The sequence below is a fragment of the Capra hircus genome, chromosome 3 (assembly GCF_001704415.2).
Source record: "Capra hircus breed San Clemente chromosome 3, ASM170441v1, whole genome shotgun sequence".
Taxonomy (NCBI): domain Eukaryota; kingdom Metazoa; phylum Chordata; class Mammalia; order Artiodactyla; family Bovidae; genus Capra; species Capra hircus.
In genome coordinates, this window is record NC_030810.1 from 66466375 (window position 1) to 66538463 (window position 72089).

The following is a 72089-nucleotide window of genomic DNA, read 5'->3' on the forward strand; positions in this document are numbered from 1 at the left end:
TTTGTGGGTTGTCTGCTCAGTGGCTCTGTGGGGGGGCTCACATGCCATGCCTCCCAGATATGCTGCACCCAGAGCCCCTGTCCCTGTGGCAGGCCACGGCCGACCTGTGCCTCCATAGGAGTACTCAACACTCAAAGGCAGGTCTGGCTCAGTCTCTTGTGGTGTCCCTGGGTCCTGATGCATACAAGGTCTTCTTTGAGTCCTCCGAGCATCTCTGGTAGATATGAGGTTTGATTCTAAATGTGATTTTGTCCCTCCTACTGTCTTGTTGGGGCTTCTCCTCTGCCCTGGGAAGTGAGGTATGTTTTTTGGGTGAAATCCAGCCTTCTCCTGCTATGGTTGTTTCGCGGTTAAGTTCTCACAGGAAAGGACGAGCGCATGTCCTTCTACTCCACCTCCTTGGCTACTCTTTCAAGCCTGAGAAAGTACAGAGTGAGAAGACTGGAGGGCTTTGGTCAATCTGTAGGTAAGTTCTAGTAAGTATCCTTGTAACTTTATTTTTATCCTTCTTTATTTGTCAACAAATAGATTATGATATGTATAAATGTGCATTTTGTTGTATTTATACTTTTTGCAATTCACGGAGCTTCTGGAATGGGTACATTAATGTCTTCCATCAGATTATTTAATGTTTGGTTATTATTTTTCATATATATATATTTACCACTGTTTATCTATTGATGTGATTTCCCTTATGTCTACATTGGCACACCTGATTCTGCCTCACAGCTCCCTGAGGATATGTATATCATTCTTCATTTCTATTTTTCCCCTCACACTGGATTATCTTTGCTGATTTATCTTTAAGTTGAAAGATCTTTTCCTTTGCTAGGTCACAGCTGGCAAAGGAAATATATTATTGGTACCAGTACTTGTGCTAATCCACTTGGAATATCTCATTTGTCCCTTGTAATGACTTCTGATCTTGTATTAATATTTTCTATATTACAAATCATTTCCATTATACTTTAATCCTTTGAACCTACTGCTACTGCTGCTAAGTCGCTTCAGTTGTGTCCGACTCTGTGTGACCCCATAGATGGCAGCCCACCAGGTCCCCCATCTCTGGGATTCTCCAGGCGAAAACACTGAAGTGGGTTGCCATTTCCTTCTCCAATGCATGAAAGTGAAAAGTGAAAATGAAGTCGCTCGGTTGTGTCCAATTCCTAGCCACCCCATGGACTGCAGCTTACCAGGCTCCTCTGTCCATGGGATTTTCCAGGCAAGAGTACTGGAGTGGGGTGCCATTGCCTTATCCTTTGAACCTAGTTACCCTTAATTCTTTAAACATACTCATAATAGCTGCCTTAAAGTTGTCTGTTAAGTTCAACACATGGGCTGCACAAGAGAGAGTTTCTATGAACAGAATTCCTTTCCTATGCTTAGGTCTATTTTTTCTGTTTCTTGATATGCCTGATCATTTTTTTGTGTGAAAAAATGGATGTCCATTTTTTTGGGATAAAACAACCCACATTTATTTTCTCATAGTTTCTGTGGGTCAGGAATTTGGCCACAGAATCTGCAAAGCTGCAGTCAAAGTGGTGGCTTGGACTGGGTTCTCAGTGGGAAGCTCAACATGGAATGAGTTTGCTTCCAGGTTTCAGTAATGTTGTCTGCTCCCAGGCAGCACTAGTGGTAGAACCCACCTGCCTTTGCAGGAGATGTAAGAGACAGAGGTTTGATCCCTGGGTGGGAAAGATGCCCTGGAGTAAGAAATGGCAACCCAGTCCAGTACTCTTGCTTGAAGAACGCCATGGACAGAGGAGCTTGGTAGGCTACAGTTCACTGAGTTGCAAAGAGTCAGACACAACTGAAGTAATTTAGCATGCAATGTCTGTGGATTCTGATACACCACTGTAGGGACTATTTTTGGTTCTGTACATTGTTCTTTGGTGACTTACCTGGACTATTTCAGTGTAATGACCTTCCCATGTGCAACTGTTGGTGTCTTTTCTCAGTTATACCTTAAAATATGTATTCTTTTAGTTTTTGACATTGATTTCCCAGAGTTCACTCTTGAGTCATAATAGGTTATTGATAAGCCAGAGGTAGGTCAGAGCTTATGCTTAAACACCTTATGCCAGTAAATACCCTTTGTCAATGGATCTGAGTGGGATTTCAGAAGACATTCAAATTTCATGTGTTTTAAAACTTTTCAGGGATTTATTTCTGCTTATAGCAGGTGGGGATTTCCCCAATGGCTCAGGGAGTGAAGAATTCACCTGCAATTCAGAACACACAGGAAGCATGAGTCCAATCCCTGGATCAAGAAGATCCTCTGGAGAAGGGAACAGCAACCCACTCCAGCATTCTTGCTTGGGAAATCCCCTGGACAGAGGAACCTGGTGGGCTACAGGCCATGGGGTCGCAAAAGAGTCAGACACAGCTGAGTGACTAAACAACAATAATACAAGGTGAACATTCAGTCAGGAGAATATTTAGTTAAGAGTGAAACAAGAAAAGAAGTAAACAAATCCAAGAACATGTTATTGGGCCACTCTGAGTATTTGGACTCAGTGTTTCTTGGGGTTCTGTGAGTGCAATTCAACTAGTCTCAGAGAATGTTTCATTAGTTGTAGGTTTAATTAAGGGAGAGTCCTTCAGTATAACAGAGGTTGGTGATATGCTGGCTGGGTCCCCTACTCATATAACTTTCTTCTGTCCTATAGACCACCTATTGCTGCTGAGCCCAAGCAAATATGAGATCTGGAAGATTTGGCAGTTCAAAGCTCGTGATGATAAGTCCTGTTCCCACAGTGACATAATATCCAAGAGTGAGGAGCTCAGTATCTTTTATAGCCTAACAGCAGCCTGCTGCTGCTGCTAAGTCACTTCAGTCTAGGAGCAGCTTTTCAAATAGCCAGTTAACCTTCTCATGTATAAGAGCTGACCTTGTCCTGAAACACTAAGAGCTCTGCGAAAATCACATTAGGTGTGCCAGGTGCATGTCTCCTCAGGCTCCCCTTCATCACTACTGTCTTCCCTGCCCATACAAGGTAACCACTATGCAGCTTTGACATGTGATGTAAGTAGATTCATAAAGTGTTTTAGCTGAACATCTGGTATCTGTTACTCTATATTATGGTTGTGAAAACAGCCCACATTTTTGTGTGTAGCTGTAGATTATTTGGCTGCTATCCTGTATTGTAGATACAGTAAGAATATTTTATAATTTATTTGTTTATTCATATATTGACAGACATTTGAGTAGTGCCTAATTTTGTGATTATTATGGAAAGGGTTTTTATAAACATACTTGCACATATCTTCATATTCTTCATGTATATTCTTGTATATATATCCAGGAATATATTGCTATAAATGCATGTGATCAGCTCAGTTTATTTTACAGATACTGTCAGACAGTTTCATAAGTGGATTATAAGAAAAAAACAAAGCTGTCTTTACTGGACCAATCAACTGGCCCAAGAGAAGCACCATATTCATGCAACATGGGACTAGTGGTCACAAAAACAGTGGTCAGGGAATAGGATCATATTGAAATCGGTCCCAGTGTGATGAAGCCACTGAGTATACCCAAGCCCATGGCTTTTGTGGGGAGAGGAATTCCCCCGCTGAGCCAGGCAGAGAGCAGAGACCACCTGAGGCTTGTAGAAAGGAAAGACAATTTATTGAAAAGAAACAGAGAAGACTTCTGACATAGGTATCAGAAGGGGGTAAAAGAGAATACCCGAGTGGTTAACTTGGGCCAAAGAGTACATACCTTTAGATTAGTTACTAACAATGGAGTGGAAGAATAGCCCAAGTTCGTAGAAGTTCTACTAGACCCTCTCCCACAACATACATCTTGAGATAGCATCAGTACAAGATTAGCCAGAAGGAAAGGGTTCCTCTTAAGGAGAAACATGTCCTTGAACAAGGTGTTTGTTATATAATCATTAGCACAGGGCCTAAGGAAAAACATATCCTTGAGCAAGATGTATTGTTGCCTCCTCATAAACTATCATTACTAGTTTTCATGAATTCCTCTTTATTCTCCCCATGATAATTGCCCTATACACATGGTTTGACACCTCATTTTTTCACCTTAAAATAGGTCTAGAAGACTGTGCTATAGTGGTATATATAAGCCCATTGTCAAATTACTTAATCACTACATAGAATTCCACTATATGTATGTACTAACTGTATTTATATTACCACTTCTTTAAAAAAATTAATTTTGTTGGAGTATTGTTGTTTTACATTTTGTATTAGTTTCTGTTGTATAGCAAAATGAATCAGCCATATAAAAACATATATAGCCTCCCTTTTGGACTGCCTTCCCATTCAGGTCATCAGAGTGCATTAAGTAGAGTTCCCTGAGCTATACTGTATGTTCTTGTTAATTGTCTATTTTATACATATTATTAATATGTAGGTATCAGTCTCAATATCCCAATTCGTCCCACCTACCCCTCTTTCCCTTTTGATATCTGTATATTTGTTTTCTATGTCTGTGTCTCTATTTCTGCTTTGCAAATAAAATAATCTATACCATTTTCCAAGATTCCACATATATGTGTTAATATACAATATTTGTTTTTCTCTTTCTGGCTTACCTCACTCTGCATGACACTAACAGAAATATAGATCAAGGGAACAGGATAGAAAGCCCAGAGATAAACCCACACACCTATGGTCACCTAACCTATGACAAAGGAGGTAAAAATATACAATGGAGAAAACATAGCCTCCTCAATAAGTGGTGCTGGGAAAACTGGACAGCTCCATATAAAAGAATCAAACTAGAACACTTCTTGGAGAAGGCAATGGCACCCCATTCCAGCACTCTTGCAAGGAAAATCCCATGGACAGAGGAGCCTGGTGGGCTGCAGTCCATGAGGTCTCTAAGAGTCAGACACGGCTGAGCAAGTTCACTTTCACTTTTCACTTTCATGCATTGGAAAAGGAAATGGCAACCCACTCCAGTGTTCTCGCCTGGAGAATCCCAGGGATGGGAGAGCCTGGTGGGCTGCTGTCTATGGGGTCGCACAGAGTCAGACAGGACTGAAGCAACTTAGCAGCAGCAGCAGAACAACACTTCTTAACACCATCCACCAAAATAGACTCCAAGTGGATTAAAGACGTAGATGTTAGGCCATAAACTATAAAGCTCTTATAGGAAGATATAAGCAGTACACTCTGATATAAATGACAAGATCCTCTTTGACCCACCTCCTAGAGTAATGGAAATAAAAACAAAAATAAACAAATGAGACCTAACTAAACTTAAAGCTTTTATTCAGCAAACAAAACAATAAACAAGATTAAAAGACAACCGTCAGAATGGGCAAAAATAATTGCAAATTAAACAACTGACAGGGGGCGGTCCTAAGATGGCAGAGGAATAGGACGGGAAGACCACTTTCTCCCTCACAAATTCCTGAAAAGAACATTTCAACGCTGAGCAAACTCCACAAAACAACTTCTGTAGGCTGGCAGAGGACATCAGGCAACCAGAAAAGCAGACCATTGTCTTCAAAAACAGGTAGGGAAAAATACAAAAGATGAAAAAGGAGACAAAGGAGGTGGGGAGGGAGCTCCGTCCCGGGAAGGGAAGCCCGTCCCGGGAAGGGAATTTTAAGAAGAGAGTTCTCCAAACACCAGGAAACACTCTCCCTGCCGAGTCTGTGGCGAGCCTTGGAAACACAGAGGGTAGCATAACAGGAAGGGAAAAATAAATAATTAAAACCAACAGATTACAAGCCCAACAGTAACTCCCCCAGCAGAAGAGCAGGACAGATGCCTGCATCTGCCACAAGCTAGTGGGGGCAGGGCAGGGACGCGCGGGAGGCGCGGGCTGCAGTGCTTTGTAAGAATCGGGCAGGAACGCCCCACGCGCAACCAGAACGATCTAACTTGGGCTAGCAAACCAGACTGTGGGATAGCTACCACGCGAAAAGCTCGAACATAAGACACCGCCAGGACCGAGCACAGAACAGAGGACGGAACAGAAAAAGCCGGCTGCAGACTATCCCCCCGCCGGGGACAGGCAGCCAGAGCCATAAGGGCTGGAAAGGGGCAATTGCAGATCCAGAGAGACTTCACTTACCAAACTGCAAGCAGGCTTCTTTGCTAAGACTTCTGGGGGTGCTGGACAGTCACCATCTGCCTCACAAGGGGCGCCAGCGGTCCACCCAGAAAGCTGAGCAGCAGAGGCAGAAAAGGCGACAAGTCTCAGCGATCGCGCTTGCCAAACTCCTGAGCTACTCGGACCCGGGAAGGGCACAAAACACAGTCCCAACTGAATCTGTGCCTCTGAGGGCTACCTGAGCTCTGAACCTGAGCGGCTTAGACCGGGGAAGTGCACGCAGCCTAGGGCCAGCCTCAGACGGTTCCCGGCTGAGCATCGTAGAGCCAGAGCGGTTTGTATGCAGTGAGAAGGGACAGGTCCAGCGGGGCTGAGACACTGTGTGCACACGACAGCGCTATTTGTTTGCAGCATCCCCCCTCCCCACAGCGCGACTGAAATAGTGAGCCTAAAAAACCAGCACAAAGAAGAAGTTAAACAGAGGGAACCGCCTTGGAAGTGATCCCACACTGCCCACAACATCAGAGAAGGGCCAGATATTTTTACTATTTTTAAATTCATTCCTTTTTTTTTCTTTTTTTTTCTTTCTAACTTTTTTTAATAGTCAAGTCTTCTATTTCTCCTCTAATTTTTATTTCTATAACCTATTATTACAATTAAAAAAAAAACACTTTTTTTTTTTTTAAGGCAAACACCATATATAGTCTTTGGGTGGTTATTGGTGTTGTTTCTTTTTTAAATAATTCTTGTGGGTTTTCTTCTTTTTTTTTCTTTTTTCTTTTTTCTTTTTTCCTTTTTCCTTCTGCTTCTTTTCTTTAATATTGTATTTTTGAAAATCCAACCTCTACTCTAGATTTTTAATCTTTGCTCTTTGGTTTTTGTTGTCAATTTTGTACATTTATAAACCCAAACTTCACTACCCAGTTTTACCTGAGAGCTAGATTACTGGCTTGACCACTCTCTCCTCCTCTGGACTCTCCTTTTTCTCCACCAGGTGGCCTCTGTCTCTTTTCTCCCCCATCTCTTCTCTATCCAACTCTGTGAATCTCTGTGTGTTCCAGACGGTGGAGAACACCTAAGGAACTGGTTACTGGCAGGATTTGTCTCTCTCCTTCTCATTCCTCTCTCTTATCCTCCTGGCCACCTCTGTCTACTTCCTCCCTCTCCTCTTCCCTGTATAACTCCGTAAATACCTCTGAGCGGTCCAGACTATGGAATGCACATAAGGAAGTGACTACTGGCTAGCTTGCTCTCTCCTCTTTTGATCTCACTGTATCTCATTCCAGTCACCTCTAACTACCCCCTCCCTCTTCTCTTCTTGTAACTCAGTGAACCTCTCTGTCCCTCAATGTGGAGAAACTTTTCATCTTTAACCTAGATGTTTTATCATCAGTGCTGTATAGATGGAGAAGTCTAGAGGCTACTGTAAAAATAAAACTGAAAACCAGAAGTAGGAGGCTTAAGTCCAAAGCCTGAAAACATCAGAGAACTCCTGAATTCAGGGAACATTAAGCAATAGGAGCTCATCAAATGCCTCCATACCTACACAGAAACCAAGCTCCACCCAAGGACCAAAAAGTTCCAGAACAAGACATACCATGCAAATTCTCCAGCAACACAGGAACACACCCCTGAGCATCAATATACAGGCAGCTCAAAGTTATTCCAAAACCTTTGACGTCTTATAACCCATTACTGGTCACTCCACTGCATTCCAGAGAGAAGAAACCCAGCTCCAACCACCAGAACTCCAACACAAGCCTCCCTAACCAGGAAACCTAGACAAGCCACTGATACAACCCCACCCACAGTGAGGAAGCTCCATAATAAAGAGAACTCCACAAATTACCAGAATATAAAAAGGCCACCCCAAACGCAGCAATATAATCAAGATGAAGAGACAGAGGAATACTCAGCAGGTAAAGGAACAGGAGGGTTGCCCACCAAACCAAACAAGAGGAAGAGGTAGGGAATCTACCTGAGAAAGAATTCCAAATAGTGAAAATGATCCAAAATCTTGAAATCAAAATGGAATCACAGATAAATAGCCTGGAGACAAGGATTGAGAAGATGCAAGAAAGGTTTAACAAGGACCTAGAAGAAATAAAAAAGAGTCAATATATAATGAATAATGCAATAAATGAGATCAGAAACACTCTGGAGGCAACAAATGGCAGAATAACAGAGGCAGAAGATAGGATTAGTGAAATAGAAGATAGAATGGTAGAAATAAATGAATCAGAGAGGAAACAAGAAAAACGAATTAAAAGAAATGAGGACAATCTCAGAGACCTCCAGGACGATATGAAACGCTCCAACATTCGAATTATAGGAGTCCCAGAAGAAGAAGACAAAAAGAAAGACCTTGAGAAAATCCTTGAGGAGATAATAGCTGAAAACTTCCCTAAAATGGGGAAGGAAATAATCACCCAAGTCCAAGAAACCCGGAGAGTTCGAAATAGGATAAACCCAAGGCGAAACACCCCAAGACACATATTAATCAAATTAACAAAGATCAAACACAAAGAACAAATATTAAAAGCAGCAAGGGGAAAACAACAAATAACACACAAGGGGATTCCCATAAGGATAACAGCTGATCTTTCAATAGAAACTCTTCAGGCCAGGAGGGAATGGCAAGGCATACTTAAAGTGATGAAAGACAATAACCTACAGCCCAGATTACTGTAGCCAGCAAGGATCTCATTCAAATATGAAGGAGAAATCTAAAGCTTTACAGACAAGCAAAAGCTGAGAGAATTCAGCACCACCAAACCAGCTCTCCAACAAATTCTAAAGGATATTCTCTAGACAGGAAACACAAAAAGGGTGTATAAACCCGAACCTAAGACAATAAAGTAAATGGTAACAGGATGATACTTATCAATAATTACCTTAAACGTAAATGGGTTGAATGCCCCAACCAAAAGACAAAGACTGGCCGAATGGATACAAAAACAAGACCCCTCTATATGCTGCTTACAAGAGACCCACCTCAAAACAAGGGACACATACAGACTGAAAGTGAAGGGCTGGAAAAAGATATACCACGCAAATAGAGACCAAAAGAAAGCAGGAGTGGCAATACTCATATCCGATAAAATAGACTTTAGAACAAAGGCTGTGAAAAGAGACAAAGAAGGCCACTACATAATGATCAAAGGATCAATCCAAGAAGAAGATATAACAATTATAAATATATATGCACCCAATATAGGAGCACCGCAATATGTAAGACAAATGCTAACAAGTATGAAAGGGGAAATCAACAATAACACAATAATAGTGGGAGATTTAATACCCCACTCACACCTATGGACAGATCAACTAAACAGAAAATCAACAAAGAAACGCAAACTTTAAATGATACATTAGACCAGTTAGACCTAATTGATATCTATAGGACATTTCACCCCAAAACAATGAATTTCACCTTTTTCTCAAGTGCTCATGGAACCTTCTCCAGGATAGATCACATCCTGGACCATAAGTCTAAACTTGATAAATTCAAAAAACTCGAAATCATTCCAAGCATCTTTTCTGACCATAATGCATTAAGATTAGATCTCAATTACAGGAGGAAAAGTATTAAAAATTCCAACATATGGAGGTTGAACAACACACTTCTGAATAACCAACAAATCACAGAAGAAATCAAAAAAGAAATCAAAATATGCATAGAAACGAATAAAAATGAAAACAGAACAACCCAAAACCTGTGGGACACTATAAAAGCAGTGCTAAGAGGAACACTTCTGAATAACCAACAAATCACAGAAGAAATCAAAAAAGAAATCAAAATATGCATAGAAACGAATGAAAATGAAAACAGAACAACCCAAAACCTGTGGGACACTATAAAAGCAGTGCTAAGAGGAACACTTCTGAATAACCAACAAATCACAGAAGAAATCAAAAAAGAAATCAAGATATGCATAGAAACGAATGAAAATGAAAACAGAACAACCCAAAACCTGTGGGACACTATAAAAGCAGTGCTAAGAGGAAAATTCATAGCAATACAGGCATACCTCAAGAAACAAGAAAAAAGTCAGATAAACAACCTAACTCTACACCTAAAGCAACTAGCAAAGGAAGAATTGGAGAACCCCAGAGTTAGTAGAAGGAAAGAAATCTTAAAAATTAGGGCAGAAATAAATGCAAAAGAAACAAAAGAGACCATAGCAAAAATCAACAAAGCCAAAAGCTGGTTCTTTGAAAGGATAAATAAAATCGACAAACCATTAGCCAGACTCATCAAGAAGCAAAGAGAGAAAAATCAAATCAATAAAATTAGAAATGAAAATGGAGAGATCACAACAGACAACACAGACATACAAAGGATCATAAGAGACTACTATCAGCAATTATATGCCAATAAAATGGACAACGTGGAAGAAATGGACAAATTCTTAGAAAAATACAATTTTCCAAAACTGAACCAGGAAGAAATAGAAAATCTTAACAGACCCATCACAAGCATGGAAATTGAAACTGTAATCAGGAATCTTCCAGCAAACAAAAGCCCAGGTCCAGACGGCTTCACAGCTGAATTCTACCAAAAATTTCAAGAAGAGCTAACACCTATCCTACTGAAACTCTTCCAGAAAATTGCAGAGGAAGGTAAACTTCCAAACTCATTCTATGAGGCCACCATCACCCTAATACCAAAACCTGACAAAGATACTACAAAAAAAGAAAACTACAGGCCAATATCACTGATGAACATAGATGCAAAAATCCTCAACAAATTTCTAGCAATCAGAATCCTACAACACACCTAAAAGATCATACACCATGACCAAGTGGGCTTTATCCCAGGGATGCAAGGATTCTTCAATATCTGCAAATCAATCAATGTAATTCACCACCTTAACAAATTGAAAAATAAAAACCATATGATTATCTCAATAGATGCAGAGAAGGCCTTTGACAAAATTCAACATCCATTTATGATAAATACTCTCCAGGAAGCAGGAATAGAAGGAACATACCTCAACATAATAAAAGCTATATATGACAAACCCACAGCAAACATTATCCTCATTGGTGAAAACTTGAAAGCATTTCCTCTAAAGTCAGGAACAAGACAAGGGTGCCCACTTTCACCGCTACTATTCAACATAGTTCTGGAAGTTTTGGCCACAGCAATCAGAGCAGAAAAAGAAATAAAAGGAATCCAAATTGGAAAAGAAGAAATAAAACTTTCACTGTTTGCAGATGACATGATCCTCTACATAGAAAACCCTAAAGACTCCGCCAGAAAATTACTAGAGCTCATCAATGAATATAGTAAAGTTGCAGGATATAAAATCAACACACAGAAATCCCTTGCATTCCTATACACTAATAATGAGAAAGTAGAACAAGAAATTAAGGAAACAATTCCATTCACCATTGCAACGAAAAGAATAAAATACTTAGGGATATATCTACCTAAAGAAACTAAAGACCTGTATATAGAAAACTATAAAACACTGATGAAAGACATCAAAGAGGACACTAATAGATGGAGAAATATACCATGTTCATGGATCGGAAGAATCAATATAGTGAAAATGAGTATACTACCCAAAGCAATTTACAAATTCAATGCAATCCCAATCAAGCTACCAGCCATATTTTTCACAGAACTAGAACAAATAATTTCAAGATTTGTATGGAAATACAAAAAACCTCGAATAGCCAAAGCAATCTTGAGAAAGAAGAATGGAACTGGAGGAATCAACTTGCCTGACTTCAGGCTCTACTACAAAGCCACAGTCATCAAGACAGTATGGTACTGGCACAAAGACAGAAATATAGATCAATGGAACCAAATAGAAAGCCCAGAGATAAATCCACACACATATGGACACCTTATCTTTGACAAAGGAGGCAAGAATATACAATGGAGTAAAGACAATCTCTTTAACAAGTGGTGCTGGGAAAACTGGCCAACCACTTGTGAAAGAATGAAACTAGATCACTTTCTAACACTGCACACAAAAATAAACTCAAAATGGATTAAAGATCTAAATGTAAGACCAGAAACTATAAAACTCCTAGAGGAGAATATAGGCAAAACACTCTCCGACATAAATCACAGTAGGATCCTCTATGACCCTCCTCCCAGAATACTGGAAATAAAAGCAAAAATAAACAAATGGGATCTAATTAAAATTAAAAGCTTCTGCACAACAAAGGAAAATATAAGCAAGGTGAAAAGACAGCCTTCTGAATGGGAGAACATAATAGCAAATGAAGCAACTGACAAACAACTAATCTCAAAAATATACAAGCAACTTCTGCAGCTCAATTCCAGAAAAATTAACGACCCAATCAAAACATGGGCCAAAGAACTAAATAGACATTTCTCCAAAGAAGACATACGGATGGCTAACAAACACATGAAAAGATGCTCAACATCACTCATTATTAAAGAAATGCAAATCAAGACCACAATGAGGTACCACTTCACACCAGTCAGAATGGCTGCGATCCAAAAATCTACAAGCAATAAATGCTGGAGAGGGTGTGGAGAAAAGGGAACCCTCTTACACTGTTGGTGGGAATGCAAACTAGTACAGCCACTTTGGAGAACAGTGTGGAGATTCCTTAAAAAACTGCAAATAGAACTACCTTATGACCCAGCAATCCCACTTCTGGGCATACACACCGAGGAAACCAGAATTGAAAGAGACACATGTACCCCAATGTTTATTGCAGCACTGTTTATAATAGCCAGGACATGGAAACAACCTAGATGTCCATCAGCAGATGAATGGATAAGAAAGCTGTGGTACATATACACAATGGAGTATTACTCAGCCATTAAAAAGAATACATTTGAATCAGTTCTGATGTGATGGATGAAACTGGAGCCGATTATACAGAGTGAAGTAACCCAGAAAGAAAAACACCAATACAGTATACTAACACATATATATGGAATTTAGAAAGATGGCAATGATGATCCTGTATGCAAGACAGCAAAAAAGACACAGATGTGTATAATGGACTTTTGGACTCAGAGGGAGAGGCAGAGGGTGGGATGATTTGGGAGAATGGCATTGTAACATGTATACTATCATGTAAGAATCGAATTGCCAATCTATGTCCAACGCAGGATACAGCATGCTTGGGGCTGGTGCACGGTGATGACCCAGAGAGATGTTATGGGGAGGGAGGTGGGAGGGGGGTTCATGTTTGGGAACGCATGTACACCCGTGGCAGATTCATGTCAATGTATGGCAAAACCAATACAGTACTGTAAAGTAAAATAAAGATAAAAATTTTAAAAAAAAAGAAAATAAACAACTGACAAAGGATTAATTTCCAAAGTGTATAAGCAGCACATACAGCTTAACATCAGGAAAACAAACAGCCCAATTATAAAATGGGCAGAAGACCTAAACGGATATTTCTCCAAAGACATACAGATTGACAGTAAACATGTGAAAAGATGCTGAACATCACTAATTATTATATAAATGCAAATCAAAACTTTAATGAGGTATTATCTCACACCAGTCAGAATGGCCATCATAAAAAAATCTACCAACAATAAATGCTGGAGAGGATGTGGAGGGAAGGGAACCCTTCTACACTGTTGGTGGGAATGTAAATTGATGCAGCCTCTGTGGAGAACAGTATGGAGATTCCTTTAAAAACTAGGAATAAAACTACCATATGACCCAGCAATCCCACTCTTGGACATATACCCTAAGCAAACCATAATTGAAAAAGACACATGCACTCCAATGTTCACAGAAGCACTATATACAATAGCTAGGACATGGAAGCAACTAGATGTCCACTGACAGATGAATGGTAAAGAAGATGTGGTACATACATACAGTGGAATATTATTCAGCCATAGAAATGAATTTGAGTCAGTTCTAGTGAGGTGGATAAACCCAGGAGCCTGTTATACAGAATGAAATAATTCAGAAAGAAAAAATAAATATAGTATATTAACACACATATATGGAATCTAGAAAAATCATACTGATGAACATGTTTGCAGGGAAGGAGTGGAGACACAGATGGAAAGAATGGACTTGTGGACACAATGGGGGAAGGAAAGAGTGGGGCAAATGGAGAAAGTAGCACAGACATAAATGCACCACCATGTGTAAAATAGATAGATGGAAAAAAACTCAAAATGGATTAAAGACCTGACTGTAAGGCCAGAAACTATAAAACTCTTAGAGGAAAATATACGAAGAACACTCTTTAACATAAATTTCTGCAAGACCTTTTTTGACCCACCTCTTAGAATAATAAAAAGAAAAGCAAAAATAAATACATGGAAACTAATTACCACTTTTTATTAAAAGCGATACTACAATGGATCTCATTTGTGTGTGGTGCATGTGTGTGTAATTGTGCATGTCTTTTCCTAAAAGTGAACATGCTCTATTAAGACATAAATACATTAAAATGTAAGAAATATTAAGACAAATACTCAACAGAAATTATACATTATACTCCCATATGAGACAGCCCTTCCTTCCACTGCTTTCTAACAAAACTTGCTACCAAATTTTTTGACCTTTGTCAGTCTGAAAGTGAAAGCTTATATCTGGTAGTTTTAGTTTCATTTCACTAATCATAAGTTTGATTATGTTTTCTTTCTTTCCTGTGAACTTCTACTCATATATTTCTTTCATGCTGCTTAAATAAACCAGCTTTTCCTATAACAAAAGTGGAAAATATATTTTCAGAGATCTTTGTTTTCTTGACAAAAAGGGTTTACTTCTGTTTTCTGCACTTTTGTATATATCTTAGATCTTGTGGACTTTTGTCTTGCTTAGAAAGGACTACCACATTCTAAGATTTTAAAAAATTATTTGTGATTTCCAAGTTTTATATTTCAATCTTCATGTTTCAATGTAGGAAATCTGGAATTTACTTTGCCATTATATATGTATGTATATGGGAATCCCAGCTGGCTCAGTGGCGAAGAATCTGCCTGCCAATGCAGGACGTGTAAGAGATTCAGGTTCAATCCCTAGGTCGGGCTGATGCCCTGGAGGAGGGCATGGCAACCCACTCCAGTATTCTTGCCTAGAAAATCCCATGTACAGAGGACCTTGTACAGTCCATGTACAGTCCATGGGGTCACAAGGAGTCAGACATGACTTAGCAACTAAACCATCACCACTACCACATATATGAATATGATATCTAATCTCCTTTTTTCTAGGTGGCTTTCAAGTTGTCTGAGACTATTTATTCAACAGTTTATTTCCAGCTGATATGAAATAAAACCTTTAAGTTAGTTTCTAGAAGTATTTATCTCTAGATTTTTGTAAACTGTTCTGTAGCTTTGTCTGTATGACTAGGACCCAGAGTGCACTGGTCTGTTGAACGCAGCCCTAGAAAGGTTTTCATATGGAATAGACATGGCTCCTCTTCTTTGTTTTTCTTCTATATTATCCTGACAATTTTTAAAAGTATGTTAAGCACTTTTATTTAAATATGTAGAAAAGTAGTAGCCTACCTCTCTTTACAAAAATATATTTTTACTACACAGCACATCAAATTTACAAATAAATTAGAGGAGAATTGATTTTAATATGTTTAAATTATATGATTTTTCTTTTTTGATTTTCAGTGGCATTCTTGACACACTTTTTCAAGGTAATTTTTACCTCTATTGCAAATTTAGTCTCTACCTTCTAAAACAGTGGGTGGAAAAATTTCTGTTAAGGACACAAAAGGAAATATTTTGATTTTGTGGGTAAAGCAGTGTTTCTGGGAAACAATTCAACTCTGTGGTTGTGGCATGAAAATAGCCAGAGATGGTATGCAAATGAATGACTGTGGTAGTGTACCAATAAAACTTTATTTAGAAAAACAGGCAGCAGTGCACATTTTGTCTAGAAGCCAAAGTTTGCCAACTCCTGGTGTAAAGTCCCCCCCCTCTTCTAAACTAACTGATAAAACCAACATAACTCAGATAACCACAATGCTGTGATCACTCGCCTAGAGCCAGACATCCTGGAGCAGGAGGTTAAGTAGACCATAAGAAGCATTATTATTAACAAAGCTAGTGGAGATGATGAAATTTCCAGCTGATCTATTTCAATTCTTAAAAGATGATGCTGTTAAAGTGCTGCACTCAATACCCACAAATTTGGAAAACTCAGGAGTGGCCATAGGACTGGAAAAGGTTAGTTTTCATTACAATCGCAAAGAAGGGAAATGCCAATGTTCAATTGCACTCATTTCACACACTAGCAAGATCATGCTCAACATCCTTCAAGCTAGGCTTCAACAGTACTTGAACTGAGAGTTTTCAAATGTACATGCTGGACTTAAAAAGGCAGAGGAACCAGAGATCAAATTGCTAACATGTATTGGATCATAGAATAATCAAGAGAATTCCAGAAAAACATCTACTTCTGCTTCATTGACTACACTAAAGCCTTTGACTGTGTGGGTCACAACAAACTGTGGAAAATTCTTAAAGAGATGGGAATACCAGATACCTTACCTGCCTCCTGTGAAACTATGCAGGTAAAGAAGCAACAATTAGAACCAGACATGGAACCACAGACTGGTTCAGTATTGGGAAAGGAGTATGTCAAAGCTGTAAATTATTACCCTGCTTACTTAACTTCTATGCAGAGTACATCATGCAAAATGCCAGGCTGGATGAAGCACAAGCTGGAATCAAGATAGCAAGGAGAAATATCAATAACCTCAGATACATAGATGACACCACCCTGATGGCAGAAAGCAAACTAAAGGAACTAAAGGGCCTCTTGATGAAAGTAAAAAAGGAAAGTAAAAAACTGGCTTAAAACTGAACTTTCAAAAAATTGAGATCATGGCATCCAGGCCTATTACTTAATGCCAAATAGATGGGGAAACGATGGAAACAGTGACAGACTTTATTTTCTTGGTCTCCAAAATCATTGCAGATCATGACTGCTGCCATGAAATTAAGATGCTTCTTGGTAGAAAGGTTGACAGACATAGACATCATATTAAAAAGCAGAGATATCACTTTGCTGATAAAGGTCTATATAGTCAAAGCTATGGTTTTTCCAGTAGTCACATATTGTGAGAATTGGACCATAGAGAAGGCTGAGCACTGAAGATTGATGCTTTTGAACTATGGTGCTGGAGAAGACTCTTGAGAGTCCCTTGGAGAGCAAGATCAAATGAGTAATTCCTAAAGCAAATAAACCCTAAATATTCATTGGAAGGACTGATGCTGAAGCTGAAGCTCCATAAGGAGGAGAATGGGGCAACAGACGATGAGACGCTTGGATAGCATCATTGACTCAATAGACATGAGTTTGAGCAAACTCTGAAAGATAGTGAAGGACAGGGAAGTCTGATGTGCTGCAATCCATGAGGTTGCAAAGAGTCAAACATGAGTGAGCAACTGAACAACAACAAAACCAACATTTAGTCTATCTTAAGTATGTCAGGCAGTAATTTCATCTCAGTTCAGTTCAGTTCAGTCGTTCAGTCGTGTCCGACTCTTTGCAACCCCATGAATCGCAGCACGCCAGATCTCCCTGTTCATCACCATCTCCCGGAGTTCACTCAGACTCACGTCCATCTAGTAGGCACGTTTTATGCTTAAAAGCTTTCAGAATGAAACTAAAAAAACATGCATGCCGAAATTAGGGGAGAGCATATATCCACATTCTGTGATATACTTAAGTAAAAGCTAATCCTATTTAAACAGTGAGCTCAAGCCCTTCAGACCCCAACCAATTATTTTAGCAGGAAGAGACAGAATTGCAGTTGCTCCAGCGGCAAGTCCATCCAGAGTCTCTGAAATCCAAGAAGCTTTATCCTTTTTACTCTTCTCAATTATGTTTCTTAGATGTTTTATCTCTGCTTTCATTTCCTCAGCTTTTCTACTAAATCCTTCAGTAAGTAGATCATTTTGAGCCTAAAACAAAGGAAGGTGGGGAGAGGAAATCACAAACTTTTGAAAAACACATATTTTCAAGAGTCAGACTTTGTATTTAAGAACTTTGTTAAATTGTCTCTATTTGACACATATGATTATTCTCTCATATTAGATTATCAAAGGATAGTGTTTGTGGCAGAGAATATCTTCTGAGTTAGACCTGGACAGTGAGAGGAAGAATAGTTCCCAACCTTACTAATGTTCACACACCATTAGGGTCGTGCTTGACTGCTAAGTCAAGCATGAGAACAAATGCATTTATATGTTCCAGCCAAAACGCTGGGTTAGGAGAGAACTATTAGTCCACTTGCACAAATTATCAGTTTCATTTGGGATGGCACGGTCACTTATATTGTGGAAATATGGGAACTTATAAGCTGATCAAGAAATTTCACATAAACATGTCTAGATGGGAAAGAAACACACCTCCCACACAAGCTATGTAGTAATGCAGGCAAGCTATTCACACCTGGAGGCAACTACAGCAAGTTTAGAAGATGTAACCTCCCCACATTTTTATGTCTGAACATATCAGATAGTTTTAGGTCAACATAGATCCAAATTAGAGTCTTTGTGCTTGTAAGGTTCCTGATCATTGACAGTTATCTTAGCAAAGTACCAAGTTGTTGCTAATATTAAAAACATCTAGATGGAATTGTTGTTTGATAATCCATGAAATCCTGAATAATGTGAGCTCTGTGAGATCATCCTAGAATCACAAATACATAGCACCTAAAACCTTGGAGATGATATTTATATTTTTTAAGTATTTAGAGGGACCAAAGTCACCATAGCCTCTCCTGGGTCTCAGTGTGGAGCAAAATTCAAAGGTCTTTTGAAAAGCCAGGATTCAAAATTTTGATTAAAGCAAACGTGGTAATGCCAGTAGTGCTTTTTTTTTTTTTTTTTGCTTTAGCTTTCACCCATTCCTTCCTGATGTGTCAGCTCAGGGTCTGTCAGGAGCTAGTGAGGCCATGCCAGACTTACCTTCAGCCTGTGTTCCAGTAGCTTTTCCTGCTCTTTCTCAAAGTTTTCTCTTTCTCTCTCCAGCTTCCTTCTCAGCTGGGCTATGTTTTCCCTGAAACTTCTGTCTTGAGCTTCCATCTGCTGTTGCTGCTCGTATTGTTTCTGTCTTAGCAATTCGCGTTCCCTCTCAGCTGCCTCCTTCCTGGCTCACTCCTCTGCCCAACAAAGGTTTCAGAAAGAGAAGCAAGTAACAGATTAGACTCAAACTCTACTTTCTTGAGATTAGAAACCAAATCAAATTTGAAAAGAGAGTGCGAAATCTCAGAATTCACCTGGTGCCACACATCAGGAGCATGTTTGAGAATATGATGGGAAAGGCCTTGACTCTGGCTGATGTCCAACCACAACTCTGTTATTTTCAGATTTAGCAGTGTGTATTCCACAGAAGAAGTGGAAGCTCATTATTTTGGAAAGATCTTTATTTGATCTGTCAAAGGGCATTGAATGAACATCCCCATGCTGCTAAGATATGAGCCCCATACCTCAGTGAGGGCTTTATCTGACTGCAGGATGGATTTCTCGATTGTCACCTGAGACTGCAGGAAGTTCTCGAGGACCTCGTTTGTCTAAGGAATTAAGAAGAACCAAAGTACTTTAGATTCCTACCAAGTAGACTTGTTCTGTACAAATGAGTCCTTCTGTGTCATTTTCACTTTCTGCTTAAAATGTTCCAGGAGCCTCTTACAAAGCACTCAAGCTTCTAAGTGTCACCAGAGACTCTGCATGGCTCCTTTCAGTCCCCGGCCCAGTGCTATTTTCTTTCATCAGCCCCAGGTATCAAGCAGTCAGAATTAATTGCAATTGTATAAACTCACAATCTCATGTATTTGCATGTTTACCTGGGGCTCTTCCCTTTGGATAACATCTCAACCTAAACAACATACACAAATATTTCAACTTATATCCCCCTTCTTTTCCAGGAAATTTTCCTAAACCATATGTCCACTGTGATTGTCAGATCCTAATTTATGCTGTTGTCTCCTGCTACTTGCTAGTGTGTAACCTTAGGCAACTTATTTAAGCAGTTTGTGCTTCCTAGTTCACATATAGAAAATGTGGATAATAAGACTAGATGCTTCAGAACAACTTTAGGAGGATTAAGTTTAAATTTTCAGAGAAAAAGCTTAACATTTTGCCTATAGGCGATAACAGTTTTATATATATTCTTTGTATTAGTGTTATGTTTATCATCACTACCAGTGCAGCCCAAGATCACAGGTTCATAAGTGTTATCTTTCCATATTTGAGGGTCTGCTTATTTGACTTCTGTCCACTTTGATCAGCCTTGAGTATAAGGATTCTGACTTTGCATCATAAATCCTCAGCATGTGGCACATTAAATGTCATGTTATTGGATAAAGAAAATGAATGACTTCTATTCTCTCTCTGATGGATATTAGAAATTGATACTCATTTTTGGGGAATGGACATTTCTCCTTGAGAATAAATAACATATAGTAATGACCCTCGTAGCAAACAAGAGTCCAAAATGCAGTACTTAGGTGAAATCTCAAAAACAACAGAATGATATGAGTTTGTTTCCAAGGCAAACCATTCAATACCACAATAATCCAAATCTGTGTCCCCAAACAATAATGCCAAAGAAGCTTAAATTGAACGGTTCTATGAAGACCTACAAGACCGTCTAGAACTAACACCAAAAGAAGATATCCTTTTCATCATAGGGAACTGGAATGTAAAAGTAGGAAGTCAAGAGATACCTGGAGTAACAGGTAACTTTGGCCTTGAAATACAAAATGAAACAGGACAAAGGCTAATAGAATTTTGTCAAGAGAACGCAAGGTTCATAGCAAATACCCTTTTTCAACAACACAAAAGAAGACTCTGCACATGGACCAACACTACCATATGGTCAATAGTGAAATCAGATTGATTATATTCTTTGTAGCCAAAGATGGAAAAGCTCTGTACAGTCAGTAAAAATAAGACTGGGAGCTAACTGTGGCTCAGATCATGAACTCCTTATTGCAAAATTTAAACTTCAATTGAAGAAAGTAGGGGAAACCAGTAGACCATTCAGAAATGACCTAAATCAAATCCCTTATGATTATAGTGGAAGTTACAAATAGATTCAAAGGATTAGATCTGATAGAGTGCCTGAAGAACTATGGACGGAGGATCGTGACATTGTACAGGAGGTGGTGATCCAAACCATCCCCAAGAAGAAGAAATGCAAAGAGGCAAAATGGTTGTCTGAGGAAGCCTTACAAATAGCTGAGAAAACAAGAGAAATTAAGCCAAAGGCAAAGGAAAAAAGGAAAGATATATCCATCTGAATGCAGAGTTTCAGAGAACAGCAAGGAGAGAAAAGAAAGCCTTTTAAAGTGAACAATGCAAAGAAATAGAGGAAAACACTAGATTGGGAAAGACTAGAGATTTCTTCAAGAAAATGAGAGATACCAAGGGAACATTTCATGCAAAGATAGGCACAATTAAGGACAGAAATGGTAAGGACCTAACAGAAGATATTAAGAAGAGGTGACAAGAATACACAGATGAACTATTCAAAAAAGATCTTAATGAACCAGAAAACCATGATGGTATGATCACTCACTTAGAGCCAGACATCCTGGAGTGTGAGGTTAAGTGGACCTCAGGAACCATCTCTACAAACAAAGCTAGTGGAATCTGAAAAGATGATGCTATGAAAGTGCTGCACTCAAAATGCCAGCTAATTTGGAAAACTCAGCGTGGCCACAGGAGTGGAAAAGGCCAGTTTTCATTACAATTCCAAAGAAGGGAAATGCCAAAGAATGTTCAAAGTACCACACAATTGCACTCATTTCACATGCTAGCAAGGTCATGTTCAAACTCCTTCAAGCTAAGTTTCAACAGTATGCAAACCAAGAACTTTCAGGTTTTCAAGCTAGATTTAGAAAAGGCAGAGGAACCAGAGATCAAATTGCCAACAGTGTTGGATTATAGAATAATCAAGAGAATTCCAGAAAAACATCTACTTCTCTTCATTGACTACACTAAAGCTTTTGACTATGTGGGTCACAACAAACTGTGGAAAATTCTTAAAGAGATGGGAATACCAGATACCTTACCTGCCTCCTGCGAAACCTGTATGCAGGTCAAGAAGCAACAGTTAGAACTGGACATGAAACAATAGACTGGTTCAAAATTGTGAAAGGAGTACATCAAGACTGTATATTATCACCCTGCTTATTTAACTTCTATGCAGAGTACATCATGCAAAATGCCTGGCTGGCTGAAAAACAAGCTGGAATCAAGATTGCAGGGAGAAATATCAATAACCTCAGATATGTAGATGACACCACCCTTTTATGGAAGAACGTGAAGAAGAATTTTAAAAAACCTCTTGATGAAGGTAAAAGAGAAAAGTGAAAAAGTTGGCTTAAAACTCAACATTCAAAACACTAAGATCACTTCATGGCGAATAGATGGGAAACAATAGAAACAGTGACAGACTTTATTTTCATGGTCTCCAAAATCACCGCAGATGGTGACTTTAGCCATGATTTAAAAGACACTTGCTCCTTGGAAGAAAAGCAATGACAAACCTTGATATCATATTAAAAAACAGAGACACTGCTGACAAAGGTCTGTACAGCCAAAGCTATGGTTTTTCTAGTAGTCATGTATGGATGTGAGAGTTGGACAATAAAAATGGCTGAGCACCAAAGAATTGATGCCTTCAAACTACAGTTCTGGAGAAGACTTTTGAGAGTCCCTTAAACAGCAATCAAATCAAATCAGTCAATCCTAAGGGAAATCAACCCTAAATATTCACTGGAAGGACTGATGCTGAAGCCAAAGCTCCAGTAATTTGGCTCCCTGATGTGAAGAGCCTACTCAGTAGAAAAGACCCTGATGCTGAGGACAATTGAAGGCAGGAGGAGAAGGGGATGACAGAGGATGAAATGGTTGGATGGCATCACGGACTCAATGGACAGGAATTTGAACAAACTCCCAGAGATGGTGAAAGCCAGGGAAGCCTGACATGCTGCAGTCTACAGTGTCACAGATTCAGACATGACTGAGCGACTGCACAACAACAAGGCCCTGAGCTGTCATGATATCCCCATGCTCTCTCATTATCCACACATGGTGTTTTGCTCTCAGATTTTCAGGAGACCCCCTGGACTCTATTCTGTAGGTTCTCCATGCTCCCTTTGTTCCTCACCTTCACTCCTTTCCTGGGCACATGGAAATAGTCACACTGTAATCTTTCCATTGCTTTCCTGTAGAGTTTGTGCCCTCCAGGAACAGAGAAACTCCTGCCGAAATACTTTCCTTTAGGGTCTTCGAAATTTGATCAAGTTTGCTAAGTCACTTCAGTCGTGCCCGACTCTGTGCAACCCCAGAGATGGCAGCCCACCAGGCTCCGCCATCCCTGGGATTCTCTAGGCAAGAACACTGGAGTGGGCTGCCATTTCCTTCTCCAATGCATGAAAGTGAAAAGCGAAAGTGAAGTCGCTCAGTCTTCGCGACCCCATGGACTGCAGCCTACCAGACTCCCCGTCCATGGGATTTTCCAGGCAAGAGTACTGGAGTGGGTTGCCATTAGTCTGGCAGTATTTAGCAGATGCCTCTTCATTCTGTTGCAAAAAACCTTCCTTCATATTCTTTTATGATTTCCTATAGGGTAAATGTAGAGATGTCACCTGAAGCATGGAACAGAGAAGATAAATTTTCAAGAAATCTAATAGAAGGATTGGTCTAAGGTGGTCATCATGAGAAAACCATTCTAGTGGAGCAACACAAGCAATGTAGCCAAAATACAGAGGATTTTCTCCCAACTCTGAAACCTCTGTAAGACTATACAGAAGTTTCTTAATCTCGCGGAAATTCAGTTTCTTCTTTTGTGAAATCCCACTTTTGAATTATATCTTCCCTAGTGGCTCAAATTGGTAAAGAATCTGCCTGCATGCAGAAGACCTGGGTTTGATCCCTGTGTTGGGAAGATCCCATAGAGAAGGAAATGGCAACCCACTCCAGGACTCTTGCCTGGAGAAAACCATGGACAGAGGAGCAGGGTAGGCTGCAGTCGATGGGACTGCAAAGAGTTGGAGACGACTGTGCAACTTTCACTGTGTTTCTTTTTTATTACTAGTAACTCTAACATCCGGTGGTTCTATCTTCAACAAAAGCAATAAGACAAATTAAAAAGAAAGTAAATATAAAGGACAATCTTTGTTGAGAGAATCTGCCCAGGGAAATCAAGAGCAACCATCTCAGGACTGAGTTAGGAAAGTCTTGAAATAATGCCACAATTCACTAAAGGAGAAATGAATGCTTGACAGATCTGTTGGATCTTGAACAAATTCCCCAAGGTTCAAAGGAAAAGGATATATGGTCCTTTAGGATTCTCTCTCCCATGAGAATCTGGGCAACTTTATCTTGAATAGGAGATACACTATAGGATAAATATATACAGTTCCAGACGTCATTCCAGAAGGGCATGAATTGGAAAGGACAAATGCTAAACACAGTACCAGGAGCTTCTTCTGGAAGTCCTGATTTTCATCCTTGAAAGAGAGCTTCATGAATACTACAATGGCTTCCCTCTCACAGGCTGCGTGCACCTCCATCAGCTCCTGGAGCGTGTCTGTGGGGAGGCTCAGTCGCTGGGCCCTCTGCTCACTGTAGTGATCAGCTGCCTTCTGCATGGCTGCTGAGTTCTCCAGCTGGGCCAGAGTTGTCACTGCATTCTCCAAACAAGGAATTCCTCCACTGTTGATGGCATCTACATAGGCCACAACCAGAGTCCCCAGACCTGAATAAAATAAGAAACATGAAAACATATCAATTTTTCACTCAATGAGATCCAAGGTTTTGAAATTACGGTTCTAAAACCACACACACACACACACTCACACACACTCACACATCTCAACTTCTACTCTCATCACTTTCATTTTTACATTTACTATTTCTTTTATTTGAGCCATAACTTTAAGAAAACGTCAAATACCTACCTTCATCCAACACAATTGGAGGTGTCTCAGAAAAATTGTCTCATGATAACACAAATTAAGAGAACAATACCGACTACACAGGTAAACAGATGAGTAGAATAATTTAAATAATATTTGTTCCTAACTCCTAACCTTTTGATGGATTTTCAGGGAGTCAGAAACTAATATTTTTGTTTTGTTTTGTTTTTTTGAATTTTTTATTTTTACTTTATTTTACTTTATAATACTGTATTGGTTTTGCCATACATTGACATGAATCCACCATGGGTGTACATGCGTTCCCAAACATGAACCCCCCTCCCACCTCCCTCCCCATAGCATCTCTCTGGGTCATCACCGTGCACCAGCCCCAAGCATGCTGTATCCTGCGTCGGACATAGACTGGCGATTCGATTCTTACATGATAGTATACATGTTACAATGCCATTCTCCCAAATCATCCCACCCTCTGCCTCTCCCTCAGAGTCCAAAAGTCCGTTATACACATCTGTGTCTTTTTTGCTGTCTTGCATACAAGGTCGTCATTGCCATCTTTCTAAATTCCATATATATGTGTTAGTATACTGTATTGGTGTTTTTCTTTCTGGCTTACTTCACTCTGTATAATCGGCTCCAGTTTCATCCATCTCATCAGAACTGATTCAAATGTATTCTTTTTAATGGCTGAGTAATACTCCATTGTGTATATGTACCACAGCTTTCTTATCCATTCATCTGCTGATGGACATCTAGGTTGTTTCCATGTCCTGGCTATTATAAACAGTGCTGCAATGAATATTGGGGTACATGTGTCTCTTTCAATTCTGGTTTCCTTGGTGTGTATGCCCAGAAGTGGGATTGCTGGGTCATAAGGCAGTTCTATTTGCAATTTTTTAAGGAATCTCCACACTGTTCTCCATAGTGGCTGTACTAGTTTGCATTCCCACCAACAGTGTAGGAGGGTTCCCTTTTCTCCACACCCTCTCCAGCATTTATTGCTTGCAGATTTTTGGATCGCAGCCATTCTGACTGGTGTGAAGTGGTACCTCATTGTGGTTTTGATTTGCATTTCTTTAATAATGAGTGATGTTGAGCATCTTTTCATGTGTTTGTTAGCCATCCGTATGTCTTCTTTGCAGAAATGTCTATTTAGTTCTTTGGCCCATTTTTTTGATTGGGTCGTTTATTTTTCTGGAATTGAGCTGCAGAAGTTGCTTGTATATTTTTGAGATTAGTTGTTTGTCAGTTGCTTCATTTGCTATTATGTTCTCCCATTCAGAAGGCTGTCTTTTCACCTTGCTTATATTTTCCTTTGTTGTGCAGAAGCTTTTAATTTTAATTAGATCCCATTTGTTTATTTTTGCTTTTATTTCCAGATTTCTGGGAGGTGGGTCATAGAGGATCCTGCTGTGATTTATGTCTGAGAGTGTTTTGCCTATGTTCTCCTCTAGGAGTTTTATAGTTTCTGATCTTACATTTAGATCTTTAATCCATTTTGAGTTTATTTTTGTGTACGGTGTTAGAAAGTGACCTAGTTTCATTCTTTTACAAGTGGTTGACCAGTTTTCCCAGCACCACTTGTTAAAGAGATTGTCTTTACTCCATTGTATATTCTTGCCTCCTTTGTCAAAGATAAGGTGTCCATATGTGTGTGGATTTATCTCTGGGCTTTCTATTTTGTTCCATTGATCTATATTTCTGTCTTTGTGCCAGTACCATACTGTCTTGATGACTGTGGCTTTGTAGTAGAGCCTGAAGTCAGGCAAGTTGATTCCTCCAGTTCCATTCTTCTTTCTCAAGATTGCTTTGGCTATTCGAGGTTTTTTGTATTTCCATACAAATCTTGAAATTATTTGTTCTAGTTCTGTGAAAAATGTGGCTGGTAGCTTGACAGGGATTGCATTGAATTTGTAAATTGCTTTGGGTAGTATACTCATTTTCACTATATTGATTCTTCCAATCCATGAACATAGTATATTTCTCCATCTATTAGTGTCCTCTTTGATTTCTTTCATCAGTGTTTTATAGTTTTCTATATATAGGTCTTTAGTTTCTTTAGGTAGATGTATTCCTAAGTATTTTATTCTTTTCGTTGCAATGGTGAATGGAATTGTTTCCTTAATTTCTTTTTCTACTTTCTCATTATTAGTGTATAGGAATGCAAGGGATTTCTGTGTGTTGATTTTATATCCTGCAAATTTACTATATTCATTGATTAGCTCTAGAAATTTTCTGGTGGAGTCTTTAGGGTTTTCTATGTAGAGGATCATGTCATCTGCAATCAGTGAAAGTTTTGGACTGGTTTAAACTCACTTCTAAGTAGTCTCCTTGAGAAGAACACTTGCAGTATAAGACTTCCCCTGAGAAGTATTTGATCATTCATTGACTTTCGTCATCAATGGTGGGGATCTTTTTAAATGTAGGAACCCCAGGTATCAGTTACAAGTGATTTTAGAAAGGAATTTACTAATCCCATGATGACAGATAATTTCTGAAACACATACATACTTATCTCTGGAGTATGAAAATGTGGAATTACATACTTCTTTATAAAATGAAACTACTGTAGAACATATAAATGAATGTTTGATTTATATCAGGCCACAAAGAAATATGATTTTGGAAAAGTAGACTCACACTTCCCAGTGACCTTCACCCCTTCCCTGAGGATCTTGGTTCTTGCATGGGCAAAGATATATGAACAGAAAGTATTCGATTGTTCCTTGAATTTAGGATCCAGTTGATTTTCTAAAACTTTATCAATATGGACTAGGAGTTCCTTATCATTTACTGGCCAGTCAAAGACAAAACACTTCTGTTTTGGGAAAAAATGCCTGATACACTCCCTGGATGCGTTGGCCTTTTTAACATTGGGATTTGAACCTGAGGAAGAGAAGAAACAGAAATACAATAAGCACAGTATTCAAATAAGTCAGCTAGAAATATTAATGACTGGGGATTTTTAATTTTTGGAATCTTCTCTGCTCATAGAACTTCTTCAATGCACTAACCCAAATTTAACTCATATGAATGACATCTCTGGAGAGAAACTTTAGGAAATATTTGTCTCTGGTAAATGTATTTTGCATCCACAGAACCAAATATACTGCCCACTTTACATGTATGCTCAGTCACTCAGTCACGTCTGACTCTATGACTCCGTGGACTGTAGCCTGCCTTGCTCCTCTGACTGTGGAACCCTCCAGGTAAGAATACCAGAGTGGGTTGCCAGTATTCTATCCAGAGGATAGACCCAGGGATTGAACCTGTGTCTCCTGCACCTCTCCTGCATTGCAGGTAGATTCTTTACCCCTAAGCCACAAAGGAAGCCTGCCTGCTTTTTGGATATGTATCAAATTTAATGAATTTAATGAATGATCAAATGTCCAGTTCAGATAGAGTCCAACCAATGCTGGAAGTAAACTGTAGGAACATAATGAAGAGGAGCTACAAACAAAGATAGTGGAGTAACAGTTAAAATAGGACATAAAAACTTCATTGACAGATGCAGTCAAAATTCACACACTGCAAATAAGATTAGCTATTTTTCAGTAGAAACTCTGAATACTAAATGTGACTTAAGTGTAATTTGGAGAATTCATGACTACTACATAAACACATTGGTTTTCCCAAATAGTCACCAACCTAAATGTAATTCATTAAAATAATTTATTAACCCAAAATAATTATAGTGAATAAATCTGTTAGAATAAAAATAATGATATGAGGAAAGTAAAATGAAGGATCTGACTGTTATAAGAAATCATGAAAAAGTATGTATGCAGGTCAGGAAGCAACAGTTGGACGTGGAATAACACACTGGTTCAAAATTGGGAAAGGAGTTCATCAAGGCTGCATATTGTCACCCTGCTTATTTAACATCTATGCAGAGCACATCATGTGAAATACCAGGCTGGATGAAGCACAAGCTGAAATCAAGATTGCTGGGAGAAATAATAACTTCAGATGCAGATGACACCACCCTTATGGCAGAATGTGAAGAGGAACTAAAGAGCTTCTTGATGAAGGTGAAAGAGGAGAGTGAAAAAGCTAGCTTAAAATTCAACATTCAGAAAACTAAGATCATGGGATCCAGTCCTATCACTTCATGGCAAATAGATGGGGAAACAATGGAAACAGTGACAGACTATTTTCTTGGGCTCCAAACTACTGAAAATGGTGACTGCAGCCATGAAATTAAAAGATGCTTGCTCCTTAGAAGAAAAGCTATGCCAAACCTAGACTACATATTAAAAAGCAGACATTACTTTACCAAGAAAGGTCCATATAGTCAAAGCTATGGTCTTTCCAGTAGTCATGTACAGATATGAGAGCTGGATGATAAATAAGGCTGAGCATCAAAGAATTGATGGCTTCGAACTGTGGTGCTGGAGAAGACTCTTGAAAGTCACTTGGACAGCAGTCAAATAAAATCAGTCAATCCTAAAGGAAATCAACTCTAAATAGTCACTGGAAGACTGATGCTAAAGCTGAAGCTCCAATACTTTGGCCACCTGATGCAAAGAGCCAACTCACTGGAAAAGACCCTGATGCTGGGAAAGATTGAAGTCAGGAGGAGAAGGGGATAACAGAGGATGAGATGGTTAGATTGAATCACCAACTCAATGGGCATGAGTTTGAGCAAACTCCCAGAGATGGTGAAGGACAGGGAAGCCTGGCTTGCTGCAGTCTATGGGGTCACAAAGAGTTGGATATGACTGAGGGACTGAACAACAAGTAGACTGAAATTGAATCCTGGGTGTATTCAGGGTGTAAAGTCACTTTTTGTAGATTATACAACTATCCAATTTCCAGCAATTTACATCTGTCTTTGAGAAGAGTACAAACTAAGGGAAATATGTTCTTCATTGTGATATTATGCCTTATAATAACATTAAAAGTTCATTGTTTCATTGTCACAAAAAGTGATAAGCATAATAAGGAACACAACTGTCTGGTTTTTGAAGAGTTTTACCACTTATTGTATCTGGATGTTAAGGTACAGTTTACCTTAAGAGTAACTTAGTTTTGAGTAATTTTTACTCTAATTCCTAGATAAGTATAATTAGGTAATTCACGTAAGCCTCATTATTTTTTTAATAATTTTACGTGAAGCTCTAGTTTATCTATACTTTAAGTACATTTATATCTGAATTTCACAACCGTCTAGAATATTTGAAAATATATAGTTCAAAATACTTTATACTTGCATCAAATTTTTCTTTTCTTTAATCCAAGTATAGTTGATTTACAATATTATATTAAATTCAAGTGTAAAGCATACAGGTTCAGTACTTTTGAACATTATACTCTTTTAAAAGTTATCATAAGATACTCGGTATAACCTGTGCTATACAATATAAACTTATTGCTTACCTATTTTATGTGTGTAGTAGCTTGTATATCTGAAAATCATACTTCCATCTTTCCCCTTCCTCTTTACCTCCCCCACTAATTTTTTTTCTATATCTGTGAGTCTTATTCTGTTTTCCTATATACATGAAAGAATTTTAAGGTGACAGAAATAAATGAAAAGCTATATTGTGCTCTTGGATTGAAAAACATAGCATTGTGAAAATAGCCATACTAGCCAAAACAATCTACAGATTTACTGCAATTCCTATTAAAATACCCAGAACATTTTTTCACAGAACTAAAACAAATAACCCTAAAATTCAAATGGAATCACAAATGATCTTGAATTGCTAAAGCAACTTTGAGAAAGAAGAACAAGTCTGAGGTATGACCCTCTCAGACTTCAGACTATATACAAAGATACAGTCATCAAAACAGCACGGTAGCAGCACAAAAACAGACACACAGATCAGGGGAATAGAAGAAGTCCAGAAATAAACTCATGCACCTACAGTTAACTAATGTACAAAGGAAGTGAGCTTATGCACTGGAAAAAAGAGTCTTTTCAATAAGCTGTTGTGGGAAACTGGGCAGCTATATATGAAACAATGACATCAGTCCATTTCCTCACACCATATATAAAAAGAAACTCAAAATGAATTAAAGACCTAAAAGTAATAACTAAAATCACAAAACTCCTAGAAAAAAAGCATAGGCAAAACCCTCTTTGATATAAATAGTAACTACATTATTTTTGAATCGCTCTTCTCTCAAAAATGGGCAGAGGACCTATACAGACATTTTTCCAAACTAGATATACAGAGCCAACAGGTACAGGGAAAGATGCTCAACAATGATGACTATTAGAGAGCCACAAACCAAAAACAGTCTACATATATTAATAATAAATACTGGTGAGGATATGAAGAAAAAGAAGTACTCGAACACTCTTGTTCTTGTTCTGTCCCGAAGTCATGTCTGTTTGTGATCCTATGGACTGTAGCATGCCAGGCTTCCCTGTCCTTCACTATCTCCCAGAGTTTGCTCAAACTCACGACCATTGAATCGGTGATGCCATCCAACCATCTTATCCTTGGTCACACCCTTCTCCTCCTGCCCTTAATCTTTCCCAGCATCAGGGTCTTTTCCAGTGAGTCAGCTTTTCACATCAGTGGCCAAAGTATTGGAACTTCAGCTTTCAGTCTTTCCAATGAATATCTAGGCTTAGTCTCCTTTAAGATGGACTCATTTGGTTACCTTGCAGTCCAGGGTACTCTCAAGAGTCTTCTCCAATACCACAGTTCAAAAGCCATCAATTCTTTGGTGCACAGCCTTCTTTATGGTTCAACTTTCACATCCATACATGACTACTGGAAAAACCGTAGCTTTGACAGTATGGACCTTTGCTGGCAAAGTGATATCTCTGCTTTTTAGTACACTGTCTAGACTTGACATAACTTTCTTTCTGAGGAGCAAGCATCTTTTCATTTCATGGCTGCAGTCACCATCCACAGTAATTTTGGAGCCCAAGAAAATAAAATCTGTCACTGCTTCCACTTTTCCCCCTTCTATTTGCCATAAAGTGATGAGTCTAGATTCCATGATCTTAATTCATTGAATGCTGAGTTTTAAGCCAGCTTTTTTCACTCTCTTTTCTCATGCTCATTAAGAGGCTGTTTAGTTCCTCTTCACTTTCTGCCATTAGAGTGGTATTATTTGCATATCTGGAGTTGTTGACATTTCTCCCAGCAATCCTGATGCCAGCTTGTGATTCATCCAGCCTGGCATTTCACATGAGGTACTCTGCATAGAAGTTAAATAAGCAAGGTAGCAATACACAGCCTTGATGTACTCCTTTCCCAATTTGGAACCAGCCTGTTGTTCCATGTCTGGTTTGAACTGTTGCTTCTTGACCTGTATCCAGATTTTCAAGGAGGGAGGTAAGGTGTTCCTGAACCTAAGAATTTTCCACAGTTTGTTGTGATCCACACAATCAAAGGCTTTAGCATAGTCAGTGAAGCAGAAGTAGATGTTTTTCTGGAATTCTCTTGCTTTTTATATGATCCAGCAAATGTTGTCGATTTAATCTCTGGTTCCTCTGCCTTTTCTAAATCCAGCTTGTACATCTGAAATTTCTCTGTTTACATACTGCTGAAGCCTAACTTTAAGGATTTTGCAAATTACCTTGCTAGCGTGTGAAGTGAACACAATTTTATGGTAGTTTGAACATTCTTTGGTATTGTCCTTCTTTGGGGTTGGATGAAAACACTTTCTCCAGTCCTGTGTTCCTTGCTGAGTTTTCCAAATTTGACATATTGAGTGCAGCACTTTAACAGCATCATATTCTAAGATTTTAAGTTGCTCAGCTGAATTCCATCATCTCCACTAGCTTTGTTTCTATCAGTGCTTCCTAAAGCCCACTATCTCCCCTGGTTATTCAACTGGTAAAGAAACCACCTGAAGTGCAGGAGACCTGGGTTCAATCCCTGGGTCGGGAAGATCTGCTAGAGAAGTAAATGGTGACTCACTCCAGTATTCCTGCCTGGAGAATACCATGGACAGAGAAGCCGGGAATATAGTTCATGGGGTTGCAAAGAGTTGAACATGACTGAGTGACTAACAGTTTCACTCTCAAAGCCCACTTGACTTCACATTCCAGGATGTCTGGCTCTAGATGAGTGATCATACCATCGTGGTTATCCGGGTCATTAAAACCCTTTTGTTGCCTGGTTTTTCTGTGTACTCTTGCTGCATCTTCCTAATATCTTCTGCTTCTGTTTGTTCCTTATCATTTTCATCCTTTAGCATGCCCATCCTTGCATGAAAGTTTCCCCTGATATCTCCAGTTTTCTTGATGAGATTGCTAGTCTTTCCCATTCTATTGTTTCTCTCTCTCTCTCTCTTTTTTTTTTTTTTTTTTTTTGCATTTTTCACTGAAGAAGATTTTTTTCTCTCTTTGCTTTTCTTTGGAACTCTACATTCAATTGGGTATATCTTTCCCTTTCTCCTTTGCCTTCCACTTCTCTTTTCTCAGCTATTTATAAAGCTTCCTCAGACAACCACTTTGCCTTCTTGATTCCCTTTTCTTTGGGATGGTTTTGGTCACTGTCTTCTATATAATGTTACTAACCTCTGTTCCATAGTTCTTCATGCACTCTGTCTACAAGATCAGATCCCTTGAATCTACTCACCACCTCCACTGTATAATCATAAGGGATTTGATTTAGGCCATACCTGAATGGCCTCACAGATTTTTCTGTGCTGTGCTTAGTCACTCAGTTGTGTTCGACTCTTTGTGATCCCATAGATTCTAGCCTGCCAGGCTCCTCTGTCCATGGGGATTCTCCAGCCAAAAATACTAGAGTGGGTTGCCAATTCTTTCCTCCAGGGGTCTTCCTAACCCAGGGATCAAACCCAGATCTCCTGCATTACAGGCAGATTCTTTACCAGCTGAGCTACAGGGAAGTCTGAATTTTTTCTACTTTCTTCAATTTAAGCCTGAATTTTGCAATAAGGAGTTCATGATCTGAGCCACAGTCAGCTCCAAGTTTTGTTTTTGCTGACTGCATAGAGCTTCTCCATTTTTGGCTGCAAAGAATAAAATCAATTTGATTTTGATATTAACCATCTGGTGATGTCCACGTGTAGAGTTGTCTCTTATGTTGTTGAAAGAGGGTGTTTGCTATGACAACTGTGTTCTGTTGACAAAACTCTGTTAGCCTTTGCTCTACTTCATTTGGTACTCCAAGGCCAAACTTGCTTGTTATTCCAGGTATCTCTTGACTTCCTCCTTTTGCATTCCAGTCCCCTATGATGAAAAGGACATCTTTTTTGATTGTTAGTTCTAGAAGGTCTTGTAGGTCTTCATAGAACTGTTCAGCTTCAGCTTCATCAGAATTAGTGGTTAGGGCACAGATTTGAATTACGATGATGTTGAATCATTTGTCTTGGAAACAAACCAAGATCATTCTGTCATTTTTGAGATTCCACCCAAGTATTGCCTTATGGACTTTTTTGTTGACGGTGAGGGCTATTCCATTTCTTCTTAGGGATCCTTGCCAAGTGTAGTAGATACAAAGGTCATCTGAATTAAATTCACCCATTCCCATCAATTTTAATTTACTGATTCCTAAAACGTCAATGTTCATTCTTGCCATCTTCTGCTTGACCATGTGCAATTTACCTTGACTCTTGGACCTAACATTCCAGTTCCTATTTCACTTTGTTCTTTACAGCATCAGACTTTGCTTTCACCAACAGACACATCTACAACTGACCATCTTTTCTGCTTTGGCCCAGCCTCTTCATTCTTTCTGGAACTATTTCTACGCTCATCTCCAGTAGCGTGTTGGAATCCTTCTCACCTGGAGGGATCATCTTCTGGTGTCACATCTTTTTGCCTTTTCATATTGTTCATGGCATTCCTGAGGCAAGAACACTGGAGTGGTTTGCATTCCCTCCTCCGGTGAACCAGGTTTTATCAGAACTCTCTAGTATGACTCATCCATTTGGGTGGCCTTGCACGGCATGACTCATAGCTTCATTGAGTTATGCAAGTCCCTTCACCATGACATGGCTGTGATCCATGAAGGGTCAAACACTCTTGCAGGAATATAAATTGGTACAGCCACCATGGAAAACAATGTGGAAGTTTTCAAAAACTAAAAATAGAAATTCCATATAATTCAATAATTCCATGCCTGGATATAAAGCATAGGGGAAAAAAACCCCACTAATTTGAAAAGGTACATTTCCTCTAATGTTCACAGCAGCACTATTAAAGAATAGCCAAGATACTGAAGCAATCTATGGAATAATACTTGGCCATTATAGAGAACAAAATTCTTTGCAGGAACATGGATAGACCTAGAGAATATTATGCTAGTGAAATAAGTCAGACAAAGAAAGACAAATGCTTTAAGATATCACTTATATGTAAAATCTAAAAAATAAAACAAGCAAATATACATAGTTCTGAATAATTTCATTTGACTTAAACCCTATTCTTCAGTGACTGGAGAAGGAAATGGCAATCCACTCCAACACTCTTGCCTGGCAAACGCCATGGACAGAGAAGCCTGATAGGCTACAGTCCATGGGGTCTCAAGGAGTTGGACACAACTGAGCGACTTCACTTTCACTTTTACTTCAGTGAACAAAACTCTAGTTGCTAGAACTTATCAAGGAGTAACAACCTAGTTCCCAGGCACCATTTCTATGAGTCTTGACCTAGTCTCAAATACAGATGCTATCAGAGATGGTGGGCAGTGTTTCATAGCTTTACCCTCTTTAGGACCATCTACCACCCAAGCCATTTTCTGATACCTTTAATCAGCTTCAAGGCATTCTCCAGGTACTCATCTTCTGTGATAGAGGCACCATTTAATTTAAGCTCCAGGGTGAAATCCCGTACAGTCCAGATAAAGTCTGGAAAAAAACTCACAAACTCTATAGAATCTCTTACTCCACCCATTTTTGGAGAGGACTTGGCCCTGATAAGTTCTGTGAGCTCTGTCACATAACTAGCACTTGGTTAAGGAAAACAAAATGCATATGCAGAATTCTCACATTTTTCTCATAAAAAATTGTAAGCTCTCTCTTTTGACCTGGGTCTCCTCTCCTTGGAAACAAAGGCAATTCAACCACAGGGAAGGGGAATCTGGTTTGGTCTCCATTCTCATCAATTTCTCAGTAAAACCAGGATACTGCAATTTCTCCAAGGCATCATTGTTGATGGTGTTCATGCTGTTGTAGACTAAAGTGCTGCTCAAAAGCACAGCCAGGGCAAAGATCCATGAGTCGTTCTTAGAGTCACCCTGGAAAACATATAAAAGCAAGCACTTAGCAGTCTTCTCTTCAAAAACTGATTCAGTTATTTGTTTAATATCTTTTATTTGTTATTTCAGATAATTAATATAGTGTTGTAGATAGAAAAAAACCTTGAAAACAGAATTAAAGGAAAAACTTGGGCAATTATACTGACATTTTTTGTGATCTCTGTTCCCTCATCAATAAAAATTCAGATAATATATTCCTCCAAGTGTCCCTTTTTTCCTGAGTGGGATGAAATAGATAATAAGGATTAAAAAAAGAAAAGTAGAATGATTCTTAATCAATTCATTTTTCAATACTACATGACACCACATGCTCATTTAACAAAAAAGTAAACCAAAAAATGTATACTTTGTGGTGACAGCTGAATGCTCAGAATAGACGCAGTTAAAATAAATATTTATGAAAACTGTTACTGTTACACATTTTTCTTAGACATAGAGAGCAAATATAAACGATAATGGATATACCCAAGATTATTGTCTCATGGTATTTACAAATATTTAAAAACAAATACAACAAAGATAATAATATATTCAAATATCTTACATATTAGTAGTGAATCTAAACAGTGAAACCAATAGCCATTATAGTAAAAATAACGGATCTGTCACAGGGAATAAATCTGTCTTACCTTTTCCACATCCCCCAGGCCCTCAGTGTCCAGAAGGACCAGGATATGGTCTGATTTGGAAGGGTGAGGCACATACCACATCCAGATGCCCTTGGTTTTAGACTGCACTGTGGAACCCAGAGGGAAACCTGCAAGGGGAGGGAATAAAGCAACATTCAGTGACAGCAGGTTGTCCAAACAACCAAGCAGCTACAAAGTCCAAATTGTTAGAATATGGGTATCCCAGCACACAAGATGGTACTTTCTGTTTCAATAAAGTTCTAATTTTTATGTCTTCTGTTCCTTGAAAGAAGGAATATTAATAGTGAGAATGATGCCAAGCAATGGCTCAAGATGGAGACAAACAGATATCCATGAATCAGACACAACACAGGTCCCTGATAACTGCAACAAGAATACTTTGAAACAATGATGAGACTCAAAGCCCAAGAGAATTGAATTGATGAAAGACATAGGAAGGGGAAACATGGAAAAAAACTAAGAATATTTTTTGCCAGAAAAAAAATTTTTTTAATGAGGGACAGGGATGCTAGCCATAATATCATGTGAAATCCAGTAAGGGTTTTTTAAGACAGATATTCAAACATTTTCTCATGTTAATGGTAATAGTCCATAGAAAAATAAAATGTGTTTTTGAGACAGAGGAGACACAATTGCAGGAAATAGTGCTTGAGGAGGTCTGAGAAGGTAGGATTTTTGACATTCATGTCAGTTCAATCGTTCAGTCGTGTCTGACTCTTTGCAACCCCCTGAACTGCAGCATGCCAGGCCTCCCTGTCCATCACCAACTCCCAGAGTCCACTCAAACCCACGTCCATCGAGTCAATGATGCCATCCAGCCATCTTATCCCCTGTCTTCCCCTTCTCCTCCTGCCCTCAAACTTTCCCAACATCAGGGTATTTTCCAATGAGTCAGCTCTTCGCATCAGGTGGCTAAAGTATTGGAGTTTCAGCCTCAACATCAGTCCTTCCAATGAACACACAGGACTGATCTTCTTTAGGATGGACTGGGTGGATCTCCTTGCAGTCCAAGGGACTCTTAAGATACTTCTCCAACACCACAGTTCAAAAGCATTAATTCTTCAGTGCTCAGCTTTCTTTATAGTCCAACTCTTACATCTGTACATGACCACAGGAAAAACCATAGCCTTGACTAGATGGACCTTTGTTGGCAAAATAATGTCTCTGGTTTTTAATATGCTGTCTAGACTGGTCATAACTTTCGTTCCAAAGAGTAAGCATCTTTTAATTTCATGGCTGCAATCACCATCTGAAGTGATTTTGGAGCCCAGAAAAATAAAGTCTAATGCTGTTTCCACAGTTTCCCCATATATCTGCCATGAAATGATGGGACCAGATGCCATGACCTTAGTTTTCTGAATATTGAGCTTAAAGCCAACTTTTGAACTCTCCTCTTTCACTTTCATCAAGAAGCTCTTTAGTTCTTCTTCACTTTCTGCCATAAGGGTGATGTCATCTGCATATCTGAGGTTATTGATATTTCTCCCGGCAATCCTGATTCCAGCTTGTGCTTCATCCAGCTCAGCATTTCTCATGATGTACTCTGCATAGAAGATAAATAAGCAGGGTGACAATATACAGCCTTGACATACTTCTTTTCCTATTTGGAACCAGTCTGTTGTTCCATGTCCATTTCTAACTGTTGCTTCCTGACCTGCATAGAGGTTTCTCAAGAGGCAGGTCAGGTGGTCCAGTATGCCCATCTCTTTCGTAGGAGAGATTTTCCTTAACAGGAATAAAGCAAACAATATGACAACAGAGTATAGTAAGGTACTGATTCAGTGGTGAGAGTTATAGCTGGAAGTTTGGTTTATTGAGAGGAATTTGGTTCTCCCTGCACATGATCAGGTAAGAAAATTAAGAAGCGGGATGTACCTGGATTCAAGTAACTGGCTCTTGATGTAGTACAACACTCACCACGGTTCTGTCCTGCAAGACGGTTCATCAAGTAGGATTTGCCGGTACGATACAGTCCTACAATGGCCACCACCACCACTGGCTGAGAAATGTTCTCAAGAATCTGTAGAGCTTTCTGATTCACTGAAAACTGTGCATTTTTGTTTTCTACCAGGCAGATGGGATCCATCATGTTGGGTCCAGATGCCATGGTAACTTGACAACCTGGGAGAGCTTCCTAGTAGAAATAAGATTACAAAGTTATTCTGTGACTCTGAGGTATCCAAAGTACCCATTATTTAGGAGTGGGTGAAACTACTGTACTTTCTGTGACACAAAATGTAACCTAAATTAGCATATTACAGAGGGTTCTTCCATCATTTCCCCAAATCTCTGATGATGTTGGTAATGAAACAAAGTATTATCACTCTCCATATTTTCACTATTATAATAATAATAAGATACACATAATTGTTACCATGCATTGAGGGCCCACAGTATCCCAAGCCCTCTGACACATACCTTATATATCCAGCTATATTGATACTTATGAGAACCTACAAGTTACAAAGTATTATCTCCACTTTGAAAATGAGATACATGTGTCTCACAAAGCTTAATGCAGTAAGTCATAGAGCCTGGACTGAAAACTTAAGACAACTGAACAAAATGAACCCTAACAAACTCTAGGCTCTTGTTTCCCAAAAGAGACATCTTAAACAACAAAAATGTCACCTAGAACAACCATATAATTATTCAGTTAAACAGTCAAAGGTTTAAAGTAACCAAACAAGTACCTGAATTTAAAAAGCCATGTTAAAATGTTAGGAAAATATGTAATATTTTCTCTTGTCCTTGGTCCACACACTAATCAATGAGGTGTAATCTTTGTCTGGGGGAGGTAGTAACCCATTTACAACTTTTATCCAGAAAGAAGAGAACAGAATTTATTCATAGTATTCTAGCCTTGAAAGAAAAGTTACGACCAACCTAGATAGCATATTCAAAAGCCGAGACATTTCTTTGCCAACTAAGGTTTGTCTAGTCAAGGCTATGGTTTTTCCTGTGGTCATGTATGGATGTGAGAGTTGGACTGTGAAGAAGGCTGAACGCCAAAGAATTGATGCTTTTGAACTGTGGTGTTGGAGAAGACTCTTGAGAGTCCCTTGGATTGCAAGGAGATCCAACCAGTCCATTCTGAAGGAGATCAGCCCTGGGATTTCTTTGGAAGGAATGATGCTAAAGCTGAAACTCCAGTACTCTGGCCACCTCATGGGAAGAGTTGACTCATTGGAAAAGACTCTGATGCTGGGAGGGATTGAGGGCAGGAGGAGAAGGGGACGACAGAGGATGAGATGGCTCGATGGCATCACTGACTTGATGGACATGAGTCTGAATGAACTCCGGGAGTTGGTGATGGACAGGGAGGCCTGGCGTGCTGTGATTCATGGGGTCACAAAAAGTCGGACGCGACTGAGCTACTGAACTGAACTGAACTGAACCTATCTGAGAGCTACCAATCCTAGTCTCTCTACTACTTCACATGGATCTCAGCCAAGGGTTGGGAAGGAATATGTAGAAGCATAACTTAATTTTCAGTTGGAAAGAAGCAGTAGAAAATTCAGAGAGACAAAAGCCTGGGGCCAGAGATTAACAATAAGGACATCAAAGAGACCATCGAAGAAAGCATTCCAATTTCCAATTTCCTTCTTCAAATTAAATGGAGCAGAGCAGACTATTAACAATCTTCTAATCTATTAAGAGCTTCCTAAAGGACTGGTGTCTCCTTCTACTAATTTGGATCTCAGGTAGGGAGCAGCAGAGAGAATTGACTGAGAAAGTTGAAGAAAGGTTAATCTGCAGACCTTTGTGACCAGAAAATATTGGTATGTGGCATTGTGATTTATAATAAGAAATATTTATTTGGCCTTTATCCCTGTTCCTGACAGATAGCTCCTAAATCCCTTGCAATTTCCCAAGTGATGGGAGTGATGGAACTATCTTTGTTATATCTTTTGGCCTTTTTCCCCAGTACCTGAAATAGCTATAGAGGGATAAAGAGGAAAGAAGAGTTTTGTTATTCATCAAAAGCTTCTTTCAACCACAACAGTTTATATTAGTGAAATGATTGTGGAAATCCCCTATATAATCAGAGAAAGGAGGCTGGTTGCCAGGGGAGCTGCCCTTCTTACTGGAGAGTTAAAACTTTCAGCTTTATCCCCCAGCCTCTAGGGAGCAGGGAAGGACTGAAGGTTTAATCACCAGTTACCAATGACTTAATCATTCCTATTTTGTAAAGCCTTCATAAAACATTTTAACTAAAGAAGCTAGGGGAGCTTCAGTTTTGGTGAAGACGGTTAGGTGTCAAAGGGTGGCATGTCTAGAAGGGGCACAGAAGCTCGATACTTTTTAAATACCTGGCCTTATGAATCTCTTCTATCTTGTTGTTTCAGTTATTGTGTCCTTTTTTAGTAGATCAATAAGATAGCAAGTAAACCGTTTTCTCTGTGTTCTGTAAGCCATTCTAGCAAATTATTGATTCTGAAGAGGAGATGTTTGAGCCTCCAATCTATAGCTGGTTAGTCAGAAGCATGGGTAACAATCTAGACTTGCAATTGACAGATGAGGCAAGGGAAGTCTTGAGGGATGGGACCCTTAACCTCTGGGTTATAGAGTAACTCTTGACAGCTAATATCAGCACTGCTTCGTGTGAAGAAATGCTGTGGTGACCAGAAGTAAAGTGTAAAGAATAGAGTGTTGAGAGGAGAAATAGAATATTTCCTTTTCAGAATGGAGACAAACAGCAGAACATCTAAAGATCCAAAAAGACACTTTAAAACTTAACACACTTACAGCAGCACATCCATGAAAGAATTGAAAAAGCCATACACAGGTCCAAGGAATATGGATGCCCAGAAATGACCTAAAATGACTAAAATTTTTCCTTAGATTAATCCCAAGTCTCAAAGCCAAGGGCAAGTTCAGTGAAAGACTTCCTTGGCATAAGCCAGAATTAATACAATGGGAAAGTTGGATAGTGTTATAAATGCCCAATTTTCAATAACAACAAAAATAGTAAGGCATACCAAGAAATAGGAAATCATGGCCTATCAAAGGAATGAAATAAATGGCAAAAAACATCCCTGGAGAAACATATACACTAGATGTTCTAGGCAAAGACTTTAAAATTATTTTCTAATTGCCCTAAAAATTAAAGGAAAAAACTAAAGAAAATCAAATAAGCAATATGTGAGCAAAATCAGTAGATCAACAAAAATAGAAATTATAAAAAGTAACCAAACAAAAATTCTGAAGCTAGAAAATAACTGAATATAGAAATTTTCTAGAGAGAATCAGCCTTCAGCAGGCAGAAGAAAGAATCAACAAACTTGAAGATAAAACATTTGAAATTATCAAGACTCAGGAACAGAAGGAAGAAATAATTTTTAAGAGATTTGTGGGATACTGATATTTACATTATGGAAGTCAGTGAAGAAGAAGGCAAGAGGAAAGGCAAAGAGATTATTTGAGAAAATAAAGGCAGGGGGAAAAAATGCCAATGTGATGAAAAACCTGAGTCTAAAAATGCAGAAAGCTCAACTCAAAAAACCATAAATCCATTGAGACTCAAGCTGAGACATAATCCACTGTTAAGAGGGAAAAAGAGAATCTTGAAACCAAGAAAGAAGCTACACATCACATCTAATGGGACAATCAACCAACTTTCTCAGCAAAAACCTTGGAGGCCAGAAGACAGTGGAATGATATATTTAAAGTACTGAAAATTGGGGGGGAAAAAAGACCTTGTCAGATAAGAATTCTAATACAATTCTCCTCCAAAAACGAGGTAGAAATTAAGGCATTCCCAGAAAACAAAAGCTGAGAGCTTTGTTACTATTGGACCTGCTTTACAAGAAATTATAATATGAGCCTTGCAGGTTTAAATAAAAAACATTAGACAGTAACTGGAATTCATATGAAGATATAAAGATGTCTGGCAAAGGAAATTTATAAGTAAACATAAAAACTGGTATTATTATAATTTTGGGTTATAACTCAACCTTTTCTTTTCTACAGTATTTAGAAAACAAATACATAAAAATTATAAATCTATGTTAATGAATGGACAATATTTAAAGATGTAATTTTTTTATGTCAAGAACATAAAGTGGCAGGGGAGACAGAGAAATAATTTAGTAGGATATTTGTATGCATTTGAAGTCAAGTTTTTATCTATTTAAAGTAGATTTTATAACATAAAAGTATCATATGTAATTCCATGGCTATCACAAAGAAAATATCTTAAGGATATATGCAAAAGGAATGTGAAGGGAATCAAAATATGTCTACTACAAAAAGAACTAAACATAAAAGAAGGCATAAATAAAACAAATGAAGCACAAAAAAAGCCAAAAAGAAAAAGAAATAACAAAAAGAAAAGAAATAACAAACTAATAGTGAAACAGTACTATCTTATGAATAATTTCTTTAAATGCAAATTGATTAAACTCTTCCCTGTCAAATGTAAATGCATTAACTCCAATCAAACCAGTAGATTAGAAGAATGGATTAAATTTTAGTGGTTCAACTATATGCTATGTATAAAAATCTTACTTTAGGTCTAAGTACACAGAGATTGAAATTGAAAAGAGGAAAGAAGACATTCACAAACAATAGCAGGAGACTTTAATATCCTACAATCAATAATGGATAGAAAAATCAGACTGAAGGTTAATAACAAAGTAGAGGCCTTGAACAACACTAGATTAATTCAAACTAACAAAACTTCATCAAATGAGAAAAGAATACAGATTTTCCCGGATGCACATTGAATATTTTAAGGATAGAATACATGCTATGAAAAAAAAAACAAATCTTCATAATTTTTTAAATGCTTGAAATGAGACAAAGTTTCTTTTCTGATCATAATGGAATAAAACTAGAAACAAATAACAGGAATAGAGCTGGGAAGTTCACAAATATGTGTAAACTAGATAACACCATTTTAACAAATGGCTCAAAGATAAAATCATAAGAAATATTATATAATTCTTATTGAAAAATGAAAATAAAAGCACACACAAAAAACTTGTAATATGTAGGAAAATCAGAGCTAAATTGGAAAATTATACTTGTAAATAACCATCAAAAAGAAAAAAACCCAAATGTGAAGAACCCTGAAATCAGCAACCTGACCTTACTATTTAAATAAATAGGAAAATAAGCAGAATCCGGGACTAGCAGAGTAAATGATACAAATTATTGTGGGGATAAAGAAAATGAATGGCATAAAAATAACGCAATAATTTTTTTAAAAAATAGTTAGTTCTTTGAAATATTCAGTAAACAAACCCTTGAGCTAGTGAAAGTGAAAGTTTCTCAGTCGTGTCTGACTCTTTGTGACCCACGGACTGTATAGTCCATGGAATTCTCTAGACCAGAATACTGAAGTGGGTAATCATTCCCTTCTCCAGGGGATCTTCCCCACCCAAGGATTGAACCCAAGAATCTCCTGCATCACAGGCAGATACTTTACCATCTGAGCCACAAAGGAAGCCCTACTATTCCTTAGTGGGTATGTGAATTAATCAGTGTTAGCAGTGACTGCAGCCATGAAATTAAAAGACACTTGCTCCTTGGAAGAAAGGCTATGACAAACCTAGATAGCATATTAAAGAGTAGAGACATCACTTTTCTGACAAAGGTCTGTATAGTCAAAGCTAGGTTTTTCTAGTAGTCATGTACAAATGTGAGAGTTGGACCATAAAGAAGACTGAGCACTGAAGTATTGATACTTTTAAACTGTGGTGCTGGAGAAGACTCTTGAGAATCCCTTGTACTGCAAAGAGATCAAACCAGTCAATCCTAATGGAAATCAACCCTGAATATTCATTGGAAGGACTGATGCTGAAGCTGATGCTCCAATACTTCGGCCACCTGATGCAAAGAGCCAGTTCATTGGAAAAGACCCTGCTAATAGAAAAAGACTGACCACACAAGGAGAAGAGGCGACAGACGATGAGATAATTAAGTAGCATCACTGACTCAATGGACATGAGTTTGAGCAAACTCCAGGAGATAGTGGAGAACAGAAGAGCCTGGCATGCTACCATCTATGGGATTGCAGAGTCGGAGATGACTTAGCTATTGAACAGCAACAAGGCAATTAGCAACCTCTAAAAGACTTTTTCTTTCTTTAAATGATCACTACATGTTGGTTCTATTATTTTTATTGAAAGGAAATAAACACAGTATTTCAAAGGAATGTATGCACTCTCATGTTTATTGATGCATTCCTCGCAGTTGACACCATAGGAAAACAACCTGAATGCTCACTAGGGCTTGAAAGAATAAAAAAAGACTTGACACATATACACAATGGAATACTATTTGGCCACAAAAAAGGAGGATATCCTGTCATTGGAGACAACATGGATGGACTTCTAGAACACCTAAGTGAAATAAGTCAGACAGAGAAATACAAGCACTGGATGATATCCCATATGCATCCAATTTGAAAATGTCAATTTTTTCTTCTTGTTCTTCAATTCAGAGCATCTCTAAGGAATTATAACACATATTTGATTTGAGTTGTCAGTGGAAACAAATATTTATATAGTACAGTTTGCCTTTACATTAAACTTTTCAATTTATTGGTCACATATTCATTGATATAAAGTTTCTTCCTTTTGAACACTTGAGGCCATAACAGGATGGAGCCATTTAAACTCTTCAGTAAAGATGTGTTAACATTTTTGCAGAGGCACAGACTGTGATACATGAGGGCTCAGAGGAAGGTGTTATGCCAGAAAAGTTTCTTTCATTCTGTTAGCCTTAAATCACCTTAGAGACATTTATCTGCTGTCTAAAATCCAAAGTATTACCACAGACCTTTTGAGTATTCATGTCTTTCTGGCAATTGAAAACAGTCACACATGTATCCATTTTTTTGTTTTTCAAGCAGATACTTATTCTGTACATTGTTTGTCTAAACATACTCTATGGAGATATACAGAAAATATATATAATTGTTCCTGTGCTCAGAGGAACTTTACTTTTATTTGAAAATAAGTACCAGAGTTAGTTACACCCGGTCACATCCAACTGGCTGCCATGTCCAATCATGTTATCAATTGAATGCTTGTGTTCTTCAAAATTCATCTAATGAAACCTTAAATGCCAATTTTTCCCTCTGGAACTGAGGCTTTTAGGAGGAAATTAGGCATGAGGTTGAGACCCTCATGAATCTGATTAGTGCCCTTAAAACAAAAATATATCATAAGAGTTTTCTTTCTTTTCCCAAAATGTGAGGACACAGCAAGAAATCTACCATCTGTAAAGCTGGAGTGACGCTTACCAAGAATCCAACAATGCTGGCACACTGCTTTTGAACTTACAGCCTCCAGAATGGGAGGAATAAACATTTGTTTTGCTAGCCACCCAATCTATGGTAATTTGTTATAGCAACCTAAGATAAGACAAACTATGATGCTCATTACTATCATTGTATGTACTTGACTTCTGATTATTTAAATGCCAACACGTGGCCTCCATCGTCAGAGCATATCATCTCCAATAACATCAGGGCACCCAGTTCTGTCGTGGTACATCCCCCCTTCTGCACGTGCCTACTGCAGCCAGGCCACCACTGAACATTCAACTGTGATGGGATTCCTCTCACCAGGGCATATTCTTAATGTTTAGTGATCTGCTTCTGCTATCTGAAAAGTATAATTCAATCATAGGAAGTAAATACTACTCTAGCTGTGGTTTCAAAGGGTAACAGGAAAGTTTATACCTTATTTTTGAAGCACATACAAGGAATTAGAAACCAAGGACAAAATGAAAGCTAGGTTGGGATGCAAATTTCTACTTTTTAGTATTCTGATCTAATTCATTGAGTAGGCTAATGTCATTTCTAGGGGCAATGAGCAATTTCATCATCTACTAGCAAATTTCACACTTGTTTGCTAGTATTATAATTGTATTACATTTTATGCTTTCCTAGTAACTTATTTACAAAATGGTAATACACTCTTTCTGAAATACAGAGTATATAATGAAAATCATGTGCCCCTTCCACATGCTGTTCTCCTCGGAAAGAACCAATGATTCCAATTTCTAATGAATCTTCCCAGAGATGGTTTATCTCGATATACATATGGGTGCACATACCTTTTTACTGTGAAAATATTATCCATAATATTTGTACCTTATTTTTTCACTTTATAGTATATCTTCAAGTTTGTTCTATATTCATACAAATAGAGCTGCATTGTCCATTTATTGGCTAAATACAAGGTATTTCAGTATTGCACATACATAAAGTATATTACCAGTTTTTATAGATGGACATTTAACTAGATTCCTGATGGACATTTAACTAGACTCCAATCTTTTGCCTTTAAAAGCAGTCCTTTGATGAACCTCTTTCATGTATGTATGTATATATATGTGTGTGTGGGTGCTCACATATATAATACATGATTTTCCACATATAGATACATATCCTAAAAGTGAACCTGCTATTTCAAAATGTCCATACATTTACTTTATCTAATATGGTCCAGACATTGATATCCTCTAGTAGCCACTTTTTATATTTGAAGCTTTGCTGAACAAAGCATGCATATCGAAAAGAGGCCAGAACATATATCTATGCTCTATAATTTCTTTGAAAGGAGAGGTTCTTTTTAAATAAAGAGCCTACCCCTTTCACAATCTGCCCAAGAAGTTTAGCTGGAGAACTCAATATTGAAGTGAGCTCATCACCAAATTTGTCCAAGGCTTTTGTAACCCAGAGAGTATCCTCTTCTTTAGCATCATCAATCATATTTTTTAACTGATTTATTTCTGCACTCATCAACTCAGATTTCTCTCTAAAACCTTCATTAAGCAGAGTTTCTTGGACCTAGAAATAAAGCAGAGAGGGAAGTAATATGTTTTAAATTCTCATTTTTTTCAAAGACTACATTTTGCATTTAAGAGCTTTGTCAAACTATCTTTGTTTTACTCGTAAAATTGTTCTCTCTTACTCAATCATGAAAGAAGAGTTTTGTAACAGGGACTATTTCCTGGTTTTGACAGGAACAATAAGAGAAAGTGTAGTTTACAGCCTTGCTAATATTCACACACTATTGGGTTTTGCCAGGAGGCTAAGCCTCATATGAGGACAAAAGTTATGCCTTTCAGATAAATGTTATGCATTTCAGAGGTAACCTTGGATCAAACTGCAATAATTCTCAAGATGGTGAGAATTATAGAAATCTGTTATAAGGACATCCATGTTGACAATGAGAGAATTCTCTCTATGCCACACAGTATCTTAGGTATCTATCCACCCCTGGAGACAATGCAGCAAGTTTAGAAGCTGCCGCATCCCAGTGTTTTTAAGTATGGACATTTTTTATAGTTTTATCTCAGCATAGATCTGTCTCTGGGCCTATGGCTGAGAACAGAGTTCCTGGTAATTGGCAGGGATCCTGAAAGCAAACCAGTTGCTGCTCATATTAAATATATGCTGTTGCAATATCTGTCTAATTGAGCTTCACGGAATCATTTAAAATTTCCCCAAATAGCTACTTAAACCCTATTTATAATTTCCAAGGGTTTGAAGTATCAATACTCATCCTGAAATCTCCAAAGTCTACATATATAGTAGAAATTAAAGCCTTCTTTTCTAAAAAAGGAATAATTCTAAGGGTTTTAATGAATCAGAAGCAGTAAATGGCAATGATGCTTCCTCCATGGTCTTGCTGTAAACTTCGCCCATCCCTTCCTGAGGTCCCATGGTAATGACCATCAAGCACAACTAAGGCCACAGCCTGACTTACCTTCAGCTTATGCTCCAACATCATATTCATCTCTCAGTAGGTTTTCTCTTTCCTTCTCCAGCTTCTCTGTCAGCTGGGCTATGTTTTCCTGGAAACTCTTCTGTTGTGCCTCCATCTCCTGAATCAAGTTACCACAAGATTCTTCTGGAAATCCTGATTTTCATCCTTGAAAGAGTGCTCCATGAAGACTTCTATGGCTTCCCTCTCACAGGCTGCATGCAGCTCCAGCAGCTCCTGGAGCGTGTCTGTGGCGGGGCTCAGTCGCTGGGCCATCTGCTCACTGTAGTGGTCAGCTGCCTTTTGCATGGCTGCTGAGTTCTCCAGCTGGGCCAGACATGTGACTGCATTCTACAGACAAGGAACTGATCCACTGTTGATGGTATTCACGTAGGTCACAACCAACTTTCCCAGCCCTGAAAAGGCCATCAAATTTAAGGGATAAATATCAAGCCTTTGGTCCATAAAATACAAGATTATGAGATTACATTTCTAAAGGCTCTCTCTCTCTCTCTCTCTCTCACATACACACACACACACACACACACACACACACACACACACACACACACACACACACACACACAGAGCCATATCTCCTTTTACTATCATTACCTTTGTTTTCCTACTGGCTCTTCACTTTTATGGTTCTTGGGGCTAAAAAAAATTGAAAATCTACCTGTATCCAACATATTAAGGAGTATCTTAAAAATACAGTATCCTACTAAAAACTTAAAAACAAAATACCTTACATAGGTATTCAGATAAGACAGGGTATATTGGATTTTATTTATTCCTAAATCTGAGGCTTTAAAGGTACTTTCAAAGATTTATAGGCTGGTACCAATTTTTGAACCACACAAAACTCTCAAAATATTTTTTGTTTCTCCTTGCAAAGAACTTTTATTGTATAAGGTTTCCCCTGAGAAAATGGTGTATTCTATTTTTATACTGAGATATTGATTTTTATTCTGAATAGAGAAATTTTTCAAATAAATGGAAGTCACAGATATCAGTGACAAAATTTGCAGTTTATGGGAGAGATTTATAATCCCCCAGATATTGCTCAGTTGCTCAGTCCTGTCAAACTCTTCATGACCCCATGGACTGCAGCATGCCAGGCTTCCCTGTCCTTCACCATCTCCTAGAGCTCAAACTCAAGTCCATTGAGTCAGTGATGCCATCCAACCATCTCGTCCTCTGCCATCCCCTTCTCCTGCCCTCAATCTTTCCCAGCATTAGGGTCTTTTTCAATGAGTCAGTTCTTTCCATCAGGTGGCCAAAGTATTGGAACTTCAGCTTCAGCATCATTCCTTCCAATGAATATTCAGGACTGCTTCCTTTTAGCATTAACTGGTTGAATCTCCTTGCAGTCCAAGGGATTCTCAAGAGTCTTCTCCAGCATCACAGTTCAAAAGCATGAATTCTTTGGCGCTCAGCCTTCTTTATATGATCCAGCTCTCACATCCATACATGACTATTGGAAAATCCATAGCTTTGACTATACAGACCTCTGTCAGCAAAGTAAAGTCTGTTTTTTAATATGCTGCCTATGTTTGTCACAGCTTTCCTTCCAAGGAGCAAGCATCTTTTAACTTCATGGCTGCAGTCACCATCTGCAGTGATTTTGGAGCCTAAGAAAATAAAGTCTCTCAATGTTTTCATTGTTTCACCATCTATTTGCCATGCAGTGATGGGACCAGATGCCTTGATCTTCATCTTCTGAATGCTGAGTTTCAAGTGAACTTTTTCATTCTCTTCTTTCACTTTCATCAAGAGGCTCTTTAGTTCGTCTTCACTTCCTACCATAATGGTGGTGTCATCTGCATATCTGAGGTTATTAATATTTCTCCCAGCAATGTTGATTCCAGCTTGTGCATCATCCAGCCTGGCATTTCGCATGATGTACTCTGTAAATAAGTTAAATAAGAAAGATGACAATATACAGCCTTGATGTAGTCTTTTCCCATTTTGGAACCAGTCGATTGTTCCATGTCCAGTTCTAACTGTTGCTTCTTGAACTGCATACAGATTTCTCAGAAGGCAAGAAGGTGGTCTGGTATTTCCATCTCGCCTTCATATGAGATAAGAGAATTTGTCATGCGATTATTTTAAATTAAAATTGTTTATTTATATTTAATTGAATTATTTATTTTAATTTTATTTTTATTGAATAATTTACAATATTGTGATGGTTTTTACCATATATCAACATGAATTGGCCATGAGTATACATGTCTACTCCAATCCTAACTCCCTTCCCACTTCCCTCCCCATCCTATCCCTCTGAGTCGTCTCAGAGCACCGGCTTGGGGTGCTTTGCTTTATGCATCAAACTTCCACTGGTCATCTGTTTTAAAAACGGTATTGTACACATTTCAATGCTACTCTCTCAAATCATCCAACCCTCACTTTCTCCCACTGAGTCCAAAAGTTGTTTACATCTGTGTCCCCTCTGCTGCCCTACATGTAGGATAGTCATTACTGTCTTTCTAAATTTTGCAAATATGCGTTAATATATAATATTTGTCTTTCTCTTTCTGACTTACTGCACACTGTATAATAGGTTACAGTTTCATCCACTGCATTACAACTGATTTGAGTGCATTCTTTTTATAGCTGAGTTTTTCATTCCAATCCCAAAGAAAGGTAATGCCAAAGAATGCTCAAACTACTGCACAGTTGCACTCATCTCACACACTAGTAAAGTAATGCTCAAAATTCTCCAAGCCAGGCTTCAACAATACATGAATCGTGAACTTCCACATGTTCAAGCTGGTTTTAGAAAAGGCAGAGGAACCAGAGATCAAATTGCCAACATCTGCTGGATCATGGAAAAAGCAAGAGAGTTCCAGAAAAACATCTCTTTCTGCTTTATTTACTATGCCAAAGCCTTTGACTGTGTGGATCACAATAAACTGTGGAAAATTCTGAGAGAGATGGGAATACCAGACCACCTGACCTGCCTCTTGAGAAATCTGTATGCAGGTCAGGAAGCAACAGTTAGAACTGGACATGGAACAACACACTGATTCCAACAGGGAAAGGAGTACGTCAAGGCTGTATATTGTCACCCTGCTTAGTTAACTTCTGTGCAGAGTACATCATGAGAAATGCTGGGCTGGATGAAGCACAAGTTGGAATCAAGATTGCCGGGAGAAATATCAATAACCTCAGATATGCAGATGACACCACCCTTAAGACAGAAAGTGAAGAACTAAAGAACCTCTTGATGAAAGTGAAAGAGGAAAGTGAAAAGATTGGCTTAAAGCTCAACATTCAGAAAACGAAGATCATGGTATCCAGTCCCATCACTTCATGGCAAATAGATGGGGATACAGGGGAAACAGTGGCTGACTTTATTTTTTTAGGCTCCAAAATCAGTGCAGATGCTGATTGCAGCCATGAAATTAAAAGACGCTTACTTCTTTGAAGGAAAATTATGACCAACCTAGATAGCATATTAAAAACCAGAGACATTACTTCGCCAACAAAGGTCTGTCTAGTCAAGGCTATGGTTTTTCCAGTAGTTATGTATGGATGTGAGAGTTGGACTATAAAGAAAGCTGAGCACCAAAGAATTTATGCTTTTGAACTGTGGTGTTGGAGAAGACTCTTGAGAGTCCCTTGGACTGCAAGGAGATCCAACCAGTCCATCCTCAAGGAGCTCAGTCCTGAATGTTCATTGGAAGGACTGATGTTGAAGCTGAAATTCCAATACTTTGGCCTCATCATGCAAAGAGATGACTCATTGGAAAAGACCCTGATGCTGGGAAGGATTGAGGGTGGGAGGAGAAGGGGACAACAGAGGATGAGATGGTTGAATGGCATCACCGACTCAATGGACATGTGTTTCAGTAAACTCTGGGAGTTGGTGATGGACAGGGAGTCCTGGCATGCTGTAGATCATGGGGTTGTAAAGAGTTGGACACAACTAAGTGACTGAACTGAACCGAACTGAATATTCCATTGTGTATATGTACCACAACTTCCTTATCAATTCATCTGCCAACGGACATCTAGGTTGCTTCCATGTCCTAGCTATTGTAAGCAGTGCTGCAATGAACACTGGAGTACATGCATCTCTTTCAATTCTGGTTTCTTCAATGTATATGCCTAGCAGTGGGATTTCTGGGTCATGTGGCAGATCTATTCACAGTTTTGTAAGTAATCTCCACACTGTTCTCCATAGTAGTTGTACCGGTTTGCATTCCCACCAACAGTGTAAGGGGGTTCCCTTTTCTCCACATCCTCTGCAGCAGTTATTGTTTGTAGACTTTTTCATGATGGCCATTCTGACCAGTGTGAGATGATATGTCAAAGTGGTTTTGATTTGCATTTCTCTAATGAGAGATGTTGAGAGCATCTTTTCATGTTTTTATTAGCCATGTCTATGTTTTCTTTGGAGAAATGTCTGTTTAGGTTTTTTGCTCAGGTTTTTATTGGGTTGTTCATTTTTCTGGTATTGAGCTACATGAGTAGCTTGTGTGTTTGGGAGATTAATTTTTTGTCAGTTGCTTCATTTGTTATTATTTTCTTTCATTCTGAAAGCTGTCTTTTCACCTTGCTTATAGTTTCCTTCTTTGTGCAAAAGTTTTTAACTTTAATTAGGTTCTATTTATCTTTTTTTTTCTTTGATCCACATCCTATCTTTGTTTTTATTTCCATTACTCTGGGAGGTGGGTCATAGAGAAACTTGTTGTCATTTATTCCAAGGAGTATACTGCTTATATTTTTCTGTGTCTGTGGGAGGCTCAGTTTCTAGGTCATCTTCTCACTGTAGTGGCCAGCTGCCTTCTGCACAGCTGCTGAGTTCTCCAGATGAACCAGAATCATCACTGCATTCTCCAAACTAGGTACAGCTCCACTGTTGACGGTATTCACATAGGTCGCAACCAAATTTCCCAGCCCTAAATAGGTCATCAAATTTAAGGGATAAATATCAAGTCATTGGTCCATAAAATACAAGATTATGGGATTACAATTCTAAAGTCTCTCTCTCTCTCTCTCACACACACACAAACACACAGAGCCATATCTCGTTTTACTATCATCACCTTTGTTTTCCTACTGACTCTTCACTATTACGGCTCTTCAGGCCTTGGGGCTAAAAAAATAATTGAAAATCTACCTGTATGCAACATATTAAGGAGTATCTGAAAAATATAGTATCCTACTAAAACCTTAAAAGCAAAATAGCTTACATAGGTATTCAGATGAGGCAGGGTATATCAGATTTTATTTATTCCTAATTCTGAGGCTTTACAGGTACTTTCAAAGATTTATAGGCTGGTACTGATTTTTGAACCACACAAAACTCTCAAAATATTTTTTGTTTTCACCTTGCAAAGAACTTTTATTGTATAAGGTTTCCCCTGAGAAAATGGCATATTCTGTTTTTATACTGAGATAGTGATTTTTGTTCTGAATCGGGAAATTTTTCAGATAAATGGAAATCACAGACATCAGTGACAAATATGCAGTTTATGGGAGAGATTTATAATCCCCCAAATAAGATAATTATAAAATTTGCACATTTTTTATGGAGTGCCCAAATTCCGTATAAAATCAAACAGAAATACTGAAAAACACATTATATAAAATATCTCCAGTATATTGCTACTCATAATAATAGGAAAAAAAGGCTTACAATTTCCAGTGACGGGGACTCCCTCTCTGAGTGTCTTGGTTTTTGCATTGGTGAAGATGTAAGAACAGAATTCTTTTGTTTGTTCCTGGAATTTAGGATTCAGTTGGTTTTCAGACGCATTCTCAATATCAGCTAGGAGTTTTTTGTCATTTGTTGGTCGATCAAAGACAAAACACTTCCTTGTTGGAAAGAATTCCCTGATGCACTCTCTGCATAAATTTGATGTTTGTATGTTCATACTCTTGCCTAAGGGACAGAGAAACAGAGATTAAAGCAGAGGCAGTCTTGCAGCAAGAGAGGCAAACATGTTCATGACAGATTTGTGTATTCTTGTTGACTTTTATGGTAATAACTCCTTTAAAACAGACATGCAGTACTTCTTTGCTCATCAGACTTACACCAATGATATAACCGGAGAGAAATTTGGGGAGATGTCTAATCCAGTAAAAGAAACCTATGGCTAGCATCTCCAGAACTGAACATGGTAGAATGTTTCTTTATTAGATGTTTGCTGTACTAATGGTTAAAAGAATAAAAGGTCAAATATAAATGTTTGCTCTGCTTAGTCTTATGTGAGAATTGATCGGTGGGACCAAAAAGAAGAGCCACAAACAGGATACTGGACAATATCAGAAATGTTAGGAATGACATTTGATTATTGAAGGAGAATTATTTTGATGTTAAAATTATTTGTACAAAGCTACATATTTTTAGCAAAAACCTCTGAAAAGTAAGTGTAACTAAACTGATATTTTAAGATATCACCATTAATCTGTAAACTCTTTTTGATAAAGGATTATGTTTGATTTGACAGTGGTTCTCTTATGTCTAGTCAATTTCTCAATAATTTTTTGAAAAATTATAAATAGAAATATGAAAGCAAGAAATATGGAGATTAGAATTAATATTCCTCTCAGGTTTCAGTGTACATCACTATGAATATAATCCTTTACACTAACAAGTTGGTGGTAGTCGTTTAGTCACTAAGTTATGCCTGACTCTTACAACCCCATGAATTGTAGCCCACGAGGCTCCTCTGTCCATGGGATTCTCCGGGCAACAATACTGGAGTGGGTTGCCATTTCCTTCTCCAGGGGATCTTCCCGACCCAGGAATTGAACCTGGGTCTCCTGCTTTGCAGACAGATTCTTTAGCAACTGAGCTACGAAGGAAGCCCTTAAACTAACATACTATTTGCAAATTATATAATGAAAAGGTAAGTGGGAATTAAAAGAAGCTGTGATTTGAAAATGAAGTGATCATTATGATAATTATCAGAAATATTGAAAAGTCATAGATTAAAAGCACACTCCAGGTTTATTTAGAACATAAAGTCATTTTATAGATGATATAAGTATATAAGAATTAGAACAATTTATCCCTTTTTGAGAAGAATAACATGTAACAGTGTGATTTTTTTTCTCACTACACAGACTTTTCTTTGTAATTTCTCATATTGCAATTATCTAGTATATTGTTTTCCCTACTAGAGAAAAGCAGAAACTAATATAGGAGCACAAGTGTCTGACTTCAGAAGGATTTAGCACTGAATGTAATCTTGGTGCTAAATTAAAAATTGTATAAAGAAAAAATTGGCCTTTTAATAATTTAACTCATACTTTTCTTAAGTAAACTTAAAATTCAGTCCCTAGAGCTTTGCAACCCACTATCTAATCACCATTTCTACAGATGTTAATCTCAAATATAAATGCGACCCTAGAGATGATGGAAAGTACTTAGTAGATCCCACACTCTATTCAAACACCCACTGCCCAGGCCATGCCCTATAACCTTTAGTCAGCTTCAAGGCATTGTCCAGGTATTGATCTTCTGTGATAGGATGACCATTTAACTTTAGCTCCAGGGTGAAATCCCGTACAGCCCATATAAAGTCTGGAAAGAAAGCCACAAATTCTGTGCAATCTTCTTCTCCATCAGGGCTGGGAGAGGACTTGGCTTTGATTAGTTGTGTGAGCTCTGTCACATAACTAGGACTTGATTAAGGAAAAGAAATTCCTTACTCACAATTCCCACATTCCTAATAAAAATTAAAAACTTTCTCTTTAGTTCTGAGTCCCCTTTGCACCATTAAAGACAACTTTGTGGCAGGGAAGGAAATGTGATTCCATCTCCATCCCCATAAACTCAGTGAAGCTTGATAGTTCAGTTCCTAGAAGGATACTGCAGGTGCTCCAGGGCCTGGTTGTTGATGGTGCTCATACTGTTATAGATAACGGTGCTGCACAGAAGCACGGCCAAAGCAAAGATCCATGAGTCATTCTTGGAATCACCCTAGAGAGCACATTAAAACAATAGATTTAAGAGTTTACTTGTAAATTAGAAATGTATTCATAGACTTATTCTATCATGTCCTTATTTATTATTTCAGTTAGCCTAATCACCATGCCAAGAAATTGTTTGAAGACAGACATACTGGCTTTGACAATTACAAAGGCATTTCCTGTGATTACAATAGTGAGTGAAGTGAAGTCGCTCAGTCGTGTCTGACTCTTTGTGACCCCACGGACTGTAGCCTACCAGGCTCCTCCATCCATTGGATTTTCCAGGCAAGAATACTGGAGTGGATTGCCATTTCTTTCTCCAGGAGATCTTCCTGACCCAGGGATTGACTCCAGGTCTCCTGCATTGTAGGTAGATGAGTTACCCTTTGAGCCACCATATTTTCAAATAAAAGAGGATTCTTCATAAGTATTTCTTTGTCCTCAATTAGAGGAAATAAAATAACAATACCGATGTATAATTAGTTATTCTTTGATGAATGTTAGAACATAGTCATTATGCACACATGTATTAATCATAAGTGATATAAAATAAACATAGTTGGCATAACTGGGTATTTAAATTATATCCAAACAATAAATAAGCTACTGCACATTTCCCAATATTCTCAGATTTAAAAATTCAGCAAGTTTGAGTTAAGATGATAGAATTGGAATAGTAGGACCTGGGGTTTACTTCTTCCAACACGCACACTGAGAATAAATCTACAAGCGGACCTATTCACACAGAGCATGTGCTGAACACTAGTAGAGGACCTCATACATCTAAAAGAACAAGAAAAGTTTTCCACATAACTGGGTAGGATCTTTAAGAAAAGGAAGAAAAGAAAGGAAATGGGAGGGGACCAACATCCTGGTGGGGAGCTGATGGAAAAGAGAGGTTACCATACCCAAGGAAGCTTCCTCACTAGTGGCAAGATCAGTTGAAAAAGTAGGGGAGTTTGGGGGCTATTGAGTAAAGTGCAGATGGTGGTCTGTGGCAGGCAGAACAGAGAGAGAGTTATACAGGTGGTCCATGCCACAGCCGTGTGTGCTCCAGCCTGAGACGTGTTTCTGCCAATGGTGGGGTGGACTGGGTGTTGAAGCGTGGGGTTTGGAGCACGAACCTGGGAAAAGGACTGCTGCAGGCTGCACGGAGACAGCCTGAGGGGATGGGAGTGAGGAGCTCCACAGGCAGGAATACTCTTCCTCTAAATGCTCTTAGAGGAAGCACAGACTGCCATGGGAGCAAGGTGCCACTGTTGAGTAGCACACAGAGGGCAGGGCCACCATCATGGCCTCTCTCCCCAAACTCCAGCCCCTGATGCTTGGGGCACTTGGAGGACTCCTGTCAGAGCAAGTGTGTGTGCCCCAGTCATTGCTGCCTTGTCCCACTTACAACTGAGTGAGCATATGTTCCTGGTCCGTAGCAACCTCTTGCCCCTCCCTCCTTAGTGAACAAATGTGGTCTAGTCAGTAGCTGCCTTCACCCCCCTCTCTCCTGGGTGGTGTTGAAACCAAAGCTGAGCCCCAGGGGCTGTGGGGCTAAGGAAGAAGAACTAAAACTTCTTTTTATAGCTGCAGAAGCCAAGGGTTAAACCCGCATGAATGGCTTAGAAAAAGTGCCTATAGAACATCTGAATGGACAGTGAGTGCTCCCACAACTGAGATGGGTCTCGCTTTAGTGACTGTGGACTGGGGACCCTTCAACATGGCCCTGTCCTCCAGAGGGATAAGACCTAGTTCTTCCCACCAGAGGGCAGACCCCAGTCCCTCTCAACAGGAAGATCACTTAAGCCCCTGGATTAAACTCATCCACCCAGGGACAGATACCAGAAGCAAGAAGAACTAAGACCCTGCACCCTGCAAAACAAGACCACAAGCAGAGTAAGTGAGACAAAACAGTGATTACAGAGGTTAGATTACAGAGATTAGGTTACAGAGATTACAGAGAAATACCATGCAGACAAAATAAAGAAAGAAAGTGAAAGTGAAGTCCCTCAGTCGTGTCCGACTCTTTACAACCCCATGGACTGTAGCCTACCAGGTTCCTCCATCCATGGAATTCTCCAGGCAAGAGTACTGGAGTGGGTTGCCATTTCATCCTCCAGGGGATCTTCCCGACCTAAGGATCAAACCCAGGTCTCCCACATTGCAGGCAGACACTTTACCATCTGAGCCACCAGGGAAGCCCAGTGCAGACAAAGGAGCAAGGTAAAAACCTACAAGACCAAATAAATGAAGAAGAGACTGGCAATCTACTTCCAAAAGAATGACTTCCCTGGAAGCTCAGACAGTCAAAAAATCTGCCTGTAATGCAGGAGGCCCCCTTTCAATCCCTACGTTAGGAAGGTCCCCTGGAGAAGGGAATGGCTACTCACTCCAGTATTCTTGCTTGGAGAATCACATGGACAGAGGAGCCTGGTGGGCTGTCCATGGGGTCACAAAGTTGAACGAGACTGAGCAACTAACACTTTCACTTTCAAAGACAGAAAAGATGATTCAAGAAAAATAAAGGAGGCATTAATTGAGAAGATAAAAGAAATTTTTAATAAAGATGTAGAAGAAGTAAAGAACAAACAGTGATGAATAATAAAATAACTGAAATTTTAAAATATATACTAGTAGGAATCAATAACAGAATAACAAGAGCAAAAGAATGAATAAGTGACCTGGAAGACAAATGGTGGAAATCTCTGCTGTTAAAACAAGATAAAGAAAAGAAATGAAAAGAAATGAGGAAAGTCTCAGAGATCTCTGGGGCAACATTAAATGTATGAATATTCTAACAATAGGGATCTCAGGAAAAGAGAAAAGGTATGAGAAAATATTCAAAGAGATTTTAGTTGAATTCTCTAATAAGAGAAAGGAATTTTCACCCAAGTCCTGGAAATGCATAAAGTTCCATATAGGATAAGTTCAACAAGAGACATACTGAGACATATATTAAACAAACTAACAAAAATTAAATACAAGTAAAAATATTAAAATCACCAAGGGGAAAGCAACAAATAACACACAAGGGAATCTCCATAATGTTATCAACGGATTTTTCAGCAGAGACTCAGAAAGCAAGAAGGAAATGGCATGATATATTTAAAGTGATGAAAGGGAAGAATGTACAACCAAGAATATTATACCTAACAAGGTTCTCATTCAGATTTAATGAAGAAATCAAAAGCTTTACAGACAAGCAAAGCTAAGAGAATTCAATGCCACCAAACCAGCTTTGCAACAAATGCTAAAGGAACTTCTCTATGTGGGAAACACAAGAGAAAAGGGAAAAAAGGAAGCAAAGAAAAAAGACCAACCCAAAACAAACCCAAAACAATTAAGAAAATGTTATCAAAAACATATATATTGATAATTACATTAAATGAAAATGCATTAAATGCTCCAACCAAATGATATAGACTGGATGACTGCATACTCAAACAAAGCCTGTATAGATACCATCTACGAGACCCACTTCAGACCTAGAGAAACATACAGACTGAAAGTGAGGCGATGTAAAAAGACATTTCTTGTAAATAGAGATCAAAAGAAAGCTGAATACTCATATCCAACAAAGTAGACTTTAAAATAAAGACTGTTATGCAAAATAATGAATGATACTACATAATGATCAAGGGATTCAATCCAAGAAAAAGATAGAACAATTGTAAACATATATACACCAACACAGGAGCACCTCAATACATAAGGCAAAGGCTAAAATCCTAAAAAGGGGAAATCAACAGTAACATAATAATAGTGGGGGGCTTAAATACTCCACATACACCAATGGAAAAATCATCCAAACAAAAAATCAAGAGGGAAATGCAAACCTAAGATGACAGACCTGAGCCTAATAGACCTAAGATGGTCTATTAGGTCAGATAGACTTAATTGATATTTATAGACCATTCAGTCCAAAGGACAAGGATACACTCTCTTCTCAAGTACATGTACGACATTCTCCATATTATAGATCAAATGTTGCATCACAAATCAAACCTCAGTAAATTTAAGAAAGGTGGAATCATATCCTGCATCTTGTCCAACCACAACACTAAGAGATGAGTAATTATCAATAATCAGAGGGAAAGAAACTGTAAAGAACACAAATGCATGGTGGCTAAATACTTAATAATGCATTACTAAATAATCAATGGATCACTGAAGAAACCAAACAGGAAGCCAAAAAAGTGCTTAGAGACAAATGACAAAATCATGATGATCCAAAAGTTTTGGAGTGCAGTGAAAGCAGTTCTAAGAGGGAGGTTTTACCAATACAATCTTACCTTGAGAAACAAGAAAAATCTAAAGTAAACAGCCTGTCATAACACCTAAAATAACTAGAGAAAAAAACAAAACCCAAAGTTAGAAGGAAATAAATCACAAAGATCAGAGCGGAAATAAATCACAAAGATCGGAGCAGAAATAAAGACAAAAATACAATGGCAAAGATCAATGAAACCAAAAGCTGGCTCTCTGAGAAGATAAACAAAATTGATAAACCTTTAGCAAGACTCCTCAGGAAAAAAGGGAGAAGATCCAAATCAATAAAACTAGAAAGGAAAAAATAAGACATTCCAATGGACACTACAGAAACACAAAGGATCACAAAAGATTACTACAAGCAACTATATGCCAATAAAATGGATAATCTAAAAGAAAAGGACAAAGTCTAAGAAAACTACAACTTTCTAAGACTGAACCAGGAAGAGACAGAGAATATTAATAGACCAAGCACAAGTACTGAAATGAAAATTTTGATTAACTATCTTTTAACAAGCAAAAGTCCAGGACCAGATGGCTTCACAGGTGAATTCTATCAAACATTTAGAGAAGAGTTAACATCTACTCTTCTGAAACTCTTTCAAAAAACTGCACAGAAGGAGTACTCCCAAGCTCATTCTATGAGCCATCACCACCCTGATACCAAAACCAAACAAAGATATCACATAAAAGAAAAACACATACAAACATCACTGATGAACATAAATGCAAAATCAATAAAGTACTAGTATACTGAATCCAACAACACATTAAAAGATCATACACCGTGATTAAGCAGTTTTGAATTCTTAATCCAAGAATTCAAGGATTTTTCAATATTTGTAAATCAATGTGTTACACCACATCAACAAACTGAAGAATAAAAACCATATGATCATCTCAATAGATGCAAGAAACAAAGCTTTTGACAAAATTCACCAACAATTTATGATAAAAAAGATAGAAAGTGGACAATAGAGGAAACCTACCTCAGTATAATAATGGCCATTTATGATAAACCCAAAGCAAATATCATTCTCAATGGTGAAAGACTGAAATCATTTCCTCTAAGATTAGGAGCAAGGCAAAGATGTCCACTATTGCCACTATTATGCAACGCAGTTTTGGAAGGCTTAAGAGAAGGAAAAGAAAGAAAACGAAACCAAATTGGAAAGAAGTAAAATTGTCACTGTTTGCAGATAATATGATACTACACATGGAAAACCCTAAAGACACTACCAGAAAACTCCTTTAGGTCATCAATTTTTTTCCTGGAAAATTCCAGAATACAAAATTAATACACAGATATCTCTTGTGTTCCTATTCCTACACACTTACAATGAAAAATAACCTAGTGTAATTATGGGAACAACCCCATTTCCCATTGCATCAAAAACATAAAATAGTGAGGAATAAACCTATCCAATGAGGCAAAACATCTGTACTCATAAAACTATAAGATACAAATGAAGGAAATAAAACATGACACAGATGGACTGGTATAATGTGTTCTTGGATTGGAAGAATGAATATTGTTAAAATGAGCATAATACCTGACACAATCTACAAATTCAATATAATTTTTATCAAATTACCAATGACATTTTTCACAGAATCACAACAAAAAATGTTCAAATTTGTGTGAAGACACAGACCCTGAACAGCCAGAGCAATCTTAAGAAAGAAAAATGGAGCTGGAGAAATCAGGTTTCCTGGCTTCAGACTATACTATCAAGCTACAGTCATCAAAACAGTGTGATACTGGCACAAAAAATAGAAATATAGATCAGTGGAACAGGACGGAAAACCCAGAAATAAAGCCATGCTCCTATGGTCAATTTATCTGTGACAAAGGAGGCAATACTGCACAATGATGGAAAGACAATCTCTTCAACAAATGGTGCAGGGAAAACTGGAGAGCTACATGGAAAAAATGAAATTAGATTATTTTTCAACACCATACACACACACACAAAGCTCAAAATGGATTAAAGACCTAAATATGAGCAGGACACTATAAAACTCCTAGAGGGAAACATAGGCAGAACAATCTCTGAGATAAATTGCAACAATATCTTTGTTGATCCATCTCCCAGAATAGTGGAAATAAAAACAAAAATAAACAAATGGGACCTACTTAAGCTCAAAATATTTGGCACAGCAAAGTAAACCATAAAAAGATGAAAAGACCACCCATAGATTCAGAGAAAATATTTGCAAATGATGTGACCAACAAGGGATTAGTCTCCAAAATTTATAATCAGCTCATAACACTTAACAGCATCAAAACAAACAATCCAATCAAAAATGAGCAGAAGACCTACATAGACATTTCTCCAAAGAAGACATACAGATGGCCAAGAGGCACATGAAGAGATATTCAACACTGCTAGTTATTAGAGAAATGCAAATCAAAAATACAAAGAGATATCATGTCATACCAGTCAGAGTAGCTACCATCAAGAAATCCTCAAATTATAAATGCTAAAGAGGGTGTGGAGAGAAGAGAACCCTCTTACACAGTTGGTGGGAAGATAAATTTGTACAGCCTCTCCAACTGTATGGAAGTTGCTTAAAAAGCTAAACATAGAGCTACCATATGACCCTGCAATCCCACTCTTGGGCATATACCTGGAGAAAAATATGATCTGAAAGGACACATACTCCCCAATGTTCACTGTAGTGTGTTCACAATGGCCAAGACATGGAAACAACCTAAATGTCCATCAAGAGAGGACTGGATAAAGAAGACGTGGTACATATGTACAATGGAATATTCAGTCAGTTCAGTCTCTTGGTCGTGTCCGACTCTTTGTGACCCCATGAATCGCAGCACACCAGGCCTCCCTGCCCATCACCAACTCCCAGAGTTCACTCAGATTCATGTCCATTGAGTCAGTGATGCCATCCAGCCATCTCATCCTCTGTCGTCCCCTTCTCCTCCTGCCCTCAATCCCTCCCAGCATCAAAGTCTTTTTCCAATGAGTCAACTCTTCGCATGAGGTGGCCAAAGTACTGGAGCTTCAGCTTTAGCATCATTCCCTCCAAAGAAAACCCAGGGGTGATCTCCTTCAGAATGGACTGTTTGGATCTCCTTGCAGTCCAAGGGACTCTCAAGAGTCTTCTCCAACACCACAGTTCAAAAGCATCAATTCTTCCGCAATCTGCTATCTTCACTGTCCAAATCTCACATCCATAAATGACTACTGGAAAAACCATAGCCTTGACTAGACGGACCTTAGTCGGCAAAGTAAAGTCTCTGCTTTTGAATATGCTATCTAGGTTGGTCATAACTTTCCTTCCAAGGAGTAAGCTTCTTTTAATTTCATGGCTGCAGTCACCATCTGCAGTGAGTTTGGAGCCCCCAAAAATAAAGTTTGACACTGTTTCCACTGTTTCCCCATCTATTTCCCATGAAGTGATGGGACCGGACGCCATGATCTTTATTTTCTGAATGTTGAGCTTTAAGCCCACTTTTTCACTCTCCTCTTTCACTTTCATCAAGAGGCTTTTAGCTCCTCTTCACTTTCTTCCATAAGGGTGGTGTCATCTGCATATCTGAGGTTATTTCTATTTCTCCCAGGAATCTTGATTCCAGCTTGTGTTTCTTCCAGTCCCGCGTTTCTCATGATGTACTCTGCATAGAAGTTAAATAAGCAGGGTGACAATATACAGCCTTGATGTACTCCTTTTGCTATTTGGAACCAATCTGTTGTTCCATGTCCAGTTCTAACTGTTGCTTCCTGACTTGCACACAGATTTCTCAAGAGGCACGTCAGGTGGTCTGGTATTCCCATCTCTCTCAGAATCTTCCACAGTTTATTATTGTGATCCACACAGTCAAAGGCTTTGGCATAGTCAATAAAGCAGAAATAGATGTTTTTCTGGATCTCTCTTGCTTTTTCCATGATCCAGCAGATGTTGGCAATTTGATCTCTGGTTCCTCTGCTTTTTCTAAAACAAGCTTGAACATCAGGAAGTTCACAGTTCATGTATTGCTGGAACCTGGCTTGAAGAATTTTGAGCATTACTTTACTAGCATGTGAGATGAGTGCAATTGTGCGGTAGTTTGAGCATTCTTTGGCATTGCCTTTCTTTGGGATTGCAATGAAAACTGACCTTTTCCAGTCCCGTGGCCACTGCTGAGTTTTCCAAATGTGCTGGCATATTTAGTGCAGCACTTTCACAGTATCATCTTTCAGGATTTGAAATAGCTCAACTGAAATTCTATCACCTGCACTAGCTTTGTTCATAGTGATGCTTTCTAAGGCCCACTTGACTTCACATTCCAGGATGTCTGGCCCTAGATGAGTGATCATACCATCATGATTATCTGGGTCGTGAAGATCTTTTTTGTGTAGTTCTTCTGTGTATTCTTGCCACCTCTTCTTAATATCTTCTGCTTCTGTTAGGTCCATACCATTTCTGTCCTTTATCAAGCCCATCTTTGAGTGAAATGTTCCCTTGGTATCTCTAATTGTCTTGAAGAGATCTCTAATCTTTCCCATTCTGTTGTTTTCCTCTATTTTTTTGCATTGATCACTGAGGAAGGCTTTCTTATCTCTCTTGCTATTCTTTGGAACTCTACATTCAGATGCTTATATCTTTCCTTTTCACCTCTCTTCTTTTCACAGCTATTTGTAAGGCCTCCCCAGACAGCCATTTTGCCTTTTTGCATTTCTTTTCCATGGGGATGGTCTTGATCCCTCTCTCTTGTACAATGTTGCAAATATTACCCAGCTATTAAAAGAATGAAACAATGTTATTTGTAGATATATGGATGGCCCTATAGATTGTCATACTGAGTGAAGTAAATCAGACATAGAAGGAAAAATATCATATGATATCTCTGATATGTGAAATCTAAAAGGAAATTATACAAATTAACTCAGAAAAGAGAAAGAGACTCACAGACTTAGAGAACAAACTTATGGTTGCCAGGAGGAAGAACAGTTGGAAAAGATAGTTTAAAAAGTTTGGATGGGATAAACACAGATTTAAAATTGATAACCAACAAGGGCCTACTGTATAGCACATGAAACTCTGCTCAACGTTATGTGGCAGCTTGGATGGGAGGTCATTTGGGGGATTCCTTTGCTGTTCATCTGAAACTATCACCACATTGTTTGTTAACTGGCTATACCCCATTACAAAATTAAAAGTTTAATAAAAAGTAAACACACGATTTCCAACTCCTCTTGGGCAGAAATGGAAAACTACATAAATTTAGATATCATATTCAAATAATTATCAAAGTAAGGCAAATAAAAGACATAATTTATTTCATCCACTAGCACAAAGCTAAAATAACAAAACTTCATCTTAAAATATTTCTAGTAGAACAAACACTGACTTTTTGTCAGGCATTACATTTAAGTGCATCTTCTTCCTCTCTCCAACCTGTTTCTTTTTCAATCACACTTTATTAAATCTGACAGCACACATGTGGTCTTGTCAACTAGACTAAAGACATTTTGAAAGCATGACCATTAATTTGGTCACTGATGTCTACAGCACTGAGCCCAAAGGCTTGGAACTAAGCTATATGGTACTTATTTACTAAATTTAATCAAATCATCCACCAAGTGCCAATAAATAAAAAGTTTTATCTAACATTTTTACCTAATGTCTTTACATCCTGGAAATGAAGTCAAGTGGGCCTTAGAAAGCATCACTACGAACAAAGCTAATGGAGGTTATGGAATTCCAGTAGAGCTATTTCAAACCCTGAAAGATGATGCTGTGAAAGTGCTGCATTCAATATGCCAGCAAATTTGGAAAACTCAGCAATGGCTACAGGACTGGAAAAGGTCATGTTTTCATTCCAATCCCAAGGAAAGGCAATGCCAAAGAATGCTCAAACTATCGCACAATTGCACTCATTTCACATGCTAGTAAAGTAATGCTCAAAATTCTCCAAGCCAGGCTTCAACAATACATGAACCGTGAACTTCCACATGTTCAAGCTGGTTTTAGAAAAGGCAGAGGAACCAGAGATCAAATTGCCAACATCCGCTGGATCATGGAAAAAGCAAGGGAGTTCCAGACAAACATCTCTTTCTGCTTTATTGACTATGCCAAAGCCTTTGTGTGGATCATAAAAACTGTGGAAAATTCTGAGAGAGATGGGAATACCAGACCACCTGACCTGCCTCTTGAGAAATCTGTATGCAGGTCAGGAAGCAACAGTTAGAACTGGACATGGAACAACAGACTGGTTTCAAATAGGAAAAGGAGTACGTCAAGGCTGTATATTGTCACCTTGCTTATTTAAATTCTATGCAGAGTACATCATGAGGAACGCTGGGCTGGATGAAGCACAAGCTGGAATCAAGACTGCGGGGAGAAATATCGATAACCTCAGATATGCAGATGACACCACCCTTATAGCAGAAAGTGAAGAGGAACTAAAAAGCCTCTTGATGAAAGTGAAAGGGGAGAGTGAAAAAGTTGTCTTAAAGCTCAACATTCAGAAAACGAAGATCATGGCATCCGGTCCCATCACTTCATGGGTAATAAATGGGGAAACACTGGAAACAGTGTCAGACTTCATTTTTTGGGACTCCAAAATCACTGCAGATTGAGACTGCAGCCATGAAATTAAAAGATGCTTGTACCCTGGAAGAAAAGTTATGACCAACCTAGACAGCATATTGAAAAGCAGAGACATTACTTTGCCAGCAAACATCCGTCTAGTCAAGGCTATGGTTTTTCCAGTGGTCATGTATGGATGTGAGAGTTGGACTGTGAAGAAAGCTGAGTGCTGAAGAATTGATGTTCTTCAACTGTGGTGTTGGGGAAGACTCCTGAGAGTCCCTTGAACTGCAAGGAGATCTAAGCAGTCCATTCTAAACGAGATCAGCCCTGTGTGTTCTTTGGAAGGAATGATGCTAAAGCTGAAACTCCAGTACTTTGGCTGCCTCATGGGAAGAGTTGACTCATGGGAAAAGACTCTGATGCTGGAAGGGATTGGGGGCAGGAGGAGAGGGGACAACATAGGATGAGATGGCTGGATGGCATCACTGACTTGATGGACATGAATCTGAGTGAACTCTGGGAGTTGGTGATGGACAGGGAGACCTGGAGTGCTGCAATTCATGGGGTCGCAAAGAGTCGGACATGACTGAGCAACTGAACTGAACTGAACTGAACACCTATATGGACTTTGACTATCTTTGTTTCATAATCACCTGCCTGACCCTAGACTAGAATTGCATGGGGCAAGGATTTTATCCACTTTTTTCACTTCTGGCCACTGAGGACTTAAAACAATGCCCAGGACATGTTAAGTACTCCACAAAAATGAGACATAAGCTTGTCTCAGAACTCCTAGAGCCAATGCCTGCATGTCCCATCCTGCCTCTTCTCACCCCCAAAATGTTAGTGTTCTCACGCCTCCACCATATGTCCTTTGCTTTCTCAGTCTTTCATTTGATGCATCACATGTGTTGAGCGCATTCTAAGTCTCTTCAGTTGTGTCCGACTCTGTGTGACCCTGTAGAGTGTGTAGCCCGACGGGTTCCTCTGTCCATGAGATACTGGAATGGGTTGCCATACCCCTCCCCAGGGGATCTTCCTGACCCAGGGATTGAACTCTTGTCTCCTGCATTGGGAATCAGGTTGTTTACCACATAGGAAGCCCTTATGCACCACAGGGACATCGCTAATACACGAACAATTCTGTTGTCTAACAAATCCTGCCTATTTGTCTGGACATTCATGGCCTCATTATGGGTTCTGAAATGAGGTTTCAAGACAGTCTTCACTGCTATGCTACTGAAAATCTGTTTCCGAACTGGACTCAGGTGATGACTCAGTGTTCACCCTCCTATGATGCCAGCTTCTCCATTTTATTGGCCTCCTCTTAACATGGACACAAATAAGGAAAAGGAAGTGCTGCATGATGGCAAATAGGAATATAGATTTCTCTTCTCAGCCTTCTCATAAATTCTGCTTGTGAATGCCTGCTTGATCTTCTAGAGGCAGATAAAAATGTATAGTTTATAGAAGTTACATTAATTCTGCAATGTATGGAGTTTAGTTTATTTACTGATATAGCTTATAATCTGGTATAGAAACTCATGCCACAAAACTAGAAAGGGAGTTAGTTTTGTTTAGCTTTAATTTTCTTATTTTTAAATGATTAACAAAGAAACCACTACTAGGTTTTGAATGCAGAGTTATTCTTTTCTACCATGAAGTTTAACTGATAAGAATGCATTTGGTTTACTCCTTTGTTGCAGTGCAGTATGGGAACTACAGAGTGAATTTACATAAATACTCCACTTAATATGCTTGAGTCTCACGCGGTCCCCTATGAAGCTGCATTATGAGTAAAAAACTACTACTTATCAGCACTTGCCTAACTGTGGAAGGAGGCATTCTCCATGCAGATGGGAAATGAAGGGAAGATTCAATGGAAAAAAAGGTCCCAAGGCAACCAGAACAAGCAGGTTTATTAATGTAGATTCAGGGGCACTAGCTGCTTCCCTGCTTTTCTCTCATCATGTAATATTTTGAAACACTGCATAATCTTTTTCACAATACTAACATATGCTATGTAATCCCTATATTCCTTACAAATGCAAGGAACATAAAGCAGATGTGAAAAACTTTGATGAATGTTTCTATTATATAAAGCAAGAGTCTGCAAATTATGGCTTCTGAGTGCCAGCGGAATTTTAAAACAATGGTTTCTTGGAAAACAGGCATACCATCCATTTGTGTATCATCTGTGGTTGCTTTATGGCAGAATTGAGGACATACTCATGAATAGTTACTATCCCAGATTTTCCAAAAACATTAGCCAATCATGGCTATATAAACGAAAATATTATACTTTTTTGGTGAAAAACTATAAAAAATCAGAAATGTAAAGTTCAACATTTTACATTTTTACTTCCAAACTGAAATAATTCTTCATTGCTCTAAGAAGTTTTAAGCACTTACCTAGAGCTTTTGACAGTTGTGATAAAGTCCTAAGTAATACCAAGAGTATTATTTTACTGATCAAAAAAATCAAAAACAACCCATATTCTCTTGGGGGATGTGACTCAAGAATTGGGAAACAGTAGCCTAAACTTCAGGGTAATGAACAATTTAATAATTAATTTAGCTCAGTTTTCTAACACATTATCTGTCATCATTTCAAGCTCATCTTTGCAAGTTTTAAATGGCTACAAAGACAATGTATAATTGTCTTCCTGTTACTATATTTAGTCTAGTGTCACTTAAAGTTCTAAAGTGTCCCATTAAAGTTATTAATTAGAGTAATCAAAATTATAATCTGGGTGAAATGAACAAGAAGGGAAAGTTTCCTTTTTTAGCTCATTTATTTATGATCCAAGTTATAATCATGCTAATGGTTTCTTCCATCTTCCTGTGGAAATTCTGTAGACCTTCTAGATCACTATACAAGGTGATTTGCCTTAGCTTGGGATTCACCAGTAACCACTGCCCATTCCAGGTATCCAGGGGTCACATCACTACTGACAGACGGTGCTGTCTTGAAACAATGGGACACCATATACTGCCTTTACTAGAAGCTAGAATGGTTCTTCCCAACCTCTTGTGCATTTGGTCAAACTCATGACCAACTATGTCCCAAGACTTTGACCTAAGACTTTGCTCAGTATCCACTTGTCTAACTAGTGGTCATCTGGAAGAAGAAGTTCCAGGGTGGTACCAACTTACGATACCTCCTGTGCTGGCACAGAGGTAAAGTGCATCTTGCTACACAGTTTACAATATTGTGAGGAAGAAGCACATGACTTCAATTATAGAACTGCATGTCTTTGCAAATTTTAGTGTAGTGAAAATGTGAAACCTAAATATTATCAATTATGGTGATGCTTTTCTTAGTTTTAAACTTCTTGAGTAATGCCTTGAATAAGAGTGACCTGGAAAGCTCTATTCTTTAATTCTTTAGCCTAGGAAACACCCCTTCTTTGGTTTATTCATCTTCTTCTGGAGATTCTGTATTTCATTATGAAGTCGTCTGGTCTCTTCTTGGAATCCTTCCTGTAGTAGTCGGGACTGTTCCTAAAAAAAATACAAATGGAAATTGAATAGTGTATATCATTAAGTAAATCTCTAACTACTATCTAGTTTCCACATTCAAGGATTTTTTTTTAATTTTTCATTTATTTATTTTTTATCAAAGGATAATTGTTTTACAGAATTTTGCTGTTTCCTGTCAAATCTCAACATGAATCAGCCATAGGTATACATATATCCCTTCCCTTTTGAAACTCCCTTCCATCTCCCTCCCTGTCTCACCCCTCTAGGTTGATACAGAGCCCCTGTTTGAGTTTCCTGAGCCATACAGCAAATTCCCGTTGGCTATCTATTTTACATATGATAATGTAAGTTTCGATGTTACTCAAAAATATTTAATTTCTTCTTGAAATTTTCTCTATCATTAATTTTCATTATACTTTCTCTTAAGTCTTCTATCTCTGTGATTGCTTTTCCTGAGTGTCCCTGAGTTAAGAAAGATTTTTGACTTGTATCTCCTAACATAAGCTCATCCTGATATGTTGATAAATCTCAATTAGTAGTCTTAATTTTTTCTCCCATTGTTTGTATACAATCTTTGTGGACAACCTAGTGAAATGTTTGGCTTTGAGTCTTCTCTATGCATTTTTATTTTTTATAACACACGCATACACACATAACACAGAAATAGAAGGATTTCCAAAATCTGATACATTGTCTGAATCTTAGAACAGGAAATTTGGCCTAAGCTTCCACAACTTGGTGGCAGAAGGACCAAAATATAGGTGAGGGAATCAGGGTCCCAGACTTGACCATACTGGATTTCTGCACAGCTCAACACATACTAGGAGCAGGGCATAGGAAACCAGTAGGAGTGACAGATAGACACAGCAGTGTGAGTTAAGGAGTCCTTCTGCTTATGAAGGATTTCTTATAGCTAAAGGTCATACCAGATGTGACAGAAAAAAAAAAAAAAATCATGGATCCCTCTAAATGGTGAAGACAGTTCAGATATCTTCCCAAGCATTGTGACCCTATATAAGTTATTTAGTGTTGTCTGAACCTCTCTTCCATCTCCTAAGTATTAGGGACATGACAGGTCTTGCTTTGATATGGATAAGACCTTTTTTTTTTAATCCCTAACAGATAACAGCTACCCTGATTGACAGATACAGTGATAAAAGACTAGGTATGACATAACTGCAAGTAAAATCTTTTAGTAACAAGACACTGTAGGGACCAGTTCAGGCAGACAAACAGGGATTGAAAAGGACAAGTAAGCATGCAAGGTCCTTCTTCTGGGCTCCAGGTTCTCACTGCAGGGCCACATTTGTGACCAGGGAGTGTGGAGGGAAAACAGAACAGGAACCTCACGGTGTTGCACTTAAATACCTGCAGTTTGAGAGCA

General features: G+C 38.5%; 2 protein-coding genes and 1 pseudogene across 2 annotated transcripts in view; all 3 read right to left on the reverse strand.

The window, feature by feature from the left end:
* Positions 17715-38877, reverse strand: LOC102180934 (guanylate-binding protein 6-like). Its single transcript, XM_018045714.1, is given in 13 exon segments — positions 17715-17936; positions 18945-19138; positions 19447-19549; positions 23155-23246; positions 23249-23295; positions 23520-23596; positions 24057-24061; positions 24460-24747; positions 27566-27811; positions 35609-35805; positions 35990-36099; positions 36750-36877; positions 38688-38877. Coding segments are annotated over 13 exon segments (1899 nt in total).
* On the reverse strand, positions 48564-68406 carry LOC108635619 (annotated as a pseudogene).
* Positions 69999-72089, reverse strand: part of LOC102186299 (guanylate-binding protein 1) — an 11978-nt gene continuing 9887 nt past the window's right edge. Inside the window, exons 9-10 of the mRNA XM_018045715.1 lie at positions 72074-72089; positions 69999-70726 (exon numbers count right to left, since the gene is read on the reverse strand). The exon at positions 72074-72089 is cut by the window's right edge and continues 178 nt beyond it. Of these exons, the coding sequence (XP_017901204.1) occupies positions 70610-70726; positions 72074-72089 (133 nt within the window). The 3' untranslated portion in view covers positions 69999-70609. The remainder of the gene's footprint in view (positions 70727-72073) is intronic.